We start from the raw sequence: 65,347 nt of genomic DNA, 5'->3' as shown, positions 1-65,347 counted from the left end.
GCCCGCTCCTACGGTGTAGGGGTCCGATCCTAGGATCTGTCTAGAAACGTGCCATCCTGTCCAACCCGTCCTCTCAAGCGTATTAGACCTGGCCATCATTGATATAAGGGAAAGAGGAAAGGCATAATGTTTAGATCCTTGATGATGATTAAATACTTTATATTTTTAGCCATTAGCTATCAGACAGCATAAATCCAGAGCAAGGGACCCATCTCACTCAGCCATTGCCAGGTGACAGTGGCAGGCTGCGTAGTAGCATGACGGTTAGATTGTCCCTTCGTGACGGGGCCTTACAGATCCATGTGTGTAATGTAGTATTCCGTACCTTGTGTGTAAGGCTACCGGATGGAACCGGTGCCATGCGAGGAAGGATTCCATATGGGGCAGGTCATTCTTAGGGCAAAGCCTCTGGAACTTGCTCCTGCGTGGGAGCGATCTGATGGCGCTCGCGAGTGGCTCGCTTTAAGTTACACCGTCGCGCGGCCAGGGGCACGGAACTTACGAACGACGACCTTGAACCTTGAAGACTTGTGGGCAGGATCCCCCGGGCGAAAGGTTTTTCAAGCGTCAACAATGTTCACCGGTGGAGACCACTCCGCACATGGTTAGGAGAAGAAGGGAAAAAGTCCGTCTGGAACCCCGAAGATATCGGTGAGACTGCGCGGCATCAGGGGTCTCGCATCCTGGGTCCACCGTCCACGACGAACGGGGACCACGGGGTCGCTACCACTGGCGAACAGAGTCTGTTCGATCTCCTGGACCTGGAAAGATGCATCAGTCTCGGGCTTCCATGCTGCCTGTGCACGATGGGGAAACCAAGATACCAGGGAGAAATCGAGTCCATCTTCCACACGATTCTCCCAATCTCTCCTGGCGGGTCTGCCTCGTGGTAGAGAACGTGCACTGGGAAGCACGCAGTCGGAGAATAGACGGCTATCTGTAAGTGCCTGGATGCTCGTAGCTATGCAAGGCACCTCGACATCAGGCACTCCCACCACCGTGCTGTCTGCATCCTGAGGCCAAGGCCTCAACCAACGGAGCGGCGCTGACAATGGCTATTGTTCGGTCACAACCGTCGCGGATGCATGCGATCCAGAGCGCAGAAACCACCGAGGCATGCTAGTTGCAGAGATGTAACGACTAGTTTGCGATCCCTGCTGGCTGGCGGTGGCGGCTCTGGACCGTCCGCGTCGCTCGCCTGCATCCCGCGCTGCCCTACAGCGGGCCCAAGCCTCAACCTCGACTTCCATCACCTTCGAGTAGTCCGTCACCCAGCCTGATAGGCGGGAACTCCTGCACGCTTGTCATGGTCGAAAGGTTTTCCGTGCGACGGCGGTAATTTTTTACCAGATCCAACGTCTGTCTTGGATCCTTGGACCGTCGCCCTCTCACACGATGGACGGCAGGATGGCGAACCCCCTGGGCCCAACCCCAGTCCGCCAGCCTCTCTCGCCGAGCAGAAAAGAGGCCTTCGTGTTCTGGGCACGATCAGGGCCGCTCCTGGGGCCCTTCCAGGTCCTGACAATTATATCTGACTTCTTCGCCCTGTCTTCATGTCCCCCGCATGAGAGACCCTGCTGCCTATAGTTGACGTTGCAATTGCGCTGCTGCCGTGCTTTGCGCGTACTTGCGCGCAGCACTCAGACACAATTGCCCGTCCTAAGAAGAATATGCCACTCTTCTATTCTTTTAGACGCATCCAGAGACCACGGAAGACCGTCAAGATACGCTCGCGTGGCTCGCAGTATGACGACCCAGGCCAAGAACGGGCTCTGTCCGACCCCGTTCCTGCAGGAGAATCTCTTTCCCAGGACAGGCGGGTGTATGCTATTATACGACCTGTGCTACTAGAGTGCAAATGCTGATTCCTGCTAGTTGTCGATGGACGATACTGCGAGAACATCACTACCTCCCAGGGAGACATATCGTGTTGTCTCCCATGTCCGCAGGCTGAATGGAGGTACAGTGACGGTATGGGCATGGATATTTCCCTAAGATGGCTCTTTTGTGCTGACAGTGGACTAGACTTGATCAGTAAGACGTTTATCTCCAGCTGGATTAACGTCGCAATTCTCCCGTTGAGCATATTCCTTCTTGTGACGTATGCGGTGCTGCCACCAAAATGGACGCATCGTCATTATCTTACTATCTGCTTCACAATAGGTATCTGTCTTATGGAGGTATGAGTTGTTTCTAACCTATTTGAAGCATTCCCACGGTAGAAATGGAATTTCTGACCTTCGGGCAGATTGCGTTTATTATACCGTTAGGCACGAAACCGAACGAATGTTACAATGAAATAACGCCCAATGATATGAGATCCGACCTGTCATGTGCCTTTACGGGATCACTTCTTTTGTTTGGAGGCTGGGCTGTTGTGATCTGGAGTATGTCCGAAAACCCAAAGTTGACTTGATATGACGCTGACTGAGAAATAAAGGTTTCCTCCGTACAATAGCTCTTCACCTCCAGGTTTGCTGGGAGATTATTATTGGCCCCAAGTTCATGTGGGGAGCTCTGATTGTTGGATGGGGTATTCCCGCCATTGGTCTAGCCGTCATGCTCGTCCTAACCGGAGTATCGTATCGGTTTGGGAACGTCTGCCACATAAACCACGCAAATAGCTTACAGGATTACTGGATCCCACTGATGGTGTTTGCTGCTATTGCTCTGGTGCTTCAAATGACCACGCTCGTGTACTGCGTCCACGTGTACGTCAGATCTCTTTTCGACAACAGCCCGACGACAACCAACAGCTCGGCTTTGCCGTCATATTCTGGAAGTGTTAGAACTCAAACCGCGCGTCAAGCCTACAAAAGAGTCCAGAGAGTCATCCAACTGCAGTGGAGAGGGATCGCTGTTGTCTTCACTATTATTGGAAATGTGATCTTTTTTGCCATCGTCTTTATCTCCATGGACAATTCTGTCAAGTCTTCCCCTGAGACCGCAACGAAAGGCAGGCCGTGGATTATATGCTTGGCCCTGACACAAGGTGACAAGGAGAAGTGCCACTCTTATACAACTGATTTGGGGCCAAATGAAGCCACCGTCTTGGCTGTGCTGATTCTTCTGTCTCTGAGTGGCATGTGGAACTTCATTTTCGTTATACGCACCTCAATGCTAGTGGGCTGGGTCAAATTCTTCAAAAGCAAATTCGTCCATAGCAACGAATTCGTATCCGCTGATGCGCGAGGTCATCTCGGAGATACACGAGCGTATGAGATGCTCAGCAGCTCTGCGAGCCATCAACTCAAAATGCCAGAACCGACTGTCACATCGACAAGCCCCACAGACATATCATCTTCGAAGTCTCGGTTGTCGGGTGGGAAAAGTGCGGAAGGGGGTGATTATTTTGGACGTGAAGCCAAATACACCAGCCCAGCCATGAGCTTTTCGTCACCTCGACCTCCAAGCTCGGCGCATGGCAACTATAGTCGCGACTGGGATGCTCGGGCTACCTTTGCCCGCCCCAACCCGACATACAGTCATGGCAATTCCTATAGCTATAGTAGCTATCGGAACTCATGACAACTATTTCTATCAAACTTATGTCAACATCATTCCTCTCCATTAATGTCAATGGTCTTAACATTGTGCCGTGACTGGAGTTCCTGACGATCCCTATTCCTTCTTCCCTTTCCCCTACTGTTTTTTCAGCCTTTGCAATACGCAATATTTTCTTTACGTTTTTTTCTCGTCAAACCACAAAAAGGTCTTGTATAACAAGAGCATTCTTCTGCGCTGCACACAGCATCGATGCGGTCCACGGGCTTTTTCATCATATGTACATGTGTTTCACCGTCGCGATTTCATGTTCCCTTTGTTGGTATAAAGATCATCACTTATTTACTGGCGCCGCGAGGCATGGACATGGATACGGAGGGCGTGGGAGTGCAAGGGATGGATGGTATCACTTTGGAGTTTTCATTTGGAAAAGTCAGGAAGAAAAAGAAAGTAGGATCTGAGAATTAGGAGTAAATGATTGCAATTGAGAGCAATGCAGAAGTGACAAAGATTTGCAGCTGGCGCGACTGTTAGTCTCTTATATACTTTCTATGTAGATGCCTGATTATCATAGATAATAATGTAAACATGCACTGATATGTATTCCCCATTTACCTCTTTTTTTCATTCACCTGGCCATGCTATCTTCATTGACCGTGCTACAGATCCATACATACAAGGACTCGAAATTAGACCTGTACCGATCTCCATAAAAAATTTTTTCTAGCCTGCTCACTGCGTCATCAGACACGTAACACAAAGCATTACCTACCCATACCAACCTCGTGGAATACATGCGCAAAGCGTCCGAAGGGGTCCAGCGGACGTTTCAGATACACAGGAATGATCATCCGGACCGCACCGTTGCTTCGCTAGGAATTCCCGGGTGCGTGGGTTGGGGATGCAACCGGTGGGTTGACTCTGAAACGCTGGGTTACTACCTAGGTAGTCCTAGCTTACGTCTAGGCGGGGTCGACCACATACATTTTGAGACGCAACAAATACAAACGGTTCATAGTTAGAGAACTTTTATGGAGATGTGTTTACACAGATGGGTACTTTCAAGTATCTTGATTTGGAATGGCATGGGTTTATCTTTTTTTTTCTGTATCTCACTATACCTGTTGTTCTATTCCATTTATCCCAAGGTACTCAGCGCCAATAAGAAAAGGGAAAGAAAATTAAATGAATAGACAAATTACCATTCTATTTAATTTAAAAGGTCGGTTCCGAACAAAATGAGCGACGCGCTGCATACATATGCAGACGCATACGCAAGATGGGTGATGCAATGTAATGCTGGCCAAACTGCTAGCGCCTTGCCTAAGCCCCAATCGAGGCTTTGGATTATCTATGGGTATGGTGTTGAACATAAAAAAAACAGATTCAGGGACGTCCTGACGTCTCAAGTGCGAGGGCTCTTTTTCGATCCCATTATCAGGGGACAGCTGATTACCCAATAAAGTGCATAATTGAGACCAAGGGGTCAATTCTAGCTCTGATTTGATCTCCTCAACCAGGGCTCTTTTAATGACAAATACATTTAAACGCCGTCTATGTACTTGGTCTATAGACAGTACATACATGGGGTACCTACGCCATACCTGGTACGGCATTGAGACCACCAGGTCTCCGAAACGCGGATACGCATCCGAACGTCGAACCGCTAGATGAATTAATCCACATTTTTACATACAGTACATACAGTACCTGCTGTCGATCACCGAGTAGATACTTGTCCAGCGTTGCGTAGGAGTACATGACGTATGCAGTCTGTATATGCAACTACGCAGAACTACTTACATAGGCGCCTGCAGCTCGCCCCGCGAATGCAGCCAGGGCAACGTACTACCGCATGGAGGACCGCGGAGAAGGGGCAAAAGACCGGGATACGACGGAGGCCCTGACACGGGGAGTTAAGGTAAAGGATCTAGATCCTTGCAACCCGACAGGGGGCGGGGAAGAGGATGGAGGGCCGGGCCGACGCCGACTAGGGTCGAGTAGGAAATGCTGCATGAGCCGACAGGACTCCTTGGGCAACAAGCGAAAGAATTGATGATCTTCAGTAGATACAGTAGTGTGTATAGTGCTACATGGATTATCACGACAGGGTCTTTCCGGTAAAGTTAGGGCATTTTTTTGCATGATCTGACCTCAGGATTTTCCGTGTATGGTGTATGCGTATCTTCCGGCGCGGTAAATGCTTTTCCGAAGGAATTGAAGAATCATACACACAAAACAACGCATTTAACAATTTATCCAAACCCCTGAGTTTGCGTTTCTTAGCGTGTCGATCATTATTGCTTGGGACCTGGCGTCTAATCTGATCCTTCGAGGGGGGGCCCGAACTGCTATCCTTCCTCTTGGTGCCGTGAACAACTACGTCATATTGCGAAGACAGTTGCAATACGAAGATGCGTGATAAAAGCAGTGTTTCGTATTGATTGATACAAATCCAGGTAGATCTATTTTGCATTACTTTTCTTTTTATTTTATTCGTCCATTGGTGATTTTTAGATAGCATTTCCTTGCTTATCTACTTCGTATTCCAGTCCTTTTTTATTTCATTTCTTACTAAAATCCAAACTGAATGGAGACGGGATTATTCGGAAGCACGGCATCGAGTTACACAGCATAGCAATTAACCCCATGCTTATATACGTACTATACTTTACCAGCACAGGCAGTTATCCATCCATATTCCCCACATCCATTCTGATAACCCCACCGTTCGCACCTGATCTTCGGTTTTTGGTCCTCCTCCCCCGTGGGGACGGATGAGGAATGATCTACACGGCAAGTCGGAATCCAATTCTTTCCACCTGTTCTCCTCACTTGTCTAGTGTACAGGAAGCTAACATTTGCCTCGGCAATGAAGGTCGGTTTTGACGCGCGCGCGCGCATCTCCTTCTTCCATGTGATTTCGAACTTTCCATGGAACTTCCTGTTTTTGGTTCGGCCCCGGCACTTTGGAAGAGGCTTCGATTTTCTGGGCAAGTCTACAGTATATTAAGAGGCACGATATATTGGTTAATAGACTTCAATTTCTCCGATTGGCCCGAGCGATAGATAAACCGCATCGTTTCAATACAGGTGGCGCATTTTGATCCTTATTCCCTTCCAACCTTGATGCCGACTGTTACCCAACATACATTGTGCTACGCGATTTTGCATACATTCCCATTGTGGGTATCTTTTTGGTTACTATCAGGGTCCCAGGGACCAGATAGCCGGATCTAATCCTCTACAGTGGCACGTCAAATGTTTTCGACTGACCGCCTACCACCCGCTAAGCTGTTTTGGGCCATCCGCCCAGCGCGAAGAGCTTTTACTTAGAAAGTGAATATATTCAGTATTTAGTATACGACCCATTTGCAGCAATGACTGCTTTCACTCCATTAGGCATAGTAGTAGATAGCTTTTGAAGAATCTGCCCATCAATTGCCTGCCATGCTTCCTTTGCTGCCATAATAAGCTTGATGTGTCGCTTCTGTATCTGCTGCATGCTCAAGATCTGGGTGTAACTTATAGATTTCCTGCTTCATTATGGCCCAAAGATTCTGTCAGACTGCGCGAACCTCGTAATCCGAAGGTATGATGATGAAAGCTCTGATTATTCGAATCTACCTAACTAACTGACTATTTATTCTCATGGACTTAGGGGTTAAGACCTTCCGAATATTTCTTTGTTTAATGATCCCGAGATCTTTCATGAAACATGAAATATAATAAAGAAAAATAGGCAGTCTCGGGTATAGACAGTATGATTCCTTTATTGCAGGGATCATGACCTTCTGCAGGTCCGAATCGGCGTGTGCTGACTAGGCTGATAGGTCTCTTGGCATACCACTAGGTTATAGTGGTAATATTCGGCTGACAGATTCTCAATAGGATTGAGATCTGGTGAGTATAGAGGCCATAGCATAACTTCTATCCTTATCTCCTGAAGAATCTTCTGTACAATCCCTGCGGTATGGAGTGGAGAATTGTCATGCATAAAGGTATCACCTTCAAAGACAAACTGAAGCCACGCGCAATATAGCTGCTTAATGATCTGAGAAGAAATACCTCCACAAGCAAATTCAGGGTCTCTATCCAAAGGAACAAGTCCAGTACATATATTCTCTCCAAAGCCATGCCAAAATATCTGCTTTACACTCTTCCCAGTGTGTTTTGTACAGACATCGCCTTCAAGAAGTTGTTTATGAGGATCGTGAAAAGTCCAGATAGGTTGAATGCCTGCACCTCTTTCAACAGAACATTCATCACTCCATTTGACATGGGCCCAATCTTCTGGTGTAAAGTGCTCATATTGATGTGCCCAAGCAAGACGTAGCTGCATGATGTGGAAGAATCTCTGGTCAGTTCAACTGTCTCCATTTGCAACGCCCCATCTTGTGTAATAGTCTCTGGATTGAACAAATCTTGACTGCTTTATCACCCTCTGCCACTAACTCTCGGAGCTTAAAATGTGGATTTGACTGACTAAGCTCATAAATATGATCGCGTTGATCTTCAGTAAGCATGCAAGGACGGCTGGAACGTGGACGTGTTTTATTATCAACTCGGGAGGATTCAAGGCGAATAGTGCTCTTTATGATGCTAATTGGGATCCATGGATGATGCTGATGAATCTTTTTAGCACCCCAGCCAATGCTATGAAGCTCACAGAGAAGTGAGCGCATCTGGGGGCTGAGTTCTTTGCCTCTTCGCCCCATGATAGCTGATGTTGGATGACTTGAACTTGCCCACGGATAGAACCAGCAGAAAGTAGGGGGTGGGCCCAAAACAGCTTAGAGGGTGGTAGGCGGTCAGTGGGAGGGTCGAAAACATTTGACGTGCCACTGTATCTCTCTGAAAGGCAATATACCTCTCGATAAAGGAGAGTACCTATCTACCGCCTCATAAATCAAATTAGAGTTCCTGACAACATCCCTGTCCCAAAGCTGAATTGTTCCCTTTACCTGGTTGCCGGCCAACTGGGACCATTTGATGGTTATCGCCATTTGTACTATGGTTGTGGCTTTCCACCGATGATCCATAACCGCATGTCTTGGGTGGGATGAATAAGCTGGTCGAAAAGGGAAAAAAATTAATACCAAGCATCACCTCCTCCTCCTTGCTGTAAAAGCTAGCATTTTTAACGCCGCTAATTATGTACTTACTGCTTGAGCGGATGACAAGCTAGCATGTGTAATACTTGTGCAAGAAAGAAGAGAAGTTTTGTAACCGAGGAGTACAGCGGATAAATATCGCTTATTCTGAAGCTCTTTGACGAACTTGACGTAACTGAGGTTGTGAACGGTCGCGGTGACAATGGGATGGAGAGGCAGAACATGTTTTTATTCCAGTTGATACTCAGTCCTTCAATCTGCTCTGTAGCCAGCCTGCCTTGGGCAACCAGATCGGTCAAGAGGCGAGGGAAAAGTAGAAAAGTAGCGAATAAAGCATATTGAGCTGCTTCTCACCAGATTCACCAGAGAAACAATTAACTTTTGCATTTTGTGTTCTGCAGCATATGGCACCCAGTAGAAATTCCTGTACACAGTAGATTTTCCACGATGCAGGGAACGCACCATTGAAGATCGCCATCCAGAACTTTGCCGTCTCAGGGTTTCGGTCAGGGAATTATCCCTCTCAGTGTCACATCATGCCGTTCGCACTGCATGATTTTCTGGGTAGGTGAGTTCATCTAAGTGTTGTTTGATGTCTCCTTTTTATATTCTACACTTAGTAGCATGTGAACCTCTTCAGCGTTAACATTACGTGGCGGGTTCTTTGCGGAGCCAAATGCCTCCCACATGCGGTCCAATGGCACGCCAGTGCGTTGACCATGGGGATTTTTGTCAGCCTCTTACTCAGTCCTCGCTGTATTGGACATGGAAACTCGAATCTTAGATGAGGTTCCCATGAAGCCAAACACTTTGTTCTGTAAAGAAGGTCTTGTCTCGGTAATACTCGTTCTTCCAAGGGGCAAGGAAATCAAGTTTGGGTATCTCTGGTATGAGTGGCAAGGATTTCCTGGATCTCCAGTTTCACGACGGTATCTTGGTTCTCCCCAATGGCCAGGCCACATTCATTCCACATCATTGGACATCTGGAAGCCTCAAAGACACTCTGGTCTCCGACCAGAACATATGAGACACCGCTGGCCCACTTTGAGGTGTAGCCAGGGTGACGGTAGGTACCAAAGAGAATCATAAAGACTCCCTCAAGCAACAAGAGGTATCCTGGCTCCACGGGAGTGAAGTTTCCCGTGTTGGTTTACACTGTCAGAGTTAGCATCACAACTCGCGAAGGAGTCCAAAGGCTCATATGGATGACTTACTATTCTTTCCAGGTGTAAAAAGCAGTCTTTGGTTGAACTGTCTTATAAGACTTCTAAAGCAGTATTAAAAATGAGATAGCAGGAGAATTCACGGAACCAGGATAACCGTGTCAGTGAATACCAGTACATATCAGTAACTCCGCCACCGCAAGTATAAAGAGAACAACCAAGGTATTGAACTTATATTGAGAAGCTTTCACTGGTTGCGGTATTTCTGTGTTTAAAATATACTGACGGCCTCTTATAAACAGGAAGTGGTGCTGGACCGAAGATCTCGGAAGATAGATGGTAAATGTAAAATATATCGAAAGCCGCACTAGGAGTTATTCTATATTTGCATATAATATAGACCCACCTACTTGTAGTTAGGTGCTAGATAGCAAGACGAAGAGGAGTGTCGAGAGGAAAGAAGTGGTCGATCGCGGGAGGTTGTAAATATACTACGAAGGTGGGGACCAGATAGCGCTCATGGAGGGTGAATTCTGGGAAAAATGAATGGTGATAACCTCGCAATACCATAGAATAGAACTGGGAGAACCATCAGATCTCCTGCGTTATTCACTAAAAACCTTGCGTAGCTCTCGAGGGGGACGGTGACGAGGGTGTCTCCGGCTGTGTAGACGATGTGGTCGATGGTGCCTTCTTATCCTACTATCTTGGAGAAGAAGGACGCGATATCATCGTCTATGGTGGGAGATGAGAGGTCCAGGACGTGTCCTGAGATTCGGTCCTTGGACGGGTGGCTTTCGAGGATGCGAGAGACGGCGGACTGGACACGTTCGGCTCGAGAAGAGGAGATGATGACTGTAGCGCCGTTCTCGATGCTGGCTTCTGCGACGCAAAAGCCAATTACGTTCCCCCAAAGACTACCACACGTTTTCCGGCCAGTTTGGAGGTGTATAAGGTCTTGTCCGACATGGTGAATTGAGAAAGGGGGTTCTTTATTTGTATGTCGGTAGATGAATAGACGTGATAAACACACTGAAGATGAAAAGCAAAACCAATGCGTCTGTTAATCCAGGACTTGATACATTTAGGACCATCTGGATGATCACGAATACCCCTTATATACTAATCATGTAAATAATAATTTAGTCGAAGAAGCCATCCAACATGACGTGAAAGTCGAACTGATTTCAAAGCATAAGCAACAGCAGATATCACCAATATGTAAGTCAGGCTTACCGTTACCTTAATTCAATGACAAATTCACAGATTTACGAGGCTGCCCCGTCTCACTCCTACTTCAGCATACATCCTACGTCCTAGCCCCGGTCCGGACGTAGGTGAGGGGGCATTACAGGAGAGCATCACGCTGTAGAATGGTCGAGAACTGACGTAAGAATGAAAGACCTTATAAGGCTGTATGTATCACATGAACGTGTCCGGTATATGCTTACTAAAGATAGATAGACATCTAGAAGACGAGAAATCAAAAAGAAAAGAGACTATGCCCGTGAAATCCGGAGTTTAGTAGGCCAGGTCGGGGTTAAGGATACTGCGAGTAGGAGTCGGACAGTCTATTCTCTCCAACGGATCGATTCGTTAGACTGTCAACTCTCATGCCACCAATAGAAATGCCTACCTCGTATTCTGTCATGTCCAGGAAATATTACTTCATGACGGACCCGCGGTTGATCCTACATTGATTCGGATTCGGGGGCGGGAGTAGTCAGTTTGATTCATTATCTTTCCACCGACGTTCAAAGTACTGCTCGTATGCACATAGCCTACGCAACCGAACTCATCCAAGATACACGAATACTTCTCTCCACAGGGTTCGATGCATTCGGCGCGCGTTTTCAGACTCACTTCATTGAACTTGCCTCTCACTTCCGTGATAAGAATATAGATTGCTACATCATCAAATATGGGCAAAGAAACCAGCATCAAACTGTTGCAACCGAAACAGGTGAGACAAATGGACGCGGAAAAGAAAAAAAGCGTCCGCAACAAAATATTTTGATGAGTTTCCACTATGATACATCTGACCAACGCTCCACTCCATAATTCATCCCATAAAAAAAGCATGAAGTGCCAAACACAGGCCAAACGGTTGAAAGGATATGAAAAGCGATGGAGTGACAATTCTCTCCGTCATTTGTACTGAAGAATCATGACTCCGGTTCCGGGCCAGCATGTTGCTGGAGACGACAAACGGGAGCTCGCGATAGTGGAAGGCAATCGATCGAATTGATGCCTCTCCATATCTGTATTAAAGCAACTGCGGCCATCCGAGGATTCGATACGCGTTCGACGTGATTACCAGGCATTAACTTCGAAGTTCTCCTGTAATGATACGTTAGAATATCCCATGCTGCTTTACAGACCAACATAGAATCAGCTTACCTCTGAGAAGTACGTCGTCACGACAGTTCTGTCAGAAAACTTCCGTCCCGCAAGTGCTTTCAAGGCCTTTGTAGCGGATTCGACGGTGTCAAACTTGACGTAGATCTTGCCCACGCCAGCCGACTGCCTGCTGCCGCCTGTTGGGCGCGGGATCTTCATATCAAGCACCTGACCGTACTTGTTGCACTCGTCGCGCACATCGTCGCAGATCTCTGTTTTGATGAATCAGCCATGCTCGGACCTAGGATACTGCTGCACTCTTACCTTCATAGTCATCATTATCCATCAGCTCCTCAGCGGTCACCATGTTCAGCAGCTGCAATACGCGGCTAGTCTCGAGATCCTGGGAGGTCGTCTTGGCGAACATAGACATGGCATTAACTCCCATGTCGAGACCGGCAGCCTGGGTAGCACCGATACTGGCACGGGTCACCTTGAGATGCTTGTCGCCAAGCTCCATGCCATTGAGACCCTCCACCGCCATTCCGGTAGCTGAAGGGTCGGCATACTCGCAGAAAGCGATACCTCTCGATTCCTCTGTGCCGCTGTCCTTAACAAGGACAAATGACTTCAGCTCTCCAAAGGACTTCAGCAGCATCGTGACAGCATCTTCGGGGATATAAAGTGGGATGTTGGAAACGCAGATCTTGTTCGGTGAGTCTGGAACCTCATTCAAGATCACACCTTCCTGGTATTCCTGCTCCTCGCCACTTGGAACGATATAATCCTTGGGTCGTCGCACTTCAAGTCCCTTAGGTCCACCGTTCGCAGCACCATTCTCAGCTGCCATAGCCTCATGCTCTTCCATCGTAGCACCGTCAAACGCAAGGGCCACAGTGGCGTCGTTGGGCGTCTTGAACTCCAGCAGAGCGAACGCTCGGTCCTTCGACATCTGGGCGGAGATACATGGGTCGACACCCTTGATGACGTTGAGGCCATTGAGCTGTAGGTTGAAGAACGACACCAAGCTCGCCTCTGTAGCAGTTGGAGGAATGTTGTAGACGAACAGCCGCTTGGCCTGGCGGGAGTTCGACGGCTTGAGAGCCGAGTTGTCTGCTGAGCCGGCAGGCTGCATAAAAGCCTGCAAACGGCTGGGGTCCACGGGCTGCTGACGAGGTGCTCCAGGGAGAGGGAACATGCCTACAATCAAAGCAGTTAGGAACCAGGACCTAAAAATTCAAACAAAGACAAAGCTCCTCCCCGGGAGTTTAAGACTTACCTGACAGCTTCGCCTGCTCAGCGGTGACATTCTCATATCCCGGAGGCTTGATATCCCACTGTGTCATTCTGCGTTTCCGCTCCAGAATGGGGACAACATCTGTCAAATCTGGCGTGGGCTCCCTCTTCCTAGGAGGAGGGGTAACACTCCTCCTCCGATCCCGTCGGCCACCATAGTCATCGCGATCGCGGTCTCTCCCTCCCCGACGGGGTCTGTCGTCGAAGAGGTCTCTGTCGCGCCGAGACGGCCGCTCCCGATCCCGATCGTCATAGTCTCGTCGTCGGCGATCACCCCTGTCTCTGTCCCACTCCCTCTCGCGTTCCTCTCTGCGGCTCGAATAACGGTCCTCCCGCTCTCTCGCGCGGTAGTCACGGCTGGACGAGTACGAGTCTACCTCATGTTCGCGTCGTGAGCCTCTGGAGCTGTGGTGAGGCGACCTCGAGCGTCTGCGATCCCCTCCTCTCTCGCGGTCGCGTTCACGGTCGCGGTCTCGCCGCTCGTCGCGCTGCAAAGGTCGACATGGTCAGCCATAGCTCGGGAAAAAGCTATTGTTGCATTGAATAGCGCGGAGAATACTCACATAATAGTCCCTGGAACGCCCAGAATCTGCGCCAAAGCTTAAGTCAGTCTGCGATGTCGAGATTATTGTTACAGGTTGTCAAAGGGCTCGGTGTTACCTCTGGAAGAGTAGGCGTCGCCGTTCATCCTGGCCTCGGACCCCTTTGTGGCAAACTCTCAACTGACGGATTCAATCTGGACAGCAGATTCTCAAATAAAGATAGTTAATACAAAGACTTGAGCGGGGCGTGCAGGGCACAGCTGTTGATGTCCAGGAAGGGGATTTTGCAGCTGGACGCAGGTGTTTGCCCAGAAAAGTTGCAGGTCGAGATGGTCGCGGAAGTGAGAGAGAGCTGAGACAGGCCGAAGAGCCGCCGGCGTCTAACGCGGAAGCGGCTAGCGCGCCGGGCGTGTCTGCGGAGACGACGCGGTCACACCGCCTTCGTTCAACCGGCAGAATAGTCTGATCGCTCGTGACGAGCCTCGTTCACTCGAAGATCGGGGTGATCCATGCCCCCTACAGGCCCCTTATCATGTCCGTCGGGTGCTTCTCAGACTGGCGCAAGCTGCCGGTAAGCCTGAGCGAGCTCTGCATCAACACTACCTTGCGCTGTGGCCAGTCATTCCGGTAAGCTACCCCTACCGCTCGAGTCGCAACTCTCGACCCCATCTTCTAACGACAGAGTAGATGGCAGAAGCTGCCCGACGATGACGAATGGAGATGCGTTCTCCGCGGGCGCATCCTGTCCTTAAAGCAGGACCCTACACATCTCTATTACAGAGCCTACTTCCCACCTAAACCATCCTCATCCTCGGAGGCGCAAGCTGCTGCTGCTCTCCCGACGCCCCCATCCTCCAACGCACCGTCGCGCGCAGAGTCTAAAGCGGCCAGCGACAGTGCAGACCAATCCAATAATAACAACGATGCTCTCCTAGACGAGACCCTATCCCTCATAAAACACTACTTCAACCTGTCCTCCAACCTGACCCAGCTCTACTCGGAATGGTCTGCCGTCGACCCTAACTTCAAGATGCGCGCACCCCAGTTCACGGGGATCCGGATCCTGTGCCAGGACGCATGGGAGGCCCTGATCGCCTTCATCTGCAGCAGCAACAACAACATCGCGCGCATCTCGCAGATGGTCGAGAAGTTATGTGTCAACTACGGCCCGCATATCGGTACCGTCGACGGGCGCGCGTATCACGATTTCCCCACACCGGCGGCGTTGGCGGTTGAGGGTGTCGAGGCCCGTCTGCGTGGGTTGGGGTTTGGGTATCGTGCAAAGTATATCTACCAGACTGCGGTCATGGTTGAGAAGGAGCGGGAGAAGGGATGGCTCGATTCGTTGCGGAATCCGGAGAGTCCTGCTTTTGGAGTCGAGCCTGCTCCGGGAGGCGAGATGCGGCCGGAGGGGAGGCAGGGGTACCGTGAGGCACATGAGAAGCTGCTCGAGCTTCAGGGAGTTGGCCCGAAGGTTGCGGACTGCGTGTGCTTGATGGGCTTGGGCTGGGGCGAGGCAGTGCCGGTTGACACGCATGGTAAGTGGCCGTTACTTTGTCCCCAAGGACAGTATGGGAACTGACAAAATGAACCCAGTCTGGCAAATCGCCCAACGCGACTACAAATTCGGCAAAGGTGGCAACAAGACCCTGAACAAGGCGACCTACGACGCCGTGGGCAACCACTTCCGCAAACTATGGGGCAAGGAGGCCGGCTGGGCCCACAGCGTCCTGTTCACGGCCGATCTGAGGGCTTTCTCAGACCGGCTAACGATGACTTCGAAAAAGGTCGAAGCGGACGTGACTGTGAAGCAGGAAGAAAAGGAAGAAGAGATAGAAACTAAGACGCAGGTAAAGACGAAAGTGGCTACGAAGCGGTCGGTAAAGGATGAGGATGCTTTTGATGCCGCAGAAGGAAAGGAGAAGAATCTCAAGGAGCAGGCCATCGCGGGGGCTTCGGAAGAGAAGACGACGCAGACACGGAGAACATCGAAGAGGCTTCGCAAGCAATGAGATACAATACCCACCACTTTCTTTGCGTCTCCTGGAAGATTTTTTCCTGATCTCACTACCACGAGCGTCATACTGGCATGTGCCTCTGTACTTTTATACCTTTATATCCATTCATAACTGTAGTTATTGTTTAATTGCATACATACAAGATGCAACGATTGCATGTGTCGAGTCTCTGGAGGGAAAGGAAAGGTAGATGATCGAGTATAGCTTTTCTTTATCAGTGAAAATCATGCAAGCTTTCAAACATGTTCAATCAACTCCATTCGCGCCAAACAAATAATGCCCCCGCAAACTAAATTTCTTCCCAAATGAGAGAGATATATAATAGTATCACAACTCGAAAAATTAGAATATATCGCTGAGAAATCCAATGTTCATCAACCAAAACAAGACCCTCCTTTACAGCCTTGATTTCAATGTAATTAAAATTCAGAAAATTTCCATGTCCCGCCCCCCTATAATTACAGTCCCAGCGATGCATGTCCTAATTCACGGACATCGTTTCTGCTCCCTGGCTTAATTTTGCTTTCGAAAAGTCGACTAAGTGTGGGGTTCACGCCTGCTCCAGAGTCCAGTAGACGATGCTTGGAGTCAGACAGATGCCACGGCCATCATCGCGAGAATTGCGTAGGCATAGGTCATAGGTGAAGAGTACCATTTCGCACTTCTAGTTCTCGGAGTTGCGGGGCTGCCATGAAAGTCTTATTATGATAAATTTTCGAGAGTCGACCAGATATGTTGCAGGAGCTCGTGACAGGTACACTTCAGGTCGAAATTGGAGACCTCTGGTGCGTTGGGATCGTTTTGCAACTTCATGAAACCCGGCTCTCCTGCGGCGAACCAGATAGACGCACTTCAAGTATACAAATACGACGAAACGTACGCCTGGGAAGTCATCGATAGGACTGAGGTCAGAATTCCTCAAGTAATATGTCGGACCACGTCCTGTCTGCGAGTAGCTTCAGCTTTATGACGGACAATATGTCCAGAAAGTCAAGACCCTGTCACGACGTCAGAGTTCTCATCCCATCCCCACTCTTTCAGTAGCTGCTTCACGCGATACTCGGTGGCCCATCCGAGATCAGCTTCTATACCCCTCAGTAGACGGAGGATAGCGCGCCGCTCGCGAGGCTGAGTGAGACACTGGCCACTGACGAACAGAGGCTGAAGCGAGTGGATCCGCACTGAACCGTCAGGTCTGGCCATTGAGATACCGCAGATTTCATGGCTGTGGAAGCGTATTTCACTCTCGATCGAACGGTATGATTGGAGTCGACTCGTCACAGTGCTTCGCCTAGCGGTCGATTCATGTGGCTTGTTGATGAGCAGGAGAATACGGGCCATGTGGTAGTGCTGCATGGTCGAACTGCACATCGGCATACTGTACCAAACTTCTGGGAATGGACTGAGATCGTCGGGTGCGGTATGCTGAAATGATCGCGTAGGTTCGATTCTAGCGCACGGTCGGAATGTGTCAGGGAGTCCGTTGTACCAGACATCAAGCTCAGCTTGAAGCCGGTGCCACCGCTCAAGCAATGTCTGCTGCGAAATGGCGAGGGGACCAGGTTGAACGGGAGGAGTGTTGTCACCCAAATGAATATCGTCACCAACAGCTATAAAATTGACGATCTTCGAAAGTATCCAGATGAGAGCATTCGAAATCATATCTTCTTTCATGACGTCGTCTCCTTCCGGATAACCAGCCGCTGTTGTATTGCTTGGACGTACAAAGCCCATGTCATCCAGCAGTAACCCGGCGTCAGTCCACAATACTAAATCATCGGTATTCAATCTGGTTTGACACTCGTTGATAACTAGGCAAACACATCAGCAGGATATCGCAATTCGTCTGTAATCTAGCAACGACTTACAGGCAGATAGATAATCCTGCCTGGCAAAGTTCCAAAATGTAGCCTTCCTCGCTTTTGACAACCCAGACTTCTTTGGCTGCGGGAAGGGTGTTCCCCTGGGCGAAGTCTGCTGCTCAAGAGGCATCATGCCAACCTCGGCAATATCTAGGAGCGACTTTACGCCACTCAGATGTCGGTTCCATGCTGGACCGGTCGCATCGAGGAATTCATACACAGACAGGATCGCCGTAGCTGCAAGCACCTCATCTGAACGGGCGCTTGACAGTCTGCTATTAGAGAAACGCCGCCTCCGCTTGCGTGCGTGTTCGCCATCCTCACAGAGCTCGGCAGCCTGCCACTGCCCAAACGCCTCGGGAGTGCTCAATGGGGGAGGCGCCTCGGCATCGTGTTGCAGTTCTTTCATCAGGAGCCGGATAGCTTTCTCATAATACTTTGCCCCATACCAATACCAGTCTACATTCTTCGCATTAGGCCAGACCTCCATCGATGCTTGATTGGCGCATACTCCGCCTACAGGGGCCTTGGCCCCTTTGACACGCCCAAGTTGCTTCGCAGAGTACGCACATGCAGCGTATTTCAGCAGAGGGTTTGTGAGCGCCTTAACAGGAACGTAGGATGCGAAATAAGTCCCCAAATCGAAAAGGTCCATCCTATGCATGCGCTGTTGGTAATCTTGGGCTATAAGGAGGGGGGAGAAGGTTAGGTGGCTCACCATAACCCTGGTGCTTCAGAATAGTGCCGCAGGAGAAAAGCAACCTCATGGTCCGTCTCTACGTGAACGTCCGACCTCAGATCTGCAACCTGTGCACGAGGTGTCAATGACATCATACTATAAGAGGATTCTCTCCGGTCCACGGATTGGCGTAGACCAGGATCCATAGAGGGTGATAGAGAATTAGATGGATTAAGGAGAAAGTTGATATTATTGTTCGAAGATATCGACACTGACGGAGAGGTCGCAGGCGGCATCGCGCTGTGTCCCGGATTTGGCGAATGTACCGAAGAGACGGATGTGGGTATTTCAACATGGTTAAAAGAGACATTGTCCGCCGCCATTGACTGCTCTGGTGATTGGAGAGAATAGTGATCATGGGTTGCTGCTGTGGATAGAGTCTCCAGCCCATGGGTCTCAGCATCCATGGAGGAGGTACGGAAGTCACCGCGTATGTTCCAATCATTATTCTGCTCATTGGCGACGGTAGCTTCAGAATCTCCCAGCGCGGCCCCGAGATCTTCGGCATAAGGATCATTGCAGTCGACAAATATTACTTTGATACGTTGTTCGTCAACCGGGTATATCCTGGTGAGAAGAAGAAGCTGTTTGCGAAGTCAGGAGCGCCCGTACCATGTTTTGGAATATCCAGCCAAACGCTGTCGTCATCGAAAGTATTCTTGTAGGAATAGAAGTACTTCAGACTGCCCCGACCGCCAGAGCTGTCGAGATCCTTGTTCATCGAGGCATTCTGCTGATGACGGAAGACAATGCCCTCGCTCGGCCTGCATTCCCTCGAGCCCTTGCGGCACTGGGTGCATTGGGGCTTTTGCTCATCGCACTTCAGCTTCCGACTCCGGCACGTCAGACTGTGGCCGGATAACCATGGATGAGTCAGTATTGGGGCAAGAGACCAAGGGCAGGAAGTGACGAGAGTCCCACGCACCAGCCTGTTCGCGACCGCATGCCGACTGATCACCGTCTGAAGAAAAACATTCGAGAAGCGACCTAGCACAACGGGAACAGGTACAGAGAAGGCGGAGGCGAAGGGGGAGAGCGCGGCAGATCTGAAGACGTGGTCGAGACCGCACGTGCGAGGTGGGGGAGCTGTGGGTGCGCTAGCGGGTTGTTTGGGGGCGTTCATGCGGGGAGCGGGCCAGCCAACCGCGTGGCCGTGGACTATATCAGGTACCTCCTACGAGTCGATGACGGCGCTCGCCGGTCATATCTACGGTGACACCTACATTTCCTACAAAAAGAATGCCGACTGCAAACCATTATATCATTACCACGATCAACGGGTTATTTACATCCATGCCTGGCCCTACAAACATGCAGGGAGGGAGGCGCCATATTCAACACAGAAAATATATAAAGGAGATTCCTTTCACCTCAAGATATCGTACGTGGGTGATAGAAAAGACGAATATTGACAGACACAAAGCCAACGGTCAAACAGAAAATCGAGAAGGAAACAGAGTGTGTGGAGAGAACGTGTGTGTGTGTGTGTGTGTGTGTGTGTGTGTGTGTGTGTGGAGAAAGGGGGTGTGCGTGAGAGAGAAAGAGGATGAATCGAAACAAACATTCAACAATCCACCAAGCACGAACATAGGGTATTAATACCGTTGCTTCCCAAGAACGCCATTCCCAAAGCGCCATCTGGAAGATAAAGGAGTCCTCATGTCCGGAGACGGAGAGAAGTAGCTGGTTCAGATACCCGGAGTACCTGAACCGTGCTGCCCCAGCGAGTTGAACAGATACTCGGGGGGCACGCGCCGCATACTGGTGGGCCGGTCAGTCTTGTACGTCTGCGGGGCGCGGACATAGCCCTGGCGGCGTCGCTGGATCTTGTTGAAGATGATGCCGAGCACCACGATCAGGAAGACACAGCCAAGTGCGAGACAGAACGATATGAGGACAACAAGTCCGTCGGAAAGGTGCCCACCTGGGAAGATTTGAGTTAGCAAATTGCAATAGCTACAGGAGGAAGGGACAAACTTACTGCCAGTGCTAAAGATCGGCTTGTTCTCAGTGAACAGCTGGGAGATACTCCCCGGCTGACCATCAGCAGTCGAAGATAGAATGAATGGTGTCAACGATGTCCCGTTGAACAAAGCAGCAGACGCGTTGCCAAAATCCGGAAGCACAAGCCGGCCGGTAATAAGGAGGAGCTGGTCCTTGTTAAGGAAGGCCGTGCCATCATGCTCCGTATGCGACGCAAAAACCTGGATGCCACGAATGGTAGTATCTTTGCCAAAGATATTGCCCACTGAATGGAATTGGGAGCCATCATATTTGATCAGGAAGCTCGAGTCGTCAGAAGACTTGCCCGCAATCCAGAGCTGGGAAACATCTTCGCTACCAGGAGAAAGTGCAGTGATGGGTCCGGGAATAATATCGGGGGATGCACCCTCAAAAGAACTCCAGGTCTGCTCCTTCGGGTTGTATGTTGCGATCAAAGTCTGGTTATTGGACACCATGAGGTTCCCAGCAGCAATCAGATTTCCATTTCCAGACCATCTAAGGGTCGAAACCATGCCCTTCAAGCCTACTCCGGGCCTATTCCATTGGCCTTCTGATCGATCGAAGAAGCAGACACTGGGACACGGGAGTGATCCAGCTGCCTCGAAGGTTCCTCCGAAATAGACTTCAGACGAATCGGGGCGAACAGCAATGGAGTTCACAGCGACTTCAGGACCAGTTAAGGGAGGAGGATGAGGCTTGAGAAAGCTGGCGTCGGCAAGATCATACGCGACAAATCCGTTCAACTTGGAGTCACCGAGGGACCCAGTGACGGTTCCACCAGCAAAGAGAGTGTCTCCCTCGACAGCCAAGGTAAGAAAGGTAGAGTTGCTGTCAACACCCGGGGCAAGGCCGGTGACGCGGTCATCGTTGGAGCTATCCAGAAAGAGAAGGTTCTCAATTGTGGAGCCGTTGGTAGCAGTGGCATTGAATTGTCCCCCGAGAATGGTGAGGTTGCGGCCAGAGCCCTTCTCAAAGATGCCGGTGATGACGCCGCTAAAGTGCTGGCTTCCGATGTCTCTCTTAGTTAGGGACGGACGGGAGCCTTGCGTGTGCTTCCCGATCTTAATAGGCAACGGCTGAAGAGCGAGCCCATCCGAGTGAGTGAGAGACACAGCGCCGCTGGAGGCAATTCCGTTGGACGCGATACTACCCGCAAGGATGGTCGTGTTCTTCACTTGAGCCGTTGCAGTCAGCTGGCCGCTGAATGCCATCTGGTTGACGTCAAGGTTCTGAAGCCAATTCTTTTGCGAGGGCACCCAAATAGCGAAACCAGGCACCGAGTTGGACGAGTTGTTACCAAACGGAAGAATCTGATCAAAAACGCCGCTGACAGCGACGGTGGTCTCGAGAGTGTCTGATATGTTGAGCGAGAGGGACTGAATAGAGGTGACGCGGCCGTCGATACCCCCTCCTAGGGCTGACCACGTTTTGTCAGAGAAGGAGTACACCGCGACGCCCTTTAGGTTACCCTTTCCACCATTTGAGGCACCAGTGAAATCACCTCCCACATACAACATGTCATCCAGCACCAGCATTGAGTTCACTTCCGAGTTCAGACCGCCGTCCGCTAGTGATGTCGCGTTGCCGTCAGAGAGATACATGATGTTTTGGAACTCGGAGCTCGAGAAATTTCCTGCGGCATATATGACACCGCGATGAGTAGCCAAAGAAGTTATCGACGCACGAGGCCCTAACTGTGTACCTGCCTGGTCGATTGCAGAATCCTCAAAATCATCCTTGACGGTCTTTTCGCTAGGATTGTACTCGTACAAGCCGTTCAAACCACCAGTCGACGAGATTAGCTGGAACCCAACTCGCGAAGCGACGACATCGATATTTCCTTGACCGGCCTTTGGAGTCAACGTCACGCTGGCACGGAAATCACTGCTGCTAGCATCAACGTAGCCAGTGTATATCGTATCATATTTGTCGAAATTATTGGTCTGATAGATGAGCGTCTGAAGAGGCGCCGCGGCATCTGTGCCGGTTGCAAACGTTGCTGTGACATTGACGATGCCACGGGACTGACAAGTTCCATCTTGGATACATCCAGGCGTGAAAAGTTTCACCGAGTAATTACCAGATTTTTTGATGTCGGCCTCAAAGGTCACGGAAGTGCTGGTCGCATCAGAATCGGTAACTTGGGCACTCAGGTAGTCGGATGAGCTCTGACCAGATGCTGTCACAGACCACGAACCAGTCGTGGTGGCCTTGGACCCAAAGTCGACATTTGCGCATGTCGGTTCATTGAAATTATCCACAGCATAGGCAAAAATGTCTTGGTACATCAGCAAAACCACGCCCTTCATTTTCTGTAGATGCCACTACCACTTACCGTCCTGGAAAAGCTCCAATCCGTTGAGACCAGCGCCCTGCCCATACCAGTCCTGGATTTCCAGCATAAAACCACTCATACCGACGCGGTTCACAAAACGAAAGTCACGATATTTTTCCTTAGGATCGTCCGAAAGTGGGCATTCAGCGTCACAGAATAGATCCTGGCCGGACGCGGGATCGGTGTAGGTCAGATTCATAATCCCGTTGTCTGGCAACGCCCTATACAGAAAAGTTTTCGTGCCCCTCCCATCCAGGTGCGTGTTGTACAGGCGGAGCTTCGTCGGGTGGAACTCAAAATTCATATCTGCTCGCCAAAACCCAGGGGAATAGTCATGAAGTAACCAAGTATCCCCGGGGCCATCCTGACCGCTTGTCTTGCAGATGATGTTCCGAGGGTCACTGAAGTCAGCAGTTGGTGAGATTGCGTCAGATGTGATTTTCGCCGTTTGAAGGTTGATAACCTGCTGATCTTTCTGATCCGGACTTGTATCATTGTCGGGACTGTTGCCGAGACTGTCGAACGAGCCCCCGAAGATGATATGACCGTTATCAGCCTTCAAGATAGATCTCACAGGTCCATTAAATCCATCAAATGGCAGAGGCTTCCAGTTGGTCCCGTCCCAGGCGGCTGCATTGGAGGAATTGGAAACCTTGAAGTCCCCACCGACATACACCGTGTTGGTATCCTGGTCACAGAGGAGCGCCCACACCAGTCCCGACAGCCCAGGGATGGCGGTAACGCTGTTTGAAGTTGGGTCAAAAAACGCAATGCCTTGCGATTCGATGCCGCCCAAGCTCGTGAAATTTCCGCCGACAACCAAACCTTCAAGCGTTCCATCCTTTCGAGTAAATGGGCACATTGCCAAAATATCCGCATCCGCCGTCGAAAGGGTCGCAAGCACCCCATTCGGGAGCGCTGTCACTAGCGATTGCGAGCCATTGTTGGTAGCAGGGTCCTCCGACTGCTCGGCGTACGAATACAGCGATATGGCGTCAAAATCCCCGGTTAACGCGACTCTTCCCAGCGGCGAGAGGTCGAGGTCCGGATGATCGATGGGTGTGAAGGATGCGCCTAGCGCGGTCGAAGACTCCCGACTCAGGAGCAGAGGCCAGAATCTGAGGATCGTCGAGAAGCCAGCCGCCGCAGGCCCAAACAGTGAGGGAGCCCTCATTGCTCAGGGCGCGACGACAGACAAAGGCCGCTTTTACCAATCCACGATATGCAAATTCGCGTCCAAGACAAAGGTCGACGGCAGGCGAGGGAAGCACGTAAGGGAGCACACGGCAAGCAGTGGACGCGACGTCGCGTGGGTCAGGACTCAGGAGAAAGAACGGCAGACCAAGCAAACAAACACGGAGGGTATAAAAAATCCTCCTTGCGAAAAAAAGACTAAAAGAGAGATGTCGATGGAGGGTACGAAACGAAGAGGAAAGCAACGAATGAATGTGCGAAGTTGGATAAGCTGGATCAACAAGAGAGTGACATGGCAAGGGGGGCCGGATGGATGTTCAACAGTCGGAGCCTCCTCATTCTCTGACTAGGTGCAGTTAAGATTACGGACGGGGGCTGGCCCGTCTGCACTAGTAAGCGAGCCGGTCTGCGTCTGAGGAGTGGGCTGGATCGGACATACTTGGGTCCGGTCAAATGAGCGCCCACGCAGACGGACCACACCGTCAATCGTGGGCATGCCGGCAGCCCAAAGCTGGGAACCCGTGGGCGCGCGCCGCGTTGTGGCATCATCGCTGTCATCCTAATTGCTGCCCTACGGAGTAGCGCTGTACATAACTGCAGTCGAGAGAATGAAGGGAACAGAGCGAGCGGATATAGTGGATGTAGCACGCTGATCATGGATGGATCTCCCCGTGAGGCACAGATCGCCGATCCTCTCGCAGTGCAACACCCAGTGCAACATCGTCCCGTGTCTACTCGCAGAGGAAAGCTATGGAGATCGTAGCGGAGCAAAGTGAAGACACTCAACACTGGTCGTTTTCCCAGAAGTTGTTCTCCGCGCCTACATGAGATAGAAGTCAGTGCAGTTCGTGGTCCGTCTCAACCGTTGGGTGCATATCTCAGAGATCGAGGGCCCTCCGGGTCTATCTTACGACTACAACCACAACTATACAGCGTAGAGTGAATGTATCCAGATCACGAACCGTTAATGAAATTGAATATATATATGAAATCCGTTCTATTCCTATGAGAAGAAATATAGATCAGAACTGTATCTTTGGTACCAGCTAAGATAATTTACTGACATCAAAAGCTGAATATAACAAACAAATCCCGCCAAAATCTGTATGGCTCAACCGTGAAGCTTGTCGAAGTTTTGCTAGTAGTCTGATGCCCATTCTAGAATATTTCTTTTTTAGTGTATCAACACAATGAATCGATAGGCGGTATGCAGAATTAGGTAGTGGACCATTTAAATAAAGTATCGGCCTAAGGATCTGACCCACGGCAGGCAACAGCGTTTTTCTCGTAAATCCTTTCAAATACAGCGTGCGGGGTATATTTTGGAAAATAGTTACTACTCTCACGCATTCCAAGGCCAACACAATTGGATGACGATGTTTGAATATATAATACGACTCGTGAATCTATGCGCTAAGGCCAGTTGATTTGGCTGGGAGTCGTCCCTATGGGGAGTTTGGCTTCAAGGTCTACAAAGCTTACCTACTGTGTAGAAACGCCCTATTCGAAGTATCTTCTTGCTGTGCTAGACATGCAGTATACAATATCACTTTCCGAAGTCCAGGTAGGAATCGCATTATATCCTTAGGAGAACCAATCCTTTGCTGCTCTTATTTCTCGATCCGAATAGCATTTTGGAACGGCTCTAATTACCATTGTATATAATTATCCATTTACGACCTGCAGGGAGCCGGTTACTGGGACTTAATCGTAAACGGTAAAGAACTTACTAGGGAAACATGTGAAAATATACATAATTCTAGCGAACCCAGAACCAGGTATGAACAGTAATGTAAAAAGACATAACTATATGTGGAGAGTACGAAGGCATCCTCGGCAGTGTCTGTCTCCGACCTTGCGTATAGCGCTCCATACCTGCACACTGATTCAGTGGTGTTCAGGTTGGTCACTCTGTGGCACAGTAACACTCTGTCATTGGCACTTGAGTGCCAGGATCTCAAACCATTACAGGCTAGATCGGTCTCCGAAGAGTAGATCTTGATGACCCAGTGTATGTTACATGTGCTGTGCTTTTCATGTACTTGACTCGCCAAAGGCTGCCTCTCAAGGCTATATTTGACTTTTTATACCATCACAGATGCCTAAGACTCATTCCTGTCACATGCGGGATTTCTTAGGACGAACCCCGGCTTTCTTGCCGAAGATCCTCTCGGCATAAGATTGATGCTGATTTTCTAAGCATGTCAGTGCAAAGCATTCCCTCCGGTGCTATCTAGGTAATGATAATGCAGAGCTCAAGGATCTACTCTTCCCTTGTCTAACGAGACCATCTCTTATGGAGATGCAGAGGAGAACTGGACGCGGAAGAAGTACGGAGCTGCGTACCAACAGATAAGTGGATCGCCCCGGGCGTTTGAACCAAGCCCATCTGTGGGGACGGTCAGCAATGGCCGACTTGGACAGACTCGGGAGGTGGTGGGCCATACATCATAGCCCGTATCTCGTGTCTTACTAGGTGACGAACCGACCAACGCCCCTGTATCCTAGTAATAGGAAGCCCATTCGGCCATGACAGTGCTGTCCATACGGAAAATCTCCATTACATCCGCCTTCGTCCTCCCATTCCTACCGCGAAGTGAGACTAAAAAAACGACTGCATCACGGAAATTCCTTCATTATCTATATATCCAGACCGTTCCAATAGCCCAATCAACCCGTTATGCTAGAATGTACAAGGGAAGAGGAAGAGGAAAGGAATGGAGCACAATAGAAAATTAACTCCGCGATAACAGATAGCAAAAGGAGAACCCCCGTGCATTGGGTATCATTATGTACCTAGTTAACCAACAGCCCAGCCCCGATCCGGAAACACCAGTTAGAATACAAGTGCAGTAAGGCAGATAAGACAGCAAGACAGACTCTAAAAGATTTAGATCAAATTAAAAACAAGAAGAAAAGTGGAGAGGTAGGAAAACAGCTGTGAGAGCGTCGTGCTACAGTTAGTTGGCGGATACAGACAGGCTCGACGGTTGATCCGGTATGCAGGAGTGAAATAGTGAAACCCAGAAATGTGACAGATGACCAAAAATCTAATACCCTGCTGGAGCCTCCTAAAGGAAGAGCGCTCAACAGTGATTTTTGTACCAACAACAGAGTTCGTACTTTGGTCCGATTCCACTCTATGCTTAGTGATCCTCCAACTTACTGTAACATAGTTAACTATAGGTAACTAATTAAGTAAGGTCTAAAATGGGTTAGTCAGTGCCCAGCCGGCGGATGACCTGCTTATGGATTTTTCTCGGTCTATTCTTTCCAAGAAGAAGCGAGTTTGGCCGAGTGGTCTAAGGCGCCAGATTCAAGTTTTCCCAACTTGGGTACTTCCACCCGCCACACGGGTGTCCTGGTGGGCTCAGCCCGCGCCGGTTCGAATCCGGCAGCTCGCATATCTTTTTTTCTTAAGTTCGAATCCTCATGTCGTTCTTCTGGGTAAGTTCTTTGAAAGAAAAAAGCGAGTTTGGCCGAGTGGTCTAAGGCGCCAGATTCAAGTTAGGCAATTCAGCTTGCACCCATGCAAAATGGGTGTCCTGGTGGGCTCAGCCCGCGCCGGTTCGAATCCGGCAGCTCGCATATCCTTTTGTTAAGTTTAAAATCGAACTTGTTCGAATCCAGCATCTTGCCCTTTTGAGTAAATTCTTTTGAGAAAGAAAAGGAACGAAAAGGAGGGAAAGAAGGGACTCCTGAATTCAACTGCGTCTCCAGCACTGATTATTTTTTCTTTCGTCAGGAAAGCGGACTAACATTAACCCATTGCTCAAGTGCACCTTAGGCGTGTTCCAAACTTTGTCGCCGCGCGTGAGAGGCCAGACCGACAGCCGCGCGCCTTAAAACGCGAAACTCCAGAAATTGTTCAAGAGCTTAAGCGGGCTGCTCTCTAGGCGACACCTACTCTCATCACTGTCATATCACTTCCTTCTTCTTTTCCCTACACTAGTGCCCGCCTCCAGCATACTCAATTCACTTTCTTTCCCCCCCTAGACATATTTCTGTTTTCCCTTTCTTGCAGCTTGCCACGTTCACTGTCTAGCACCTCTCTGCCATGTGAGCTCGCCTTCTTGCTTATTGATCTAGGTACAAGGTCTGTAAAAGCTAACTTTGTCCATAGGGAGAGCTTTGATAACATCTACCTGGATATTTCAAAGCAGCCAGGGAAATGCAAGCTTGCAGAGAGTGGTTTGGGTTGGAAACCGGCCGGCGGAGGCGACACATTCACCCTTGACAGCAGCAACATCGGCGCGGCGCAATGGAGTCGGGCGGCGAAGGGATATGAGCTAAAGATCCTGTCCCGCTCGTCTGGTGTGATCCAGCTGGATGGTTTTGAGCAGGAGGTGAGTGCTATAAGAGCGGTGGAAAGTCCTGTGGTAGGCCTGGCTTGTCTAACCGGTATTTTCTGGTCTTTTAGGACTTCGATCGCGTGAGCAAGGCGTTCAAGATCTGGTACGGCATCAACGTCGAGCACCGAGAACACGCGCTCCGTGGCTGGAACTGGGGCAAGGCCGAATTCACCAAGGCGGAGCTCGCATTCAACGTCCAGAACCGTCCAGCGTTCGAAATTCCCTACACCGAAATCTCCAACACCAACCTGGCCGGAAAGAACGAGGTCGCAGTCGAGTTTGCTCTCACCACAGATGCGCCGGCGAATGGCGGCGCGCGCCCCGACGGCAGCACGAAGAACCGTGGCCGGAAGGCCGGTGCTGGTCCTGATGAGCTTGTCGAGATGCGATTTTACATTCCGGGGACGGCCGTGAAGAAGGAAAAGGGCGAGGAGGACGAGAAGGAAGAAGAGGTGGAAGAGCAGAATGCGGCAAACCTCTTCTACGAGACACTCATGGACAAGGCGGAGATTGGAGATGTTGCGGGCGATACGTTCGCCACTTTCTTGGATGTGCTCCATCTTACACCAAGGTTAGTGTCGCCTGAAAGTCCTCATACTGATTTGGCATTGACTCGAATTTCAGAGGTCGGTTCGATATCGATATGTACGAGTCGTCCTTCCGGTTGCGCGGTAAGACATACGACTACAAGATTCAGTACGCGTCGATAAAGAAATTCTTCTTGTTACCAAAGAACGACGATACACACACCCTCATCGTCTTGGGTCTTGACCCTCCCCTCCGCCAGGGTCAGACCAGATATCCGTTCCTCGTTATGCAGCTCAAGCTGGATGAGGAGATAAGCATAGAACTGAACATGACAGAGTATGCACCGTCCGTCGCAAAGTCTACTATCTACAGCTACTAACTTCCCCGTCCAGAGAGTTACTACAGACTCGTTACAAGGACAAGCTGGAACCTCGCTACGAAGAGCCGATCCACCAGGTGGTGACGAAGATCTTCCGAGGACTGTCTGGGAAGAAGGTGATCATGCCATCCAAAGACTTCATCAGCCATCATGGACACAGTGGTGTCAAGTGCTCCATCAAGGCGAACGAAGGTCTCCTGTTCTGTTTGGACAAGAGCTTCATGTTCGTCCCGAAACCCGCCACTTACATTCAGATCGAGAATATCTCCGTCATCACCATGTCCCGTGTCGGCGGAGCTGTCTCTGCCAGTAGGACGTTTGATATCACCATCAGCCTGAAGGGCGGAATGGGAGAGCACCAGTTCAGCAACATCAACCGGTATGATGGACCCGCGTTCGTCGATAAGTCGTATCGACTTTGCTAACCTACGTACAGTGAGGAACAACAACCTCTGGAAGAGTTCTTCAAGGCTAAGAACATTCGGTTCAAGAACGAGATGATGGATGATGTGAGTTTCCCTGCAACTCTTTGCCTCATTTCTGTATGTACACTGGTAACTGACTCTCCTAGTCGTCCGCACTCATTGCCGCGGCTCTCGACAATGACGAACTCATGGCCTCCAGTGAGGAAGAGGGCGGAGGCCGCGCGGACCGCGGCTCGGCCGACGAAGACGAGGAGTCCGTCGACGAGGACTTCGAGGCCGAGTCGGAGTCCGAGGTTGCAGAGGAGTACGACTCGGCGCACGAAAGCAGCGGTACCGGCAGCGATGTCGAGATGGAAGACGCTTCGGACGCCGGTAGCGCTGTGTCCGAAGACGAGGAGGAAGAGGAGCGACCCAAGAAGAAGTCTAAAGTCGGCAAATAGACATTGGGAGGGCAAGGATAATGCGTGGCATGGAGAGAGAATTTCAGTTTCTTTTTTCCTTTCTCCATACAAATACCTTGTGACACTTTTATTATTATTTATTTGGAATGGGTCGGTTCTGGTGTTGTATAAGTTGTTCTGTTTCACTTTTTCTTTTCTTCTAGTGTTCTTTCTGTACCACGAAGCGCCATGGGGACTGAATTGGTTGGGCCTGTACCTCTATGACTACTAGTATCTGTGCTTGTGAACATGCGACTTGATATCCTCCAATATTATCGAAACGGGAGGCAGCCTTAGGCTAAATTTCCTGTTGCAATGACATTACTCGTTAGGCCTGTTTCAGGAGCATGGATGGTCCGTCGCTTCGGTATAACTGTTCTCGTCATCATGTACTATCAGCGGAGTCATGGCAGGTTAGTGTACGAATGTTAGCTTAGATGTGAATCCGATAAGGATCGCACAGTAGACTCCCATGCTGTAGGAGTCCAGATCGACGGCATCTGTACGATGCTTGGCAATAATAGCCAAGTAGATTGCAGGCGGTTGAGGCGGTTATAGGCTTAACTCTGCGACAGATACTTTGTAAGCCCGTCTCTTCGGCGTCGAGCTTATTATGGTGTCAAGCTTCGCAACGTTCCCGACGAATCGCACATTGGCTGTGTATATAAGTACGGAGACATGTATGCGCAACCGCAGGTTTGAATTGACGTGCCTTACACGTATCAAAGTCGACGATCCGGACGATCAAGGGCACCCATCGAGCAGTATCATGAGAAAATCATGCGGGGTTGGTAACGTTACGGCTGGTTGGGAGGCCTAACGGGCGTGGATACATGAATTTCCCATTCCTCTGGCGATAATCGATCAGTTTCTTGATCTTGTGTGGTCTGTGAGGGTCCGTGGTGGTGAGACGGTTTGGACTTGACTGGCCGCCCATGCCATGTCACCAAAAATAACGACCCACATTCCACACGGGTGGACGGACCATCCCCGACTCGGGACCAGGAGCATGAACTACTGCAGCTGCCGTGGATCGGAGTGGACAAGTTTCAACCGTCAACAAGAGAGAAAAACGGCTTATCGTCTGGCAGTGGGAAACGACCTGTCAGGTGATCGGGATGTGTCTCGTGCGGTGGATGATATACTTTTTTTATAGAACTTTCCATGTTGTACATACATATCACGATATTTTTTTTTCCCTTTCTCTGTTGCCCCGTGTGGCCCATGGCCATGCCCGAGCTAGCATGAGGCCGGGCCTAGAGGTGATCTTCGCCCGGCAACGAGCAGGAGGTCGAGCCATGGCCCGATGCTGCTTAGGCCCGCGGTCTGATTGGCGGGGAGCGGCCAGACCCAAATTGCTGTTGAAGTTTGGAGCGGCTTACCCCTGGCTTTCCCCTGAGATGCTGAGTAGAGAGTCCATCAGGGCTGCGTAGGATAGCTGCTAACAGCGGCCAGAGGACAGAGGACAATAGCGTACGGCGGGAACGGAGGAGACAGAGAAGGGAGATAGACTGTAGATGGGTCTTTCAGGTGTCCATACAGGGATAACCTGCAGCAGACACGCATGCCCGAGCGCGTCTGGCTGCATTCCACCGCAGCAGCTTCTTTGTGAGGTCGGAAAATTGGTAGCAGCAGGCGCAGAAGGAGGCAGAAGCCAGAAGCCGCACCGAGAGAAGCTGGTGGGCCTTTCTAAGGAGTTAGCTCTCCGCGCTCGCAGTCTCGCATCGCTCCCCCAGCGCACGCGAAGAGCCCCCTTTCTGCCCGTGACAGGCTGCCCAGAGTTGAGTCTGGCTCCAAGCACCATCTCTTTCCTCCCGACCTCCACCCACTCCGCAGGCCCAGCGTCCTCACCTTTCACCATCCCTCTTCCCCCTGTTTCCCTTCTTCTCGACCTCGACTTCACCGTCGTCGCGTTCTCTGGCACTCGTCCAACGCGGTGCTTGAGATTGTCCCCCCCTCTCCTCCCCTCCCCCGTGAGGTCCAGTCGCTCGTTTACCCTGACCGACTGACTCTCACCCCTTCTCAGGACGAAAAGACCGCAAGGTACGTACTTCACCACTCCGTTTCAAAACAGTTGGATTTCGACACCTCCATCTCGGTCAGGCTGTCATCGGTGGCTACAGCAATCCTTCAGGAGTGTCTCGAGCCTGCGTCCCACAAAGCCATAGCTAACGCAGCAGGTGCGACTCGATCAGGGGAAGTTCACTACGTTCTCTCCACGACTTCACTTTCCTCCCACGCTCGTTACCTAATTCCCTCCTAAGCTCTACCTCGTTTGAAGATGGGTAAGCCTCCAGCCATTGCCTACTCAATTGTCCACCACCATCATCTCTCCTGCCCCTCGTGATTGGGAAGCCGTCTGTGTTCGATTCGCCCGAGTTTCTTCCGCATCATTCTGTCGTGGTTGGGAAAAAAAAGATGGGACGTCCGAAGTATCGAATTGTAGAGGTCGCTTCTAGTCCAGACTGTGGGAACCATGGTCGTCCGGCCTCTCGACCCAGGGTCCCGAGACTCGATAGCCCTTCGTCGTACACACCCACTCTGGAATCTAGATCGCCAGACAGTGACGGACGAGATTCTGAACCGCATGCTGACTCCCCTTTTGTTGATCCAGCTACTCCCGCGAACGGTTCCGCAACGGCACCTGCTGCCCGCGCTTCGCCTGCGCCCAGCACAAGCAGCAAGCCAACATCCCCCCATGTCGAACGCAGCAACCCCATGGGGTCTGGAAACGCCCAGACGGTCAGCTCCAAGGACCCCAAGGCGGTCGCCCAGGCTGCCACGGACATGAGAAATGTCGTGCGCAGAAAGTTGACGGGTTACGTTGGTTTCGCCAACCTGCCCAACCAGTGGCACCGCAAGAGTGTCCGCAAAGGATTCAACTTCAACGTGATGGTTGTTGGTGAGTGAAAGACCGGTCCTTCGAGAAACAAAAAAAAAAAGAATATCTCCAATTGACCCTGTTGCAGGTGAGTCTGGATTGGGAAAGTCGACCCTGGTCAACACCCTTTTCAACACGTCCCTCTACCCCCCCAAGGAGCGTAAGGGCCCCAGCCATGATATCATCCCAAAGACCGTGTCCATCCAGTCGATTAGCGCGGACATTGAGGAGAACGGTGTTCGCCTCCGCCTGACCGTTGTGGACACTCCCGGATTTGGAGACTTTGTGAACAACGACGACTCCTGGCGCCCAATCGTCGAGAACATCGAACAGCGCTTCGATGCCTACCTCGAGGCAGAGAACAAGGTCAACCGTATGAACATCGTTGACAACCGTGTCCACGCTTGTGTCTACTTCATCCAGCCCACCGGCCACTCTCTGAAGCCTCTTGACATCGAGGTCATGCGCCGATTGCACACCAAGGTCAACCTGATCCCTGTGATTGCTAAGGCGGATACCCTGACGGATGAGGAAGTCGCCCTCTTCAAGCAGAGAGTATGATGAGACCAGCTTCCCGGACGATTGTGTTTCATATGCTGAACGAGTCTACAGATCCTCGCCGATATCCACCACCACAACATCCAGATCTTTGAGGGCCCTCGTTACGAACTCGATGACGAAGAAACGATTGCTGAGAACCAAGAGATTATGTCCCGGGTGCCTTTTGCCGTCGTTGGAGCGAACACCGAAGTCACCAGCCCAGATGGTCGCAAGGTCCGCGGTCGTCGTTACCCGTGGGGTATCATCGAGGTCGACAACGAAGAGCACTGCGATTTCGTTAAGCTCCGCCAGATGCTCATCCGCACTCACATGGAGGAGCTCAAGGAGCACACCAACAACACCCTCTACGAGAACTACCGTTCCGACAAGCTTACCCAGATGGGTGTCGCCCAGGACCCGAGCGTCTTCAAGGAGGTCAACCCGGCGGTCAAGCAGGAGGAGGAACGTACTCTGCACGAGCAGAAGCTCGCCAAGATGGAGGCAGAGATGAAGATGGTCTTCGAACAGAAGGTCAAGGAGAAGGAAAGCAAGCTGAAGCAGAGCGAGGACGAGCTGTACGCCCGACACCGCGAGATGAAGGAGCAACTCGAGCGGCAACGTGCAGAGCTGGAGGAGAAGAAGGCCCGCCTGGAGAGTGGAAGACCCCTCGAAGAGAAGGGAAAGAGAAAGGGTTTCTCTCTTCGTTAAGCCCGAGAGACCTGAACCCGAACGATTCCACTCCGGGTACAGATGACACGGATCACCAATGGTATGGATTACCATGGGATGAACTTGCAGGCGGTTTTACGTCTCATTCTTCGCGTCTGTCGATCGATCGAGCGCTCTTTTATATCTCTTTTCCCTTATGTTTCCTGTTTCCTGTTACCCACGCTCTTTCATCTCTCCTTTCCCGTATCTCTTTCCGGTAATGACTTTATTTTATCGGGCGAGCCGAAGAAAAAAGAGTATCTTAGCAGAATTAATATCCATGGGGGTCAACTAGGAGATGAGCTGGGCTATCAGAGCTGTTCTGCATGCTTGTCCGGTGGGTGGATGTGATTACAAGACATGGTATACACGGGTGCAGGACTGCAGACTGTTCAACCTTCGATTGCCCCACGTCCGCCTTTTTTTTCTTCTTGTCATGTACTTTTTGCCTATGTTATACCTCTGTTCCGCCTTTCTTCCCGTTGTGTCTTTTTTGCCCCTACACTTTTTATTGAACCCACTCCACCCAACCATCTTTCTGGCGATTTTCTTTGTCTCTGTGTCGCTTTTCGTCGTCTGAGCTCAATCCTGCTGCGCTCGCCTTGTCTCAGGTCTACCTGTTGCTGCTCTTCGGGTAGATATGTACCTAGGTTGTGGTCGAATTAATGACGAGGTTGAGTTCATAAATCGTATGTGGAGAATATTCGTTTTGCAACTTATGGTAGAAAATATGCAAGGTAGACATGTAGTAACCAACTTTGCCTTGCCGAGCTGATGTGTCGAACCGATTTGGGCTATTTCGTTCTAGATTTTATTATCGGGCACGTCAATAGTCCGTGCATCGTCGGTCTGTGGTCCAGACCTAAAGTGCGGGTAGTATCTATTCTGGCACGGAATCCCTATCGTGGTATTATTATCAAACCATATAGAGATATCAGGCTCCATTCGCTGATATCCTGTGTCTGAATCATACTTTTACTGTAAACCTAGATTTGTATTTAAGATACAGTGGCGGTGCCGGCGACATATTTATTGATCTGGACCTGAATAGGTAAATAGATCGGGGTCCGCCTCCAGGTACGTACAGCACCCAAAGTAAGCTCTACCTCGGACTGTTGGACTTGGGAGTCAGAGTCAGACTCAGATTTGGGACATGAGGTAAAAAAGAGGAAGTACTTGAGGTAAGATCTTATTTCCTTGGAATTTATCGGATCTGGTGTCCTTTTCTTTTTGTCTATTGTTTCTTTTGTGAATTGTATATTTTGTGTTTTTATTCCCATCTGCCTTTTTTTTTCTCAGGCGATTTTGAATTTGAAAGGCGTTACTTACTCAACGAGATTGAGTTCATAAATCGTATGCTGTAGTCTTCATTGCTCAAAAGTCAGGAGCAAAGAGTTAGGGTCTGCCAAGGACATGTTATCTCTTCGTGCATTTTGTGTGTGGGCTTTGCTATTATTTCTATTGTACATCGGAACCTCGTATCCCTGCACTGGTAGATACCCACTCGACCAGGCGTCAGCGGATATTCTCCCTCTTATCATCCACCGGCTGGTGGGGTGCGGTGTTGGTTGGCTTTTGTTCAGTGGCGGTCCGGGATGACAGGTTGGTAAGAGACAGCAGTGTCGACACGTTTGTGCTTCCATCTGAGGCGAGCACACCGATGTCTTCCTTTTCTCTGAGGATCCGCTCAGCTTCTTCACCCTTGCCGGTGACATGCAGGATTCTTGCCACTGTTGCATGTATCCCAAGGAGAACAGCGCTGGGCAATTCATATCTCGGGTCGTGGCTACGGAACGTAACCATGTCGTTTGAAGGAAGATGTTTCTTCACACCGGATGGGAGCCTGTAGAGCTGAATGTGATAGACGTTTTCCTGGCTCGTCGGTTCAAGTGCCAGCCGAAAGTTGCCGAATTGCTTATGGAGGATGCTGTCCATCGTCATGGCGTTGCGTGTGTCGTTTATGGACTCGGCTGTGAGACCGATCCTTGTCTCCAGAGAAGGGAAGTAACGGACCAGGTTCGCCCAAATCTCAGATGTGGTGTGATGCTCCTCTTTCGTTCCGTAGCTGGCGACCGAAAAAGGTATGATGTGCGCGAGTTCCGTCTCGATTTCATCGTCATGGTTTTCACCGAGTTTCACAGCCGTGTCGTAGTCAAAGCTGCCTGAGATCACACACCTGTTCCCGTCCCGGGACAGGCAAGCCTTCTTCAACCACTTTTGCGAGTTGCGACTCGCTGATTCAGTGATCTGCGAGGCCATCTTCTCGACAGACTCCTTGTAACCGGTGTGAGGAGACGGCGTGATGGATGGTGTCTTCCCGTGCGCTTTTAGACGGTACAGCAAGCCCTCTACAAGAGAAAGCGACAGTTGGAATAGCTCGTCGTCATTCTTGCGCTCTGCAATGTCTGCAACGAGATTCTTCTTCCCACCTGGCGGCAGATAGTCCATGAACGCTTGAAGCACCGGGATGGTGCTGTCTCCCGAGTTTTTTGGCTCGTAGCTCGCGAGCTGGGGACGGACAAACGTAGTCACATCGGAAGCTAATGTGAGATTTGACGAGGAAGATCGGGGGCGGTCAGAGTCTCCAGGGACGTCCAAATTCATCTTGAAGGAGGGTGATAGAAGATCACGTTGTGTGAGAGAGAGAGAGTTCAAAGAACAAGACAAAGTGCTGAAGGGTGGAGAGCGAGGTCAGGGACGAGTAGGCCATATCAAGATTTGAAGAAGAGGAAGATCAAATCAGAGAGATGTGGAGTATTTGTGAGGTTATGAGTCTTAGACGATGGATGATGACCAGGTATCTCTTGACAAAGGAATCATGTGAACACATTCACTGTGGGAGGTTGATGTGAATGACAAGTGAAGCACCTGCACTAGACCTAACCACAGCAAGCTGTGGGTTACCACGGAAATGCCCGCTGTGCTGCCTGTCTAAAGTTGCAAGGGAACAACCCAAGTGCTAAAGTAGTGATAAAGGTGTACCTTGGAACTAAAATCATCCCGTGATCTATCCGAGAAGAGTACATTCTGTACACCATGTTCCCTTCATTCTCTCGACATCAATTGTGATATCGAATGAAAAATATCTGATAAGTAATAGGCTACAGCCGTACCAAGAGATGTCTTTTTAAGGGCATTGTTCAGACTGCCGGAGCCAATTGTCTACTTAATTACTTCACGCGTCCTTTCAATGCCAGAGGAGAAAGTCACTCTGGGAGAAATGAGCACAACAGAAGGTTCTGCTATATTCACCCGCAGCAACCGGACGACGACGCGATGGAGGAGGAGCCATGTAAGTAGGTCTCAAGATGAGTCGTGCCATCACTGTGGATGATTTCTTTCATTCTCATTCTCCCCATCGTCATCCTCTTTATCAACTAGCTTACCTTCCGATCCGGGTACTACACTACACCTGATACTCGACATTTTCTTGCCTTGTTTGCAGCATCTTCCCCACCTCGTCTGCATCCCGAAATCGAACTCGAACCCACCACCATGTGCAATCTGCCGAGTCACGAGAGATACCTCGGCTGCGGCTGCACCATCAACACTGGCTTCAAGTACTCCCTGCAGTGGTGCGACGCGCCAAACGGTATCCCCTTCCCAGACCCCGAGATCTTCAGACGGGAGCCTGGGAGGGTTCCAGGACGCTGCTGCGACGAGGAGAGATGGACGCTCTCTGAGATCGTGATGCCGGGCGTGTGTCCCCCCTGCGAGCACGACAGAATCGTCAGGTTAGACGGTCCGGGTATATTGGCGGATCGTGTTCTGTACAAGAAGTGTGGCCACATCAAGTTTTGCCTTCGCCCTGCTACATTTCACGAATACTGCCGCTATGACCCGGCACGCTTGAGGCGTTCTCGTCGTGCTAGGCGTCGTTCTTCTGCACGTACCCAGCAAGGGCAGAACGAGGGTCCAGGCAACGTCGACTCCGAGGAAGAGCAACCGAAGATCGCATGCTACTACTCACGACCAGAACAGAAGAAGAACTTCTCCGCCAGCGAGGATGCCATCAAAGAATGGCAGCGCGAGAAACGGGCGTGGAGAATGGACGCCGACCGCCTCCAGAATGAAGCCCCTATGACGGCGTGCGCGACTAATGAGAAATGTGGGAACTGCGACAGGGCTGGATGGATGTTCTTGTGGGACGGGCTGATGATGGATGACCTGGAGCCGCCCAGGACGGGGTTTAGGGGACGGGCCCCGAGGGGGATTGCTCTCAGCACGCGGAATATCAAGTATTCCACCGATAAGATGGCCGTGCGCTGCTCGCCAGAGCCTGAGGAAGTGTTGGAGGAATCGTCGGATGAATTGGCATTTCCCGATGAATTTCCATACACGGAGGACACGTCGGACACAGATATGGAGGATTCTTGAACCCAGCAGTGTTTCAGCAGGATTGGGTTGTGCCGGGTTGGATTTTCTCCTAGGTCTGGAGATGGAAGCTTGAGAACCACATGGTTCTGGTTGGATTGATCGTTGCTTGCTAAGATATTGTCACTTGGACTGCAAACAGTGAGCAACCTGGATATGGTTTAGCTGAAAAGACATGGGCCCCCTGCTGTCTTGCGGTTAGTGACCAGATAGGTGTTTGCTTCCAATAACGGAGGAAAGAATCAAGTCATATGCGGAACTTTTCTGGTGATCCGCAACTGCTCGGTGGCAAATGACAGGAGTGCATTGAGATCTGACTGAAAGTGCCAACTCTAGTTCACGATCTATGGAATCATAGGGACTGTAAGTAGGATAGAGATCTCGAAGCAGACATTTCTGTCAAATGGTGAGGCTGTCTGTAAGTCCTGATAGCTGCATCGGATCCTGAGCATCCGGTCTGATATATCAAGCGGGGATCGGGAAGCGGATACGGCAAGAGATCGTATGCCTGAAACGTAACCGGCCGGTCCATCCATGGGTCAAGAAGAAGAGAGACGTGCAAGTCGTTAGAACTCGACCAGATATCCTCATCCACCGGTCGTGAGCGGAGGTGTTGACGAGAGAGACGTCACCGCGGCTCAGCTCGGACAGGGCCGAGCCTTGGGCGAATCAGGCGGCCGACGCGTACAGAACAGACCACCTTCCAACTTCCGCACACGAGCTGCGCCAAAACTTCTAGCTTCTCTGAGACTGTCAACTCTTCGCTCTCCTCTTGCTTGCTCGGGACCTGCGCGCACTCTCGTCCGGTTCACGCTGACCTGCGCCCCTGTCAGTGTCTGGTGCTGCTGGTGTTTCTTCCATCTCCCCGTCCTCGTCCCTCGAGACGCTTCTCTGCGACACCATGCCTCCTCCACCTCCGGCGAGCTTGCCTTTGCCCGAGAGGCTCAAGGCCCTGGCCCAGACCCTGCAGTATGTGCGCCCTGATACAATGGCTTGGTTCTATTCTGTCTTGCTGACAGTGTAACAACAGATTCGCGTGGTTCGTTGGGTATGTACCTGTTCTTTTCGGCTGCCGAGTCCCAAGCTCCCACTGCCGGTCAATGCGTGCCGATGATCGACCTTGATCCTCCAACATCTTCATCTTTTCGGAAGAAATTGGGATTCCATGGAATGTAGCACTTACTGACCGGTTGCAGACACTTGACCCTGCTTCTCTCCGTCGTCCGCTATATCCTGTCCTACATAACCTTCAACTACTACTCCCGGTGGGCCCAGCTTTCGTATCGCGTCGCGTTCGTTGCGGCCGCTGCGACCTATGGCATCGTGGTATACAAGCAGTACTTCGCGCGCGGGCGCCTTCAAGGAAGTCCCATCAATATCGCCCTGAAGCTTGCTGGCGATGAGAACGTCCAGTATCTCGGTAAGTGGTTCTGCTGGACCCTCCACACTCCAAAACAAAACACACCCGGCTCATGCAGTATCAGCGATGGCCCTTGTCTGGCTCTACTCCCGCCAGATCCCGCTGGCTCTCCTGCCCTTCAGCGTGTACTCCGTCTTCCACGTCGCGACCTACACCAGGACCTACCTGATCCCCACTTTGCAGCCGCCGCAGGGTGCCGCAGGCGGTACTCCCTCCTCACCAACTTCTCCCAAGCAGGCTACCAAGCAGTCGCCCCTTGCTGAGAGCATCGGGAGATTTATCAAGAGGTACTACGATGCCAGCATGGCTCTCGTCGCTTCGCTAGAGCTCTCGCTTTTGTTCCGCCTGGTCCTGTCTGCCCTGACTTTCTCCAAGGGAAGCTGGGTCCTGCTGCTGGTGTACCTGGCCTTCTTCCGCGCTAGATACTCCCAGAGCTCTTTCGTCCAGAACGCTGTTTCCCACACGACCGCGCGGATCGACACCTCTGTTTCGCACCAGAGCACTCCCCCAGCGGTCCGCCAGGGATGGGAGACATTCAAGGGTGTTGTGCGCCAGGCCTATGACGCCACGGATGTGAAGCGTTATGTTGGCGGATATGGTGCTACGCCCAAGAAGCCCCAATAGAGCACCACCCGAAGCTGGGGAGCGATAGCCAGGACTGGTAAAGTGGAGTCTCTCGCGAGACCATACCGGCTTCGCTTCTGCCAATGATAGACGACTGAAAGATGACCGCCGACGACCACTTTCACGATATTGTATCAGCTGGGAATGCACATGGGAAATCTGAGACTGTCTAACGATGCATGTTAGAGCGGGCGACACGACTGTATTCGACAAAGCTACCCTCCAATCTGTGAGACGGGACTTGTAGTTTTAAAGCCTGGCAACGACGGTACTATAATTGTTCGTCTTCGCTTGGAAACCCATCGGCCGTGGTCATAGCTATGGGCCATGTCCGAGAAGGCAGTTCTTTCCGAGCTGTTTTCCCCTCTGTTTCTTTGTCTCCATTGGTTAGCTTATGGTGTTTATTTCTGCTTCCATGTTTTCCTTCCTGTTTCTTCTTTAATCTACATATAGCACGGAGGTTGCGGGATCTCGATTTTCGTCTACAGGCTATGCGAGGCATAGACCAGGTGGAGAGAAGCCTCACGGATCCGAGACAGCCGAACCGCGAGTTCTAATGAAAGACCACCTTAGCAGTAGTGAACATCTGGCTTATAAATTGCGATTTGTCCATGCCCTGCGTTTCTTTCTCTTCCCGATTGTTGTGTTCCCCTGAAGTAAACGCTGCCAGCGCGATTGGCCCGACGCAGGACCTGGCGGAGAAACGGCCGCACCGAGCCCGACCCGGAGCCCGACCCGGAGCCCGTCCAAAATTTTGGAGTCTCCGAAGTGCTGCGAGACCTGGTAACCTGTTGACACTCTTTCGTCCAGACAAGAGTACGATGTCCTCGTTCCCACCTCCGTCCTCTCATTAGATCTCTCCCTTCTTCCTCCCTGTTTCTTTCGACCCCCCGCGGGGTGGCGTTCTTTCGTCATCGCCTCGCCGCAGCCTCTTCCATCTGTCCTGGTGGCCCAGTCCGCACGGCGACACGGGCTGCGGCACTTCTGCCATGAGTCTGTCCTCGCGGGTATTCAGTTTCTTTACCTCTCCGGCGGCAGCGACTTCAGCGACAGACTCATCGACCCCTTCCCCGTCCTCGAGCGACGGCAGCAAAAGCAGCGGTTACATTGATCCAGCGACGACGGTGACGGGAAGAAGCGCCCACGATGACGTCGGGAAACATATATCTTCTCCGTTGGAGAAGATGGAGCCAGCAAGGGACGTAACGGACGATGAGTACCGTCCACCGTATCTGCATGTACGTCTAGCGTGAGCGCACTTGCAATGGTTTCTCCGTTGCGCCGCTGAATGGGATCTTATCCATTCCCTCTGATGATATCCCCTGGTGAGATCAGATTCGGATGTGAAAGATGGCGGCTGACCAGCCGATGATAACAAACTACAGGCTATGCTCGCCGGCGGTATCGGGGGGACCAGCGGCGATTTGCTCATGCACTCGCTGGATACGGTCAAGACGCGACAGCAGGGAGATCCCCATATCCCTCCCAAATACACCTCGATGTCTCAGTCGTACATGACCATCTACCGGCAGGAGGGGCTGCGTCGTGGACTCTATGGCGGTGTGACTCCCGCGCTTATCGGCTCATTCCCAGGCACGGTCATATTCTTCGGCGTGTATGAATACAGCAAACGGCATATGCTAGATGCGGGGATTAATCCGAGCGTGTCATATCTGACTGGTGGTATGTAGGAATGGTTTTTTTTTTTACATCTATGCGCGCATCAACTCTGACGTGTCTCCAGGTTTCTTGGCGGATTTGGCTGCCTCGGTAATCTATGTGCCTTCGGAGGTGCTCAAGACTCGGTTACAGCTCCAGGGCCGGTATAACAACCCATACTTCCACTCCGGGTACAACTACCGGTCCACGGCAGATGCGTTCCGCACCATCGTCCGCCAGGAGGGGCCTTCGGCCTTGTTTCACGGCTACAAAGCAACGATTTTCCGAGATCTGCCGTTCTCCGCCCTCCAGTTCGCGTTCTACGAGCAGGAGCAGAAGCTTGCCAAGGAGTGGGTGGGCCACCGGGATATAGGGGCTCGGGGCTGGAGATCCTCACGGCGACGACGGCGGGTGGTATGGCGGGAGTCATGACCTGTCCGCTGGATGTTGTGAAGACCCGTGTCCAGACGCAGCAGAACCCGGACGGCCCAGAACCTGCGCTGCGCTCTGGCGAGCATTCTCTGGTGCAGGATACCCCCAAGCAGCAGACGGGCCAGCCGTCCGCGTCGAATGTGAAGACGTCGTCGCGGCCCATCGCTGCCTCGGCGCCCAAACCCGGTCCTCAAGTGCTGGACACCTCGTCCATGTTCACCGCGCTGAGGCTGATCTACAGGACAGAAGGAGTGATCGGTCTGTTCCGCGGCGTGGGACCGCGAGGGTTATGGACCAGCGTGCAGAGTGGCACGATGCTGGTGCTGTATCAGTTTCTGCTGAAGAAGCTGGATGCATATCAGCAGAGCGTGGAGGAGACTGGACTGCTGTCCAGGGCTGGATGAATTGACGCCTTATATTTTTGATTTCTCGACCCTGAGCTTAGACTTGGAAAGAAGCATCGGCCAGCATAGCATGGCGGGGGGCACGTCCGGCGTTCCGGGAGGTGGTCTTTTTTTTTTTGGTCATCTGCAACCCTCTGATCTGTTCCTCCCGATAGAGCCATGTATTCTATATAGAGCAGCGAGTACTGTACCATAGGACCGGAATAGATATATCCCTTCTACTGTATGATGTGCGTTGTGCGTGGCTGGCGCGGCAAACACGCTAGGCAGGCGATGTAAACAACGTAAACAACCTCTGCAGCCCCACGAGCTCGTCACTCCGTCTCCTTTGCTGCGTTGGTCAACGACCATCTCGATCGTTGCCAGCGTGTTTCTCGTCGCCTCCACCCCGCATCGCCCACCCTTTCAATTCCTATTTAGCCGTCATCGTTGTCGCATGGTCTACGCGATCCAGCTCTGACCGTTATAATTGCCCATCATGTCCACTCCCGTCACCTACCTGCATAATCTCCGCAAGGGTGATTTGGCCAACCTCGCAGAGAAGGCTGGACTGACAGAGTATGTCGCGCGCGTACCTGACCTGAAAGGCCCTTCTTTTCGACTGACTGACACCTGCGCAGCTACAATGGAATCAAAAAGGCTGAACTCGAGGCCCGCCTGCACGAGCACCTCAGTGCGAACCGATCCGAGTTGAGCGCCAGGCAGGAATTCGCGGACTATTACAAACGTCTGTCGCAGCCTGCGCGCATCTCGTCTCCGGTAAAGAGAGAAGTGAAGACTGAAGCGAGTGCATCCGGCGACGAGGTGAAGAGGCCTTCGCGCCGGAAGTCAGTCCGGAGTCCCGCCAAGGAGGAGGTCGAATCCACCACGTACGTCTGTGTGTTATTGACCCTGTGCGCGCGCCGATTTTGGGCGCGTCGCATTTTCAACGAATTTATCTGACACTGGTATTATAGAGACGAGACCGACTCGGTCGATCTGGGCAAGTCGCCATCTTCCCCGCCCCCCGCGCAGACCCAGACGCCGGGCCGCCCGTCGCTGCTCTCCGCCTCGCTGCCGCCGTCGCCGGCGGTGGTGACAGACGCCATCGATCGCCAGACGACCCGTGTCCGCAAAAGCCTGCGCGACGCGTGGGCCGCTTCGGGCATCGCAGAGCGCTCCGACGCGCTCCGCTCCGCCCTGAGCAGCGTCAAGTCGATCGAGACCCTGATCATCGCCGCCGAGGCGTTCGGCCTGTTCAAGGAGCTGGTGCCGCTGCGCTTCCTGACCACCGTGCCCGCTGTGGATGCGATCCACACGCCCGAATTCGCCATCAAGATCCCGGACCTCTTCGCGCTGTTGTCCGGCTCCTTCTTGGCCCCCTTCTCCCTGTGGCTGACCACCAGTCTGCTCCTGCCCCTGACCTTTTCGTACTTCTTCAACCTGAGTCTCGCAGCCGCTCAGTCTCAGTCGTCTGTAACCTCTTCTTCCTCTAGCCACGGGACGCGTCGCACGTCCTCTTCTGCTTCTTCTTCTTCTTCTAGACCTGCAAGAAAGGCGAGCTTCGACCCTCTCGTCTTCAATATCACCAAGGCCCTGCTCGCGTACCTCGTGTACGCCACGCACTTCACCTTCTGGGACGTATACAGCAAGTTCTCCATCGACAAGGTGAACGTATCGATTCCGGGACACTGGGCCGGGTTGGTCACCGGCGCAGCTATCGGTGCCATTGGTAGCGTCTACGAGGCTATTTTAAGCAAGTAACAAGAAGAAGGCTATATATCTACGTGCATTGAGCGGTTCTCTGTTTGTGATCTACGGCGGGACCGATCATGATGTTACACGTTTTGGGCTAGTTGATGACTTCAAGAAGCGTATGAATTGGATGGAGTTAGGTCGAAAGGTTTGGAAACATCTTGAAGAGAAGGTTTAAAAAAAGTGTTGGATGGTCAATGATGCTTGTTATGGAGGATTTGGATGCGTACCTTATCGGGATCTGTTTGCTTATTTTGCCCGTTTATGTGTTGTCCTTGTCACGGGCTGTTTGCAGGTGTCAGCGGGTGGACAGCAGTATCACCTGGTCCAGTGTCCTACGCATGGAGACGAAAAGCAATGAGACAAAAGGAAGGAAGGAAAGGCAATTGGCTGTTGCAGTCAGTACCGAAGGGATTGGAAGTGTCTGATGGTCGTGGGGTTTGCAGGTGTTGGTATTTTTTTTCTTTTTTTTGCATTTGATATCCCCTCGTTTTACTGTTTATCAGCACCCGGGATTCTGGTCATGGTTGGAAATTGCTTTTTTGCCGTGTCCGTTCTTCTTAGTTGTTGGAAGAAGAGTTGTTAACTGGTTGCTTGCTTCTTTCCCCTTTTATGAACTACCCCCCCCTTCTCCCATACCTCAACCCCCTACTGTATCTACGTTCTCGCCCCCTACCTATCTGTCTGTGCCAGGTCCTGATTGATTGCCTTTTTTTATATATTTCACTGTGGGATTAGGTTTTGTTCTGGTAGGAATTGTTTGGCTATGTGATCGTTATTTGAGTCTTTCCATTTCCCCTATTTTTTCATATCTTCTATTATGTCATTCATCTGCGGCTGGAACAGAACGCCCATACTCTCGTAGAAGTCACTGTCAGCAGGCAGTCCGTGTATGTATGTAATGTATGTGTACATACTGTACTTTCTAGGACTGGATGTTATGCTATTATTCTTTTGATCCCTTTTATTATTATTGATTAATCAATCGATCAGTTAATCACAGCGACTCGTTCTAATCCGGGCCACTTCCGTTCATCTAATCTCATCACCGATTCCATGACCTTCATTCCGTCTAACATTATTTTCATTAAACAAATAGAAGCTAACACCTCCCCTTCTCTCCTCCAGAGCATGACGAGGAGGAAGAAGATGAAGGGGAAGAAGACCTCCACTTAAACCTTCCCGCCAACTCCGCCGTGAACAGCACCGGCACCGTCGTCTCCACGCCCACCACGTCCGCCCGGATATGGTTGCTCGTGCTGATCTGTCCGCCCATCTCGGTCCGCCAGTCGCGCACGTCCCACTCGAAGCCGTGCGTCGTAATGACCGCGGGTCCGGCGATGGGGAGGATGCCGATGTTTTCTTCTAGATAATATTTCTCCTCCTCGTCGGGGTCCTGATGGGAGGAGTGTGGTTGTGGATGTCGCCGCGCGCCAGGCGTGTGGATCGTGTTTTTGCCTTTCTGCAACACGAAGGAGATACTCTCCTCGGAGACGAGGTAGAGGTCTCCCGGTGATTCTGACGACGATTGACTCATGGCGTAGAGGTGATGGATCTGCGAAAACGCCTGATCGACACGTCCGCCTAGGCCGCCGAGGATGACGACGTCGAGACGGGTCGGGGGTGCAGCACAACCACCACCACCACCTCGTCCTGTTGCTTCTGCCTCGATATCCTCCTGTTCCTGCTCATCCCTTGCGTTGGCGGCAGACACTGCCGCCGCAGACGCCAATGGCGTCGACGAGGACGAGGTCGTGGAGGCCAACGAGACGATAGTCGAGGCGTTATACCGCAGGTACTTGAGACACTTGGTGAAGTCGGTCGAGTACTGGTCCGGGTCGTGGATGATGGAGACGGCGAGGTTGGCGTAGTGCGTGCGGACGTGGGGGTGGATGGAGTCGAGGTCTCCGATTATGGCGTTGGGGAGCTGTTTCTCTTTCGATCGGGTGGTTAGTTTGGTGAAGTAGTTTATTTTTCTTTCTTTCTTTTTTAAGAGATATATGGGATATATAGATGTATTGATGGGTGGCATGTATATTCATTTAAACAAGATGTGCATGTGCATATATATGATTGGTATATTCGATGGGATTATCTTTTCCGCTGGAAAAAAAAGAGAAAGAAAAACTAAATAAAACAAGGTATATATGAAAAAAAAGACAAATACAAATAAAATTAAGATGAAAAAAGACATAACTCCTTGCTTACATCAACAGATTCTCTGCCGTGGGCTTTCATGAGATCATAGTATCGATTGGAGCCGCCGTCGGCGCAGACGATGTAGCATGCTGGATATTAATATATCAGCCAGGATTCTTTGGTATAAAAGAACAAAAGCAGGCAAACAGAGATGCCAAAATAATATAACGGATTGATAAGTAAGTTACTATATGACATGGTATGATGTATATGACACTATCAATCAGAGGGGCTCACCATGCTTCCTCAGCACCGCAAACGCCCGCTCGTTGATAGGCTGGTTGAGGACGAGGAGCGCGAACGGGACGAGTGGTTTGGGATCGCGGAAGAACTGTGTGGGATCCCACTGCATGGCAGAGAGCATAGAAACGAGGCCGTATCTATAGATATAAATCGAACATGAGGGTTGTACAATGTATGTCTGCTGCTCTGACGTTATGCCGGCCCGAAACGGCAACGGGCCCGGGGAAAAGCTCAGGCCGAAAAGGCGCTCGTTCGTCCGGCCGGCTGAGATATCCATCTTGTACACCTTCACCACCTGAGCGCTCGCGGGTCTCCCGGCCGCCCATCCCACCGCTCTTTTTCCTTTCCTTTCTCCTTTGTTTGATGCTTCCTTCTCCTCCTCTGTCCCGTCTCTTGTAGTATCCTTTTTTTCTTCTTCAGCCATGTTCCGGCCCGCGTCGTCGAGAGCCCTTCTCCGCGCCGCCGCTCCGGGTCGCATTCGAGTCGTCCAGGCCAGACGCCTCGCGAGCACCGCTCCGCCGGAGCAGAAGTCGAGGAGCTGGAAGAGCACCCTGCTCCGATTGGGATTGGCCGTTGGTGCCGTCTACTACTACAACACGAGCAGCATCTTTGCAGAGCAGCCGGAACGTATGTGATTCTCGGTGAAAAAACCGCAGTGGATTACCAATCCTTCTCTTTCTCCGTCCCCGGATGGGGCAATTGGGTCAATTCGGGCCACAGCGCAAAGAATATACGTCTATGATGCTAACTGGTTATCCTCAATCGCAGTCTCCCTCCGACCGCAGCCCGAAGAAGACGAGGCCAATCTCCCCACACTCGACTCTATCAGCTCCAAGATCCGCCAACGACAGCAGCAGAAGCAGCAAGAACAGCAACCCGCCACTCAGCAGCAGCAGCAGCAGCAGACTGATGCACAATCCGCCGTAGCCGTGCCCGCAGGCACGGCCGTGGAAGAGCGCCCGGAGGGCCCGTCGTCGTCGCCCCAGGACCTCGAGGCACAGGCCGACCAGGAGGGCGCGTTCAACCCCGAGACCGGCGAGATCAACTGGGACTGCCCGTGCCTAGGTGGAATGGCCCACGGCCCTTGCGGAGAGGAGTTCAAGGCGGCGTTCAGCTGCTTCGTGTTCTCGAAGGAGGAGCCCAAGGGCATGGACTGCATTGATAAGTTCAAGTGCGTTTTCCCTTTCCCTTTATTTCCCTTGACCATGGGATGTCTATGAAGTCAAACCCGCTGACAACGACAACAGGGGCATGCAAGACTGCTTCCGCCAGCACCCCGACGTCTACGGCGCCGAGCTCGATGACGACGAAGAACTTGACGAACAGGCCGCGGCCTCTTCTCCCTCCGATGACAAGCAGCTCTCCCCCGCCGCACAGGCAGACGTCTCCTCGCGCCCGGAGGAGAAGCACGCCGAAGCCAAGCAGGTCCGTGCGCAGATCAAGGCCGAGCACGCCCAGCAGGGCGAGCAGTCCGAGAGCGAGGCGCTGGTTCCCAAGGCGGCCCACGACGCGGCGGAGAAGAGAGAGACCAAGGCGACCAAGACGGAGAAATAGGGGTAACTGACTAACGTCCCGTTTGGGTTACTGGTGTTTTTGACCTCAAGAGAGCGGGAACAGAGATGAGCTGTTGAAAGTGTGAAGAGTTGGTTACCGACAAAACACAAATATGTACAAATACCCTTTCCACACGGTACGAAACGAAAAGGCCCGGCCAACTGTTTACCGAAACGAAAAAAATGGAAAATAAAAAGAAAAAAAAGAAAGAGGGGGAAATAATATAGACAAGATAGATGTATATTATCTACCTACCTACCTACCTACCTCTACCGTCACGTCACGCATTTCCTGTACCTGTATGTCTACCTGCACCTGTATCTGCATGCATTTGTATCTTACTAAGTGAGATCCTTTCTCATGTTCCGTATTGCATTATCGGGCCTGCATGCATCTCTTTCTCTTCTCTTCCATTTTCCTTGCTTCGAAGATTCTCTAGATTCTAAAGTCGGTCGAATCGAATCGAATCGAATTCTAGGATGTGGTGCTCTCAATCCTATTTCAATTGCTGTCGATGCAACCGAAGGTATCTATCTGTTCTTCAGTAGCGGAAGTGTTTATTAGGAGACATGGCAGAGAGACCTTAAATATTGATATATCTGGCGCCCTCCATCACAGCGCAATATCTGGGGTAAACTGTAGATCTCCACAAGAAGCCCCGGCAGCACCCCCCCCCGGGGTGAAATATCAAGGAATTCTAATAGATACTATACTCTCGGCACACATGTCATTGTCCAGTTGAGGGAGGATATCATACTGATTATGGTGTAGTATAGTATTGTATATTTTTTAGGGCTGCTAGATTCTGTTTTCTCTGGTTGATTGATATCGGAGATGCATCGTCGGAAAATATATAGAAATCGACACGGATCGAGGAAAGACGTAACCATGCAAAAATGAAACCACAAAGTCAATGTCATTCAGTACTTGAACTGCAATCTCAATCTCACTATATATTCAGTGTCAATCTTGAATGTCCAGCCAATCGGCCTGTCTCCATTGGATGCTGCTTGGGTCACGATTCCTAAGGTTAAACATTCGCCCGTCCTTGCCGCTATTGCAATCGTAGTGCCCAAGCTTTCCTTTTCCACCTATAAGCTCTCAAGAGCATGGCCCAGCCTCCATCATCTTCTTAGCTCCCGCGCCAGTCAGTAACCCCTTGGTTTAAGTGACTGGCTGATAATTCTCAGGCATCTGGGTACGCCGTATCAAAAGACGAGCGCAGCCCTTTTGAAAAGAAAAATGCCCGTCGCAGATGTGGCTGTCGAAACTAACCTGGCACGACCTGCTGTGATTTTTGCCAGAGAACGGACGCTCGACATAACGGTCGGTCAAGTCATGCTCCGAGCACGCCCGTATGTCAGGAAGGGTAGGTCGATACTCGCATCGATAGTAAGAATATATCGGTAAATAGGTCGCAATTCAGGTCCTGTGTTACCAGGCGGCAGTGCGCGAAGCGCCGCCCGTCGATCAGCCATCTGTCTGCTCTTCCGTGCAGAGGTGAGGACTTCTGGGTCCCGGGTTGATTGTCCTACCAGTCAACGTCGCTCAGTTGCAACTTCCTCGCACGGAATTGGGTGCGGTTTGAACTCGACTTGTCCATTCTCGAATCGCGGTGTGAGTTGTTGCGCTTTTCCAGACCTTTCATTCCTTTAGCATTAGGGCTCCTTTGAAGTAATGGGTCTGAGGGGTCGGCTTCACCATCATTGTTATCATTGTCGTTGCTCAAGTCGTAGTTCAAAACCAGGTTCTTAATGCGCTGTTGCTCCTCACGGTCGGCCTGTTGCTGGGTCTTCATTGCAATCGCGAAGCTCGAATCCGATGGCAGGTGAATGGTGGGTGTCTGTAAAGAGTTAGCAGCCGCTTAACATCCGGATGGTTCTCAGCTAAGTCAAACCTGTTGCTTGTTCCCGCGCTTGGTCATCAAGGAAAAAGCCATCGTGTTCGGAGGAGCTTTTCCAGCTTCAGGGTTCTCATCTGTGTTGGACGTGTCGCGAGCCGGTCGCCTCATAGGCAGAGGGACGTCAAACATAGTCTTGCGTTCAAATCTCCGTGACTCAAGGCTTTCCGCAATCATCTTCTCGAACGCACGATCGAACTCCGCTTCCGCTTCAGGGTCCCGCTCCTCTTCCTGGCGAGTAACAAAAATCTGTTCCTCGTCTTCGGATTCGCTGTCCCCGTTTTGCTCTGCGGCAGTTGCGGATACCTAAAGGCAGGTTAGTATCATCTCGCAGCCTTCATCGTTGTTTAAAAAGCTTGCCTCTGCCTCTTCGGCCGACGACTGCCCGTCCTCATCCACATCAGGTATCGCATCCTCTTCGAGACCTTCATTTGACGTGATACTCTCTGCATCGTCCTCCTCTGGCTCTGCCTTGTCAACATCTTGCAAGTTGTAGTTTTGAGCCACTGCTTCACTGAACAAGCGAGCAGCTTCTTGAAGGTCAGAAGCTATGGTCCATTGAGGGCGGGTCAGAGAGTATGTGTCTTGGACAAGGAACTCGATGTCCATCGGCAGTGGATCCTTGGTGTAGATGTAGTACTTGCTGTATGTTAGCCACGATCACGACCACAAGGACATGTGTCAAATACGTACCTGAAAGAAGGTCAAGAAAAAATCCAGCTTCTTCTTTGCAGACCCACGATCAAAGCATACGCCGCAAGTATCCAGGAGAGTGCACACCAACCGGATACGGAAGAAGTCATCCGGCATGTCCAACGGATTAATCTTCCCAGGAACTGGAGTACCTCCTTCATGTCCAAACGTGACAATCCGATACAGCGTGTCAAATATAATGGGCGAGTCAACCATCTTGTAGTTGTAGAGCTCTCCCAGATACTTAACCTCGGCTATACGCTTCTGGTTGAACTTGAAGTCGTTCTGCTCCAGTCCAAGGGTGATCCGCTCAAGGATATTGTCCACGATACCGATCACAAATTCCTGATGGTATCTGTAAAGAGCGCTGGCAAGGATTGCTAGAAGGTGGATGTTGCCATATTTCACCTTCGCCGGTTTGCTAAAGACGCGCTCCAAGATGTCGACAACCTGGTATAGATAGTCAGTACTGTTTCCACCAAGGCAGAGCGCACAGCTGTACCTCTTGTTCTTCCCAGTGCAGCTTCCGGATTGATTTCAAGACTTTGGTATAGTTCCGCTTGTTCATATCCAGGTAGACCAACTTTCGGATATACAGCTCTATCGGTGTGCGCTCCTTCTGTTGGATAGCTGGCCGTTGCGGAGGATCAACGTAGTACATTGCGTTTTCGATGATCATCCGTTCCTGCTGTCCCAAGTGCTGCACCGTCTTCTTTCGGCCTAGGGTCTCTAGGAACGAAGCCATTCTAGGCGACGTCTCGGGGTTCCGAAGAAGATAGCGTCCGCAGTTTTCCAGCAGGTTGCCGATGATCTCGATGTTCATGCGCGAGAAATCATCGAGGCTGACCTTGAAGCAGTGGAAGATGACATGTTCAGGGACGACACCAAATTTTGTCAACTCTGCTATATATCGGATATTGCTTGTCCGCACCTGACCAAGGAATTCCTTCTGCTTGCGGCGCTGAAGACTCCGAAATTCCTCATCAAGGTAGGAAATCAATCCCTGAGTGATATCTGGCATGTACTGCCCCAGGGTTGCAACCAGGCGCGCGTATAGAGGCAAGAGATCTGTCCGGCCCTTCGGGACATCCTGCACAGCTTTAAGAAGCCTGTTCCTGGAAGCTTTCGAGTTGAGAAAGCAGAAATCAAGTGCCAGCTGATCGACCTGGTCTTTAGTTTGCAGCTCGGGAAGTTTGGCCAGGAGCACATCCACCTGCGCACCAACGGTCTTGTTTGCGATGGCTGTAGATTGATCATCTGCTTCTGTTGCGGGCTTTGCCTCCGTCGTTGGAACTTGGGTAGATTCGGGTTTGTCAGCCGTAGTATCAGGGACAGCTTCACCGTCTGCCTTCTTCTTTCCCAGGTCATCGGCCTCTCCTTTCTTCTTCTTGCCATCCTCAAGAAGGACTGCTGGCACTTTGCCTTTAAGATCGACCAGGTTCTCGTAGAAGCGTCTTTCCTCCTCATCTTCCCAGATTCCTGGCCCTTCACCTTGGCCCCGCAGGTATTCAGCCGTCTTGACAAGACCAATACCACCGCTCGACGAAGAATCCGCAGCCTCTTTCTCTGCTAAATCGGGCATCTCAACACCCAAAACATCGCATAGCACTTGCGTATTGGCAACGAGTTTCTCATGAGCCTTGGACTGTTTCTCGAAATTCGCTTGCCTGTCCTCGAAAATTTCACCGCTTTTCACATATGCTTCTGCATTCTTTCGGCTCTGGGCTGCGAGTTGTTTTTGGTCGCGAACGACGTGCGCCTTGACATCTTCTAGATACCGCGTCAAGATATTTTTGAAGCGTAGCTGTAGCTTCTCCGAGATAAGTGGAGGATAGTCCGCCGCCGCTCCATTCGCGGCAGCCTCATCACCGGGCCCAGCCTCGGGGGTTGCATCAGTCGTAGTCGCACCGTCAGCCTCTACAGTCTTCCTTCCCTCCTCAGGTGGCTTCACTCCAAGGATGTCCCAACTGAAACTCTTGACAAACAAGACTGCCAGTGGCAAGTTTGCATGCTCCCGGTCGTGCCCAAGCAGCTCCTTCAAGACTTCCAGAGGAAACGGCTCCGCCTCCTTCTCCTGGTCGCCCTTTGTTGCAGCCTGGGTTGTCTTTGCCTTTGCAGAACCATCAGCGGGCTTCCCGCCCATACCAACAGCTCCATCCTTGCCTTTGACACCGAGATCTTCCGGCCGTTCGATATCATCCAAAGTCTTCAAGACTCCAACCAGCCAGAGCTCCGTGACAACCCTGAGCAGGACACGGTGCCTAGACAGACGTTCTTTCTCCTCGCGTTCCCTAACTTCATTACTCAGATTTTTCAACTGCGACTTATCGGGCGCACTCAAGCCTCGCCCTAGTAGCCACCCGATCTGCTTCGTGAATTCTCCTGGTCCGAATCGCTGGTGAAGGGCACTGACGATCTCAACCCCTGTGGCAATCTCCCCAGGGGACTTGAGCTTACAGAGGCCCTCATAGCAAGCTGAGATTATCTCAGACAGGTATTTGTGGAGAGACAGGGTACGGATGTCCGTGAGGAATGTCTGGAGCGCGGAGGCGGTGATTCCGGTTCGCAGGCGCTTGATGAACGCGGTGTTTTTCTTCAAGGAGGAGTCAAGAGACTTGTTGACCGGGAAAACATCTGCAATAGCGAATATGTTAGGCTGCGAACATGATAAGCTGTCAAAGGAGAAGGGAGGGATAATAGTCATACCAGTTTCCTCGGCCCAGGCTCTCGCGTTCAGATCGCGGAGCTCCCCTGTTGAGGCAAAAGTCAGTAACTATGTGAGATCGAGCGATCCCAGGCACAAAGAAACATACTCTTTCTCTTGCGATCCATGGCTGGTGGTCTGTGTGTCGCGTGCAGTTGTCGCGTCGTTTTCCAGTGCTTAGTCGTCGAGAGGTCCCTTCAGAGAGTCTGAAAGGAAAGCGCAGGAGACACTTGAACGCCACATTGGACTGGGATTGCCAGTGGCTGGGCGACAGAGAAAGCTGTCTGCTTTCCTGCAGCAGCTGTCACTGAGTGAGGACGTTGTTCAGAAGAGCAAGAAGTCGCCTGTTGCAGCGAAGTGGGTTTCCCCAAGGCAGGTTCGGGATGGCGGCGGGTACATGGCGGAGTTTATCGATAGGCTCACCCCAGCTTCTTTCACTGCGCCACTAGCCGTTCCTTCGTGCAAACCTGCCCGACGTTTAGACCTTTCTTCTTTACATGTCTAGCAAAGGATATAGCTATGTATAAAATGTTGAAAACCCATTTTCATCATGCTATACTACACCGTTGAAGATTAGAAAGAGCAAAAAAATACTATTAAGCGTTTGACAGCTCCTGTGTACCACGCCTATCGCGGACCATTGAATGTCAGAATAGCAGTGAAATTATACCAGAATACAATTCAGCAGTCAATTCCATATACTTTATAATTTCCAGTCATGCGCATCAAGACAAGGGTGTTGCCCGCACGTAGCCCAAAATCGCATACCGCGACTGTGGCAATACTAGTACCTGATCCAGCAAGAAACCATCGAGTGGAGAATAAGCGCGACACAATTGCAAAAGCAGAGATGAAGCAGCAGCTACATCGCACCACGTAATTATCCTGCCATACCAGCCTTAAGCTTCTCCACTACCCACGCTGACTCGCCTCTGTAAACCCGGACTCCTTGCCCTTCTCGATCCCCAACAGTCTTTCCTGAAGCATGTGCTTCATGTCCTGCGCGCTCCAGCTCTGTTGTCGATTGATGGACGGCTTCCACTGTTTGCCTTCAGCTTCCCCAGAGGAGGAATAAGGCGGGGCGTCTGCGGGGTTGGCGTCAGTGGATGATGAGGAGGGTTTGTTGTTGGGAGCCGCCGTCGGTTCCGCCGGGAGGATTATTGTATGATCCTCTGGTGAAATTTCAGAGAATGGACCTTGATGGCCGGTGGATGTCGTCATTTTGCTTGAGTAGAACGTTGACTCTGCAGCAGGATCGCAGATAATTCCTTGTTGAAGGTCAGGTGGAGCTCTGTGTTATGCGCGAGCTGTGAGCGGAGTGCATGTATCAAGAAGCAGATAAGCACTAGAGTCTGGGGCCAGGAAACGCAATAATCTATAGGCATCACGTGTATGGAGGTTGATATTCGATCCACTTACCATCAAAGAGCTTTCAGACACAAGAGCACAGCTTGAATGTTCTTGCTTGGTGTTGGGAGCTGTTGTGGCGACGTCTGACATACCGTATGCACACTGACGTATGAAGTGCAGTCTCACGTTGCCTATAACCTCAAAGAGGCTAATCAGCACACATTGAACTTTTCTTTATTATAAAGCACCAGACATTTGAAAATCAAATCGGATGATTTCTGAAAGCACTGAATAAACCAAGCACTATAGTAGTCACAGGATTGCTAGGGAGTGCTCTCCATAGAAGCTATTGTAGCAACATTTTCCCATACAAAAAGTTAGATCAACTTTATAAAGGCACGATGATCATGACATTGACTAGTAGTGAAACACATAATCCTGACCTATCTGAGCCTGGGGAACCGCTGCGGTGCCTTCATGGCCAAGCCTCCTGCTATCGCCAGAACACTGACGGCAGTAAGGCCCAGAGTCTTGTAGCTCAGGTACGTCTCCTCGACCACGCGGCCAATTATCTTGCTAGAAGCGAGACCCTCTGCTCCCTTGCCAGACAGGTCGAAGTCGTCCCAGCAGATCTTCGACAACAGCTTCTGATAGTCAATGACAGTACCGGACCAATTGTTTGTGATCAGACCCTCGTCAGTCTTATACCAGCTATTGCAGCTCGGATGAGCGAAAGCGGTAGACTTGAGTGCAGCCTGCAGTTCCGCATTGAACTCCCCAACCCGTTCGGGCCGAGGAACTATGGTGAGAGACTTTCCCTGCGATCTGGCCTGCAAAACCGCGTCGACGAGGACGCTGATGTATCGTGCTTGTGCCTCTATCATCAGGATGATTGAGTTGTGTCCTAGGTTTGTGTTCGGCCCATAGAGCATGCTGAAGTTTGGTATGGATTCGACGGTCACTCCGTATAGGGCTCGTGCTCCATCCTTCCATATATCAGAAAGACTGCGACCATCACTGCCTATGACCTTGATTGGATGCATGAAGTCCAGCGAACGGAATCCAGTGGCTAGAACTATGAGGTCAAACTCCTCTTCGTCACCTCCTTCCAGGCGAATTCCCTTTCCAGTGATCTTTTCGATGCGCTTAGTTTGAAGGCTGACATTGTCCTGGGCTAGGGTTCTGAAGTAGTCGTCGCTGGGGAGGACACGTTTGCAGCCAGGTGGATAGTTTGGCGTGAGCTTTTCCCACATGTCTGGCCGGTCTGGAAGCTGTTTCTTCATCATATTTGTACTGATCTTCCGCAAAAAATCGGAAAAGCGGGACTCGGGATTTTTAATGAAAGAAAAGGTGGCCTCACGCAAATCCATAATGTCTGCTCGAACCCTCCAGAGTGTCGGAGGGATATATTTGAATAAGGCTCGCAGAGGCCAGGGAATAGCCAAGTCCATTCGCGGGACGATCCAATTGGGAGTTCTCTGAAAGACGGTGAGATGCGATGCTTCCTTGGCAACTTCAGGTACTATTTGAACTGCAGTGGCGCCTAACGAGAAAGTATTAGTGGAAGTTATCAAAGACTTGAGCTGGAGAAGGGTACCATTTCCGATGACAGCAATTCGCATTCCCTCCAAGTTGTAGTTCCAATCCCACCTGGCAGAGTGCATCATTTTTCCCTTGAAGTCTTCCAGGCCAGGGATGCTGGGATACTTGGGCTGATTCAACTGCCCAACAGCTGAGACCAGGAAATCCGACGCTGTTGTGTAGGATTCTCCAGACTCAGCATTCTTGCCGTCTGCTAAGACCTTGACTGTCGTCTTCCACCTCTTCTCCGCATCGTCCCAACGTGCTTCCTCCACCGCCGTGTTGAAGCGGATATATCTGTAAAGATCATATTTCTCGACTACTCCGATAAGGTACTTCTGTAAAAGAATTAGGCATTATATAGTTCCATGGAAAGCACATACTAGGATTTCTTCCTGTCCTGGATATAGCCTCGTCCAATCCGGGTTCTGTTCAAAGCTAAAGCTATACAAATGTGAGAAGGCTAGGTAATATCCTATTAGCGCAGGATGTACCATGCAGCTTACCAATGACTAGACATAGCACTCATAGGGAGGTATTGTGAAGCTTACTATCACAAGCGCATCCTGGATACATGTTGTCTCTCCAGGTACCACCAGGGCTTCCAGCCTCCTCGAAAATTAAAAAGTCATGGATATCGTTCTTGAGGAGCTCTATTGCGACACATATGCCTGCATTACACGGTTATTAAGCCCCAAAAGGCATGTAAAAAGGTAGCATGACCAACCGGATATTCCAGCTCCGATGATTACAACCGCAGCCTGCCGCGGTGGCCAATCCTTGTGTGAACTCATGTTCTACCCCCTTGAGACATATGCGAGCAAGACAGATTGGCTGACTAGCAGGTACAGCACGTATGGCAAGTCGAATACTGAATATATAAAGCAATTTTGAAGCAGCAGAAAGGTAACTAGGTCAATTTTATCTACTCTAAATGAGGACTAGCCACATCCATAACACCCACTCTGCGGGGCGTAAACATAAACAGCCTTGGACCGAGGTCCAAGAAGTCGGTCAGTCATATGATATTCTTTTCAACTTCTACTTCGGGAAATCCCCGCACATTGCCCAGAAATTAGGTGCAGAAGAAAGCCGAGGCAATGCAAAGTTGGTTATGAGGCCGTGATCTAGTGACATCGTGATAAGTTAGTTTACTTCCCCTTTCGTACAGGTTGCCATATCTTTCGGCATCTTCTCCCCCCTGTCCAAGCCACCTAGCTTGCTGCTTTTGCTATATTTTGATCTGGACTGGCTTTGTCTAGGTTCTGTGACCTATCATAGTGTCCAGGCACCCTCCAGTGGCTTCAAAGTCAGGTGGTTATAGGATAGCAATCCGCCAAGACAGGAGGTAGCAGGGGAGGGGGTGCCGAAAGATATGGCACAGTACTATATGGATTTCTATCCGATCCTGAATGGCATAAGAGAATTGTGCATCTAATCTTCACGAGGAGAACCAAACCACTCTTTCTGACTATGCTTTTGTCTTATTTTCCCCTAAGGAGGAATCATCTTGCATGACCTTGACTCCCTCTTCGTCATGAGCAAGGCGTCCAATGCGCACCTGTCGAAGTGTATGGCCATAAAGCATCAGAACCACGATCAAGGAGAAGGCAAACAACGAGAAGAACGCCATCATGCCGAACACCCACCCTGGCCCACCGACTCCATCGATCCAGGCGTCAATGAAGAATGGAACTGCGACACCGAGTCCAAGACGATACGTTCCCATAATGCACGCGACCTCTGTTGCGTTGTCTTTGAAGCACTCGATCATATAGTTCACGGCCACGGGAACGCTGCAAAACGCCGCAAATGTCACCAGAAAGCTGCCTAGCGCTAGCACCATGTAGTGCAGATGGTACTGGAGCGCGGCACCGAAGATCCCCAGGCCAACCGGCATAATCAGAACGGAAGGGACCCAGAGCGAATGCAAGCGGTATTCAGGTTTCCACGTCCCTCCTCTCCATCTGGAAACCATCAGGGGAATCCGATCGTTCACTAGAAAACCCCAGATCTGCGCGGCTATGAGGCCAAACCAGAGCGCAAAGGTGACTGCATCAGCTATCAGCATTTTGCTTAATATTCCTCGCTACAGGAGTATGATTGCTGATGTAAGACTTACAGGCTGCATTCTGCTGCGGCGTGAAACCGTACCCATCTCTCCCGGTTGGCTCCTGGAGGAAGACGGTAAGTAATGTGTTGATTGCGACGAACCACCCGAAGAATCCGAATGTATAGAGGCCAGCCAGGAGCCCAACTGGGGAGACCCCGACGAGGAATTGTGCAAGTGCAGACTTGGGCTAACATTAGTGAAGAATGACTATGTGTATATCCACGCAACCGCTATGAACTCACAGCTTCTTTCATCCCATCTTTATGTGCTACTAGATTCCCAAGAAAGAATGTGGCAATCCTGTTTCTGATAAACCCCTTGCGCTGGGGCTGGTAGACCCTTCCACCATCGCGCGTGAAGCCAGTCTCTTCAAGGAATATGAAAGCTAAGACGTAGGTTCAGTCTGAATTTCTCATATTTATAAGCCTGATGTGAAGCGCTCACCCAAAACGGAAACAACACCTTGCAAAGCAACTGTCCACCAGAACTCAAAGGGCCAGTCTGCATGCTGGACAACAAATCCACAGAAAGTTGGACCAGCCACTGTTCCGAGAAGGAAACTGAGGTGAAAGGTTGTAAACACCTTACCTCGTTCATGGAGAAAGAACATGTCCATCAAGGGTTGCGCGCCAAGGATAGACGGTATAGAACCAAAAATGCCCCCGAACAGGCGCGAAACTGTGAAAGGGATATAGTCTCCTTCTCCTGTCATTCGAGCAGACCAGATGCCACAGCCCATGCATCCTATCAAGCTCCAAAAGATGACCGAACTACGGCCAAAAATGTGGGCCAGTGGTACGATGAAGAGTGGACCTGCCGCGATACCTGCCACTGCCGCTGATATCTATAAAACCGGGAGCGATTTCAGCAAAAGGGTCCCCATTCGAAACAATAGAAGGAATGTCGCACCGTGTATGCGAGCTCACCGAGCTCCTTGCGGTAGGTCTTCGCCTGCGCGCCGAAACCAAGCTGGTTCGCGAGAGCTGAAGCCATGCCCGAGAATGCAGCCAGGCATAGGATGCTTAAGATGCCGCATTTCTTCCCTTGCGACCAATTCTGAATCGATGTTAGCAGTCAATAGGTTTTGGAGAAATACGACCAACATACCAGAGGATCTCGTGGATCGTCTGAAGGCTGAGGCACGAGGACAATATTCCCGCGGCACTTAGGATTGGAGAGCTCTGGCTCTAGTTCAGGTATCGAGGTACCTGAAGTCTCTATTGAGGTGGACATGACGGCGGAGACTGGTGATCTTCGTTGCTATTTTCTAGTTTAGGTAGACAGTTGGCTTGGAAAGGGGTCAAATGCTGATATGTATTATACAATGTTGAATGGAATAGAGAGAAAGACTTAATATAGTGCCATAAAAGTGTCGCATTAAGTCGCGATATCTACTGCTCTTTATCAGATCATTTGAATTAGACGATATAATAAAGTCTTATAGACATTAATCCTTCTATCTCCCATTATCTTAATATTTGGGACTAATGCTAATATCTATAATGCGGCCCTATTAATGATACACGTTGAGATCTCGCTATAGCTGGACCGACATTAGCAGTTATGGAGTTTCGGGGAACAAAGACCAAAGTACTGGTATACTCATACAGTACACAGAATTCACTGTATGGTCTTTGTGTACTACATAGATATAGATACTTGTACCACGTTGCCACGCATGCTTCCTGTAGTAACGGTCCTATTAGACATGCGGAGCAGACGGTCCGACCATGAAGGCACGGCTACCTGCATGCATGTACTGTATAACATGAATGTACAAATCAACGTCGGAATCTTCCCTGAAGCGCGATGACTGAAATTACACCAAGTTTCGGATAGGGTCCGGCCTCAGTTCTCTTCGATATGGCCTGTAACCATGAAGGCCTCCTCAGATTCGACCGGGTACACTGGAGGGTTTACACTCAGCCTCTAACACAGGGCGGGAGTCAACTCTCGGTCTGCAGTGTAAGGCCAGAAACCCAAGACGAATGGAGTGCCATGAAATGTTGCATGTCCGTCCTCATTATTAATCCAAGGTAAGACACTACATCAGCCCAATAGCAAATCAAGCGACCATCAATCATCCCTCTGTTGGTGCTCAGGAAGAGTATATCTAGCTTGGCAGCTGTCGTCCGTGTTATCCTTTTCTTGGATTCACGCAATGGCCTGCTTGGCACCTCTTGGATCGAGGGCTCTGTCAACTATACTATCTTACATACATCGATCTATACGTACCCAATCTTCGAAGTAACCGTTGGGCATCATGGGCTACTACTATATTGGCGGTGAGCCATACAGCTCCCGCCAATGGTCCATCGTGCTTGTCACCAGCTTTCTGCTGGCCTTTTCTACCCTGGCGGTAGCCTTGAGATTGTACGCGCGGAGGCTGACTGCAGCTGTCCTGTATCTGGATGACAAAATCATAATTGTGGCGTTGGTCAGTGATCTAATACTCATTTTTCAGACATGGGGAGCGGAAACCAGAAATTAACGGGCAAACAACCGTAGTTGTTATCGTATGGCAATTGTATATGCGAGTATGTCGGTCTTTACTACGGTCTGGGGAAACACGCCTCCGAGGTTGGTGAGGAGAAAGCGGCTAGATATTTGCTTGTGCGCTTACTCCAGACTTGTTAATGGCGACTTCAACTGATCTAAGGGGCCAGGCAGGTCCTGTATGTGCTCCAGATGTTCTGGAATGCCACATTGCCCATGATTAAGGCACGTTATGTTGACCTCTTGAGGAAAGAGTCTCGTTAAAACTGATGGACTGCGCCTCCAGTTATCGATCCTGCTCTTCTACCAGCGACTCTTCCCAGTAGCGCCCATGAAGTTAGCCTGTCGCTACTTGCAAATCTTCCTAATCGTCTGGCACATTACCTTCCAAACAACGGCTATCTTCCAATGCACGCCGATACATTACTTTTGGGATCGAAGCCTACCCGGCGGGCGCTGTATCAACAACATCGCATTCTACATCGCCCTGGCAGCGACGAACTGCGCCACGGACGTTATCCTGCTCTTCCTGCCAATGCCAATGGTGTGGAATCTGCGTGTCCGCCGGTCCAAGAAAATTGCCTTGTCCGGTGTCTTCATGCTGGGTGCTTTTGTCTGCGCCATCGCGCTGTATCGCATCTCGACATTACCCCTAATCGACCCCGAAGACATCACCTGGTCAAACACATATGCGGGGCTTTGGACGGGGATAGAGAGTAGTGCGGGTGTCATCGTCGCCTGTCTTCCCAGTCTGATGCCCATCTGGGTGCGGTTCAGGGGGCGAATACAGGACTATGATTATGACTATGACGACAGCTATTACCATTCCAGGCAAATAGATAGGTATCCCGGCAGGACTAACCTAACTGCGGATGGATACTGGCGATCGAAGAACGACACAGACGAGTTCGAGAAACTGACCAGGACGGGAACGCAGGACAGACAGAGCCATTCTCGGGAATCAGGTGTTAGGACTGCTGTCAGTTCAACGGGTGATGTTAGCTGTCGGGATGACATCGAGCTCGTGGATCGGATGCAGCCCATAGGAGGAACTATCAAATGCTTTGCCGAAAATACGTCGAGCGAAAGAGCTTCAAGAATGCCGATCTTGGAAGTAATGTCTCTTACCTAATATCCTCAGTGCTTATACCCCCTATACCCCGTACATTAGGTGCTTATCTATGTATTAAATACCTTAATGGTGTTATTTGTTTACAGATATCAAGATAACAGGTATTTCCATGATAACAATAAAGGAATTAGCAACGTGACAGCCGAAACATGAGCGGCAGATAAAGCCTGGATGATTGGATCCATGTCATCCTAATCAACAAGCTGCAGTAGCTTATTTTAACAAAGAACACAACCCAACAGCTCGTATGCATATACAATAAACAGATAATGCACTGTGCCACCGTGGTTTTTTTTCTCCCTTTTTTTTTTGTTGAAACCTGAAACTCTCTATCGTGGCCCGAGAAGGTTCGGTGTGGGATGCACAGCTACACTGTGTACTTTGTACAGTCGGTTGCCAAAATCTTCGCTACACCTGCATCTGCATTCCTATCTAGCAGCTCCGTGGATTGCTCTTTTATATCAACGTGACTTCGCAGAAGGTAATAAAGGGTTATGATAGGCAAGAGAACGTAAGCGAATGAAGAGAAGCCTGTCCAGGATCACAATTTACTAATAGTGGCGACGTAGGTGTGAAGATGCAAGGAATCAGACCTAGTGCAGCATATAGACGCCTCGGTTTTTGGGCAGTGCGTACAAGAATCACTTCCAGGAGCGTTCGATGCGTCAAGCCTTTGCTCTCACTACCCCATCGGACTGTGCTTTTCACCTCTGAAGCGCATCGCGTCCCAGCAGCACGAGGCACCATTTCGTCGCTTGCAACGTCTGCCAGGCGCACATCGACGAATGGGGCCCAGAAGAGTTACTTAAAACAGATTGTAAGTAGCATGTGAATCGTTCACAATATCTACTTAATTACCTATCTAGCATGAACTCCTCATCGCCACTGACATGAATAGTGCATGATCCTTATCTGTATACCAGTGGTCGATGGTTGCACCGCGATGAGTTGCAACGCAGATGACGTACTATCCGAGTCAGTTTTCCGGCTCTTTGTGATAGAGCCATTAAGCTGTGTCTTGGGGCCAGCAAAGTAACAAGATATGAGAAGAAGGAGGGAGGCTTCAACAGGGTCTTTATTTTCACGATGGACACAGGTGTCCGTATCGTGGCTAGGCAACCAACCCCCATTGCGGGCCTACCAAGGTTGACGACTAATTCTGAGGTCGCCACGATGGAATACAGTATGTGATTTATTCTTCCTCTGTTCAAATCTGATGTGGCCGCTGACTTAGATTTTGTGCCAAAACCTCGCTCCCTATCCCGAAAATTCTGGACTGGAATAATGACCCATCGAATCCAGTCGGTACAGAATACATCATCCAGGAGCATGTTGAAGACGCGCCATTGCACGAGAAGTGGCCTATGATGAGCATGCATCAACATATGTTGTGTACCAAAACGCTTTCGCTGAAAATTAAAGAGATGGCATCCATTAATTTCCCAGCGTTTGGCAGCTTATATTTTGCAGATGCTCCAATTGACTCAAGGAAAAAGGTCCCATTTGAACATGGCTTCTGCGTAGGGCCACACTGTAGCCCGGTCTTTTGGAACCGCAGTCCTGGAGAAGCTGAATTATATGGCGGGCCAAATCCCAACAGTGGCCCTTGTAAGTTGATCATACTTTATCATACAACATTGGACTTACAATATATATATGTATATAGGGACGGACCTTACAAGTTACTGCTCAGGCTTGATTGATACTGGCTATTCACGCATACCTGAGAGAGATGCCATAATTGAAGAGCCACTTCCTTACCATGTGCCAATTGAAGACCATATTCGCTTGTTGAATATAAGCAGAGAAATCATGCAGAAGTTAATTGAGGATATGCGTATCAAAATGCGGCTACCCCAACACTGATTCACGCAGATTTCCACAAGAGAAACATCTACGTTTCGCCTGACGACCCAACAATCATTACCGGTATCGTCGATTGGCAATCAACAAGCATCGAACCTGCATTCGTCTATGCCAACGAGACTCCTGATTTTGCTGCACCTCCTGAAGAGGACATGTTGAACGACGAAGATAAACTGAAAACATACGAAGCAAAGGGAAGGGTGAAAGATGCTTCAATTTGCTACCAAACATACGATGTGTGCATGAAGGGCTTCGTTCCGAAACTGCCTGCAGCAAGATTGCTTGATCCCACCTTGTTTAGGCTCTTCCATTACCAAGTCATACGTCACGGAGGGACAGTGCCGCAGCTGTCCGACAGGAGCTGATAGAGTTTTCAACACGTTGGAAAGAATTGGGGATGCAGGGTTCTTGTCCGTATGCGCCAACTGAAAAGGAAACCAGTGAACATGCTCGACAATATGAGGATTTCGAAACTGTGCAGAAACTAAAGTTGTGGCTTAAACAA

General features: G+C 50.7%; 27 protein-coding genes and 2 non-coding genes across 29 annotated transcripts; 18 read left to right on the top strand and 11 right to left on the bottom strand.

Moving 5' to 3' along the window:
• Positions 1 to 257: 257 nt before the first annotated feature.
• Positions 258 to 893, top strand: VTN00DRAFT_2081 (uncharacterized protein; the record flags this gene model as incomplete). The annotated part of the gene is made up of 3 exons (XM_069428260.1): positions 258 to 302; positions 388 to 530; positions 590 to 893. 3 exons carry the CDS (start codon positions 258 to 260, stop codon positions 891 to 893), a joined length of 492 nt encoding a protein of 163 aa, XP_069292783.1.
• An 853-nt stretch (positions 894 to 1,746) lies between these two features.
• On the top strand, positions 1,747 to 3,528 carry VTN00DRAFT_2080 (uncharacterized protein; the record flags this gene model as incomplete). Its single annotated transcript, XM_069428259.1, has 5 exons — positions 1,747 to 1,822; positions 1,876 to 1,971; positions 2,026 to 2,180; positions 2,249 to 2,387; positions 2,441 to 3,528. 5 exons carry the CDS (start codon positions 1,747 to 1,749, stop codon positions 3,526 to 3,528), a joined length of 1,554 nt encoding a protein of 517 aa, XP_069292782.1.
• A 228-nt stretch (positions 3,529 to 3,756) lies between these two features.
• On the top strand, positions 3,757 to 3,972 carry VTN00DRAFT_2079 (uncharacterized protein; the record flags this gene model as incomplete). The annotated part of the gene is made up of 1 exon (XM_069428257.1): positions 3,757 to 3,972. One exon carries the CDS (start codon positions 3,757 to 3,759, stop codon positions 3,970 to 3,972), a length of 216 nt encoding a protein of 71 aa, XP_069292781.1.
• An 8,122-nt stretch (positions 3,973 to 12,094) lies between these two features.
• On the bottom strand, positions 12,095 to 14,105 carry VTN00DRAFT_2078 (uncharacterized protein; the record flags this gene model as incomplete). The annotated part of the gene is made up of 6 exons (XM_069428256.1): positions 12,095 to 12,121; positions 12,182 to 12,393; positions 12,446 to 13,321; positions 13,401 to 13,905; positions 13,981 to 14,006; positions 14,078 to 14,105. The coding sequence occupies 6 exons, from the start codon at positions 14,103 to 14,105 to the stop codon at positions 12,095 to 12,097; spliced, it is 1,674 nt and encodes a 557-aa protein (XP_069292780.1).
• Positions 14,106 to 14,491: 386 nt separating this feature from the next.
• VTN00DRAFT_2077 (uncharacterized protein) lies at positions 14,492 to 15,971 on the top strand (the record flags this gene model as incomplete). Its single annotated transcript, XM_069428255.1, has 3 exons — positions 14,492 to 14,586; positions 14,647 to 15,497; positions 15,556 to 15,971. 3 exons carry the CDS (start codon positions 14,492 to 14,494, stop codon positions 15,969 to 15,971), a joined length of 1,362 nt encoding a protein of 453 aa, XP_069292779.1.
• A 996-nt stretch (positions 15,972 to 16,967) lies between these two features.
• On the bottom strand, positions 16,968 to 19,523 carry VTN00DRAFT_2076 (uncharacterized protein; the record flags this gene model as incomplete). The annotated part of the gene is made up of 6 exons (XM_069428254.1): positions 16,968 to 17,788; positions 17,846 to 18,495; positions 18,558 to 18,615; positions 18,676 to 19,113; positions 19,191 to 19,426; positions 19,504 to 19,523. The coding sequence occupies 6 exons, from the start codon at positions 19,521 to 19,523 to the stop codon at positions 16,968 to 16,970; spliced, it is 2,223 nt and encodes a 740-aa protein (XP_069292778.1).
• Positions 19,524 to 19,817: 294 nt separating this feature from the next.
• Positions 19,818 to 20,177, top strand: VTN00DRAFT_2075 (uncharacterized protein; the record flags this gene model as incomplete). Its single annotated transcript, XM_069428253.1, has 1 exon — positions 19,818 to 20,177. The coding sequence occupies one exon, from the start codon at positions 19,818 to 19,820 to the stop codon at positions 20,175 to 20,177; it is 360 nt and encodes a 119-aa protein (XP_069292777.1).
• An 89-nt stretch (positions 20,178 to 20,266) lies between these two features.
• Positions 20,267 to 24,091, bottom strand: VTN00DRAFT_2074 (uncharacterized protein; the record flags this gene model as incomplete). The annotated part of the gene is made up of 3 exons (XM_069428252.1): positions 20,267 to 20,502; positions 20,560 to 22,860; positions 22,918 to 24,091. The coding sequence occupies 3 exons, from the start codon at positions 24,089 to 24,091 to the stop codon at positions 20,267 to 20,269; spliced, it is 3,711 nt and encodes a 1,236-aa protein (XP_069292776.1).
• Positions 24,092 to 27,394: 3,303 nt separating this feature from the next.
• Positions 27,395 to 27,515, top strand: VTN00DRAFT_t21. The gene has a single exon. It is a non-coding gene; the product is annotated as a tRNA-Leu (tRNA).
• Positions 27,516 to 27,543: 28 nt separating this feature from the next.
• On the top strand, positions 27,544 to 30,235 carry VTN00DRAFT_2073 (uncharacterized protein; the record flags this gene model as incomplete). Its single annotated transcript, XM_069428251.1, has 8 exons — positions 27,544 to 27,558; positions 28,157 to 28,170; positions 28,235 to 28,457; positions 28,532 to 29,034; positions 29,088 to 29,327; positions 29,384 to 29,749; positions 29,807 to 29,879; positions 29,942 to 30,235. 8 exons carry the CDS (start codon positions 27,544 to 27,546, stop codon positions 30,233 to 30,235), a joined length of 1,728 nt encoding a protein of 575 aa, XP_069292775.1.
• On the top strand, positions 27,581 to 27,699 carry VTN00DRAFT_t22. Its single transcript has one exon. It is a non-coding gene; the product is annotated as a tRNA-Leu (tRNA).
• Positions 30,236 to 31,752: 1,517 nt separating the features above from the next.
• Positions 31,753 to 32,498, top strand: VTN00DRAFT_2072 (uncharacterized protein; the record flags this gene model as incomplete). Its single annotated transcript, XM_069428250.1, has 3 exons — positions 31,753 to 32,171; positions 32,262 to 32,278; positions 32,431 to 32,498. The coding sequence occupies 3 exons, from the start codon at positions 31,753 to 31,755 to the stop codon at positions 32,496 to 32,498; spliced, it is 504 nt and encodes a 167-aa protein (XP_069292774.1).
• A 155-nt stretch (positions 32,499 to 32,653) lies between these two features.
• On the top strand, positions 32,654 to 34,364 carry VTN00DRAFT_2071 (uncharacterized protein; the record flags this gene model as incomplete). Its single annotated transcript, XM_069428249.1, has 3 exons — positions 32,654 to 33,137; positions 33,205 to 33,671; positions 33,729 to 34,364. The coding sequence occupies 3 exons, from the start codon at positions 32,654 to 32,656 to the stop codon at positions 34,362 to 34,364; spliced, it is 1,587 nt and encodes a 528-aa protein (XP_069292773.1).
• Positions 34,365 to 34,406: 42 nt separating this feature from the next.
• VTN00DRAFT_2070 (uncharacterized protein) lies at positions 34,407 to 34,944 on the top strand (the record flags this gene model as incomplete). Its single annotated transcript, XM_069428248.1, has 2 exons — positions 34,407 to 34,705; positions 34,752 to 34,944. 2 exons carry the CDS (start codon positions 34,407 to 34,409, stop codon positions 34,942 to 34,944), a joined length of 492 nt encoding a protein of 163 aa, XP_069292772.1.
• Positions 34,945 to 35,879: 935 nt separating this feature from the next.
• Positions 35,880 to 36,968, bottom strand: VTN00DRAFT_2069 (uncharacterized protein; the record flags this gene model as incomplete). The annotated part of the gene is made up of 1 exon (XM_069428246.1): positions 35,880 to 36,968. One exon carries the CDS (start codon positions 36,966 to 36,968, stop codon positions 35,880 to 35,882), a length of 1,089 nt encoding a protein of 362 aa, XP_069292771.1.
• Positions 36,969 to 37,859: 891 nt separating this feature from the next.
• Positions 37,860 to 38,741, top strand: VTN00DRAFT_2068 (uncharacterized protein; the record flags this gene model as incomplete). The annotated part of the gene is made up of 1 exon (XM_069428245.1): positions 37,860 to 38,741. One exon carries the CDS (start codon positions 37,860 to 37,862, stop codon positions 38,739 to 38,741), a length of 882 nt encoding a protein of 293 aa, XP_069292770.1.
• An 898-nt stretch (positions 38,742 to 39,639) lies between these two features.
• Positions 39,640 to 40,782, top strand: VTN00DRAFT_2067 (uncharacterized protein; the record flags this gene model as incomplete). Its single annotated transcript, XM_069428244.1, has 4 exons — positions 39,640 to 39,707; positions 39,769 to 39,786; positions 39,935 to 40,158; positions 40,223 to 40,782. 4 exons carry the CDS (start codon positions 39,640 to 39,642, stop codon positions 40,780 to 40,782), a joined length of 870 nt encoding a protein of 289 aa, XP_069292769.1.
• Positions 40,783 to 41,053: 271 nt separating this feature from the next.
• VTN00DRAFT_2066 (uncharacterized protein) lies at positions 41,054 to 41,284 on the bottom strand (the record flags this gene model as incomplete). The annotated part of the gene is made up of 1 exon (XM_069428243.1): positions 41,054 to 41,284. One exon carries the CDS (start codon positions 41,282 to 41,284, stop codon positions 41,054 to 41,056), a length of 231 nt encoding a protein of 76 aa, XP_069292768.1.
• Positions 41,285 to 41,771: 487 nt separating this feature from the next.
• VTN00DRAFT_2065 (uncharacterized protein) lies at positions 41,772 to 43,277 on the top strand (the record flags this gene model as incomplete). The annotated part of the gene is made up of 4 exons (XM_069428242.1): positions 41,772 to 42,020; positions 42,168 to 42,465; positions 42,527 to 42,855; positions 42,909 to 43,277. The coding sequence occupies 4 exons, from the start codon at positions 41,772 to 41,774 to the stop codon at positions 43,275 to 43,277; spliced, it is 1,245 nt and encodes a 414-aa protein (XP_069292767.1).
• Positions 43,278 to 43,755: 478 nt separating this feature from the next.
• VTN00DRAFT_2064 (uncharacterized protein) lies at positions 43,756 to 45,020 on the top strand (the record flags this gene model as incomplete). The annotated part of the gene is made up of 3 exons (XM_069428241.1): positions 43,756 to 43,835; positions 43,898 to 44,146; positions 44,234 to 45,020. 3 exons carry the CDS (start codon positions 43,756 to 43,758, stop codon positions 45,018 to 45,020), a joined length of 1,116 nt encoding a protein of 371 aa, XP_069292766.1.
• A 1,093-nt stretch (positions 45,021 to 46,113) lies between these two features.
• VTN00DRAFT_2063 (uncharacterized protein) lies at positions 46,114 to 47,574 on the bottom strand (the record flags this gene model as incomplete). Its single annotated transcript, XM_069428240.1, has 3 exons — positions 46,114 to 46,938; positions 47,220 to 47,299; positions 47,448 to 47,574. The coding sequence occupies 3 exons, from the start codon at positions 47,572 to 47,574 to the stop codon at positions 46,114 to 46,116; spliced, it is 1,032 nt and encodes a 343-aa protein (XP_069292765.1).
• A 301-nt stretch (positions 47,575 to 47,875) lies between these two features.
• Positions 47,876 to 49,007, top strand: VTN00DRAFT_2062 (uncharacterized protein; the record flags this gene model as incomplete). Its single annotated transcript, XM_069428239.1, has 3 exons — positions 47,876 to 48,080; positions 48,222 to 48,624; positions 48,701 to 49,007. The coding sequence occupies 3 exons, from the start codon at positions 47,876 to 47,878 to the stop codon at positions 49,005 to 49,007; spliced, it is 915 nt and encodes a 304-aa protein (XP_069292764.1).
• A 1,422-nt stretch (positions 49,008 to 50,429) lies between these two features.
• VTN00DRAFT_2061 (uncharacterized protein) lies at positions 50,430 to 54,432 on the bottom strand (the record flags this gene model as incomplete). The annotated part of the gene is made up of 9 exons (XM_069428238.1): positions 50,430 to 50,436; positions 50,543 to 50,648; positions 50,709 to 50,850; positions 50,905 to 51,213; positions 51,268 to 51,546; positions 51,601 to 52,050; positions 52,103 to 54,234; positions 54,307 to 54,351; positions 54,414 to 54,432. 9 exons carry the CDS (start codon positions 54,430 to 54,432, stop codon positions 50,430 to 50,432), a joined length of 3,489 nt encoding a protein of 1,162 aa, XP_069292763.1.
• A 784-nt stretch (positions 54,433 to 55,216) lies between these two features.
• On the bottom strand, positions 55,217 to 55,525 carry VTN00DRAFT_2060 (uncharacterized protein; the record flags this gene model as incomplete). The annotated part of the gene is made up of 1 exon (XM_069428237.1): positions 55,217 to 55,525. One exon carries the CDS (start codon positions 55,523 to 55,525, stop codon positions 55,217 to 55,219), a length of 309 nt encoding a protein of 102 aa, XP_069292762.1.
• A 58-nt stretch (positions 55,526 to 55,583) lies between these two features.
• On the bottom strand, positions 55,584 to 56,023 carry VTN00DRAFT_2059 (uncharacterized protein; the record flags this gene model as incomplete). Its single annotated transcript, XM_069428235.1, has 3 exons — positions 55,584 to 55,595; positions 55,724 to 55,862; positions 55,971 to 56,023. 3 exons carry the CDS (start codon positions 56,021 to 56,023, stop codon positions 55,584 to 55,586), a joined length of 204 nt encoding a protein of 67 aa, XP_069292761.1.
• A 74-nt stretch (positions 56,024 to 56,097) lies between these two features.
• On the bottom strand, positions 56,098 to 58,029 carry VTN00DRAFT_2058 (uncharacterized protein; the record flags this gene model as incomplete). The annotated part of the gene is made up of 5 exons (XM_069428234.1): positions 56,098 to 57,197; positions 57,252 to 57,573; positions 57,619 to 57,698; positions 57,787 to 57,906; positions 57,963 to 58,029. The coding sequence occupies 5 exons, from the start codon at positions 58,027 to 58,029 to the stop codon at positions 56,098 to 56,100; spliced, it is 1,689 nt and encodes a 562-aa protein (XP_069292760.1).
• A 677-nt stretch (positions 58,030 to 58,706) lies between these two features.
• On the bottom strand, positions 58,707 to 60,581 carry VTN00DRAFT_2057 (uncharacterized protein; the record flags this gene model as incomplete). The annotated part of the gene is made up of 6 exons (XM_069428233.1): positions 58,707 to 59,287; positions 59,358 to 59,535; positions 59,591 to 59,733; positions 59,793 to 60,192; positions 60,258 to 60,404; positions 60,456 to 60,581. 6 exons carry the CDS (start codon positions 60,579 to 60,581, stop codon positions 58,707 to 58,709), a joined length of 1,575 nt encoding a protein of 524 aa, XP_069292759.1.
• Positions 60,582 to 61,611: 1,030 nt separating this feature from the next.
• On the top strand, positions 61,612 to 62,976 carry VTN00DRAFT_2056 (uncharacterized protein; the record flags this gene model as incomplete). The annotated part of the gene is made up of 4 exons (XM_069428232.1): positions 61,612 to 61,785; positions 61,857 to 61,961; positions 62,015 to 62,023; positions 62,098 to 62,976. 4 exons carry the CDS (start codon positions 61,612 to 61,614, stop codon positions 62,974 to 62,976), a joined length of 1,167 nt encoding a protein of 388 aa, XP_069292758.1.
• A 1,086-nt stretch (positions 62,977 to 64,062) lies between these two features.
• VTN00DRAFT_2055 (uncharacterized protein) lies at positions 64,063 to 65,207 on the top strand (the record flags this gene model as incomplete). Its single annotated transcript, XM_069428231.1, has 2 exons — positions 64,063 to 64,159; positions 64,852 to 65,207. The coding sequence occupies 2 exons, from the start codon at positions 64,063 to 64,065 to the stop codon at positions 65,205 to 65,207; spliced, it is 453 nt and encodes a 150-aa protein (XP_069292757.1).
• Positions 65,208 to 65,347: the final 140 nt, after the last annotated feature.

This window comes from Thermoascus crustaceus (assembly GCF_041956765.1).
Source record: "Thermoascus crustaceus strain CBS 181.67 unplaced genomic scaffold VTN00scaffold_1, whole genome shotgun sequence".
NCBI classification, from domain to species: domain Eukaryota; kingdom Fungi; phylum Ascomycota; class Eurotiomycetes; order Eurotiales; family Thermoascaceae; genus Thermoascus; species Thermoascus crustaceus.
Note: the sequence above shows the minus strand (reverse complement) of the source record. Positions and strands in the feature narration are given on the sequence as shown.